Source organism: Corvus moneduloides, chromosome 4 (genome assembly GCF_009650955.1).
Source record: "Corvus moneduloides isolate bCorMon1 chromosome 4, bCorMon1.pri, whole genome shotgun sequence".
Classification (NCBI taxonomy): Eukaryota; Metazoa; Chordata; class Aves; order Passeriformes; family Corvidae; genus Corvus; species Corvus moneduloides.
Window position 1 is genome coordinate 37,094,930 of NC_045479.1, and position 71,307 is coordinate 37,166,236.

At 42.4% G+C, this 71,307-nt stretch overlaps 2 protein-coding genes across 5 annotated transcripts; both read left to right on the forward strand.

Moving 5' to 3' along the window:
- Positions 1-10,846: 10,846 nt before the first annotated feature.
- Positions 10,847-46,496, forward strand: NAP1L1 (nucleosome assembly protein 1 like 1). Of its 4 annotated transcripts, none has more exons than XM_032107924.1 (15): positions 10,847-10,940; positions 31,496-31,530; positions 32,235-32,323; positions 33,419-33,521; positions 34,562-34,703; positions 35,167-35,247; positions 35,495-35,620; positions 36,121-36,192; positions 36,812-36,951; positions 38,685-38,830; positions 38,916-38,935; positions 40,086-40,208; positions 41,449-41,481; positions 41,906-41,956; positions 43,709-46,496. In XM_032107924.1, the coding sequence occupies exons 2-15, from the start codon at positions 31,514-31,516 to the stop codon at positions 43,742-43,744; spliced, it is 1,179 nt and encodes a 392-aa protein (XP_031963815.1). In that variant the 5' UTR covers positions 10,847-10,940; positions 31,496-31,513; the 3' UTR covers positions 43,745-46,496. The 4 variants fall into 4 exon arrangements, with proteins under 4 accessions (XP_031963815.1, XP_031963816.1, XP_031963812.1 ...); XM_032107921.1 differs by having other exon boundaries at positions 10,848-10,940; positions 35,492-35,620; XM_032107922.1 differs by lacking the exon at positions 10,847-10,940 and adding an exon at positions 17,821-17,843 and having other exon boundaries at positions 35,492-35,620.
- Positions 46,497-52,112: 5,616 nt separating this feature from the next.
- On the forward strand, positions 52,113-56,505 carry PHLDA1 (pleckstrin homology like domain family A member 1). The gene is made up of 2 exons (XM_032107926.1): positions 52,113-52,674; positions 52,782-56,505. Exon 1 carries the CDS (start codon positions 52,214-52,216, stop codon positions 52,667-52,669), a length of 456 nt encoding a protein of 151 aa, XP_031963817.1. The 5' UTR covers positions 52,113-52,213; the 3' UTR covers positions 52,670-52,674; positions 52,782-56,505.
- Positions 56,506-71,307: the final 14,802 nt, after the last annotated feature.

A 71,307-nucleotide genomic window follows, 5' to 3' on the forward strand; every position in this document is an offset into this window, starting at 1 on the left:
CTAGGAATTTATATCCCATTTACAAATTACTTAATTATTGTATTCCTATTTCTCTAATACAAGTAATTCCACTTGAATGTTATAAAATGTTATGTAATGTGTAAGGTGTTTTAAATATCATGACATTCTAATGAATGTATTCGTGTCTGAATATCTAACAGGAAACAGTATTTTCAAAAAATGCTTTACTGATAGACTGCATAATGAAATGTAGTAGTTTACAGTAGTAAATGTTTATATTAGTATTTTACGGTACATAATATATTGATATGTGAAATGCCACTACTTGTGTAGCTACAGATAACTTAAAACCAATATGTTACCCTAAATGTAAAACTGGTTTGGTAGAGAAATTGCAAGAGCTCCAAGGTACAATTTACTTTGTGGACAGACAAATCTTCCCTAGAAATTTCTGAATTCTGGAATTTACTGAAGACTTGTTGTAAAATTCAATTTCATAATGCTGAATTTACATAGAATACCTGATTTTTACAGAACAAATGTAATTATGCTTGTCCATTCCTAAATAAAAGGTGGTAATCTTTTTTAACTGTCTGTATTGCCAGTGATAGCTAATGCTTATAAATTATTCATGTTGTAATCATATTATTTTTCATTGTGCATTAGCAGGGAATTCATGACTGGATGATCAGCTGTTAGGAAGAAATCGGAGAATCTGGCCTTTGACATGTGGGGAAATTTTTTTTCAGAATCCCTTAAGGGATTTTGCAGAAAGGCTCTTTTCACCCTTTTTTCTGACTTCCTTGTTATTTTATCCACCATTTATTATTCCTTTTGAGCTGAAAAAAAAAGGCTATTCCACAGTAATGTTTTTTCAAGAAGTTGTTTATGTAACAGATGCACATTTGGATTAACAAGTCTGCTTTCTGTCTCTTCTCTCTGCATAGCTTCACTGTTGGATCAGGTTGCCTCTTTACCTTTATGGTGTCTCATTTGGATGAATTCCCCAGGCTTAAATGCTGCTTCATAACCAGGTATTTCCAGCTCAATGCAGATTTGTTCACTCGAGGGACATATACTCACCATAGCAGTTCTAGGCTATCATCTAGACCTTTCAGGAGTCCTGACCCACTGTCTTTTGCTTCTGGCATCAGCAACAATACTAAGAATTGTTGCTTCCTGGAGCAGCTATTAATGAGAAAAGGTATCTTGAGGACAAACACCACATCTGCCCCAAAACAACAGAGCTGTGCTAAGGGAAATGAGAAACACATCATATAATATTTGCACATCTGCCCACACCTGGAATTTTTCAACCATCAACAAGTCCCAGAGAGTGATTCTGGAACACCTGAGGAAAATGGACTCAGGGAGCCAGGTGAAATTGGGCAGAGATGTTATCCTTACAGACCAAACCCAAGCCAAACAACCTACTGACTGTATCTATACTCTCTCCATTTCAGACCCAGGCACCGCTGTGGGAAACAGAAAGGAAAAACAACACTAAACTTGCAAAATAAATATACTGGGCAATTTGCGTTCCAGGCATTCTGAGGCACTCAGGTTTGGCAGTACAAGCTGCCCAGACTGCTTCTAATCTTCAGCTTTCTGTTCTTCACTTTAGATGTTGAAAATAGTGCTAGAGAATTTATGTGGATTCATTAAATGCACACACTTATATTTGAGATCATCCTCTAGGCCTTGCATTGTCAACAGACAGAAAGAGGCATTTCTACAGCATAAGTCCCACCTTCAAACAGTTAAAACAGCCCAGGTGAATTACACTGTATGAAGGCTTATCTTTCCCCACTATTAATGCAACACAGGAAAGTGGTGATATTGAAGTTGAGAACACCTAAAGTCAGTGGAATTAATTCCACCCCTTATTTTTAAAGGCTTTTTAAAGCCTTTGCTCTCCTTTGCTCTCCTCCCATACTTTGCAACTTCCCTTTATTTTTCTGCCTAGTTTCTGCCCTGCCTCCTTTTTCAGCTGATGTAGCAATACCACAGAGTTCTTAAGAACCCCAGGTCTGCTTATTGCAGTGGGAGACAGAGAAAGATGAAAAGCAAAAGCATCAAAACAAAGCAACAAAACAGAATGATAAGCAAAAAAGTCAAAGCAGTTTTAGCAGTACCATCAGCTTTTAAATACTGTTATATTTTGTAAGAAACCAGCCTAAATTAGGCTACAGATATGATTTGAAATGTGTAGAGATTATAAGGCCAAATGATGCAGAAGCAGTCTGCTCTCCTGCAGAATGCTAAAATGCTATATTTATAACTGGGACTCAGCATGGCTTTCTAGAAAGAGACCTAATAAATAACAGAAAATATAGACAACTTCCACTTCCCCAAGTATGAATGCTTTCTTTCACCATGCAAATCTGTCATGCAAACCATAGCGAACAATTTTGATTTGCCTTCCTCATGGACATTCTGGAATTAATCAGATGACATGTGAGCATTGTGTATGTGAAGCATGCTGTGCTACTGTTCTGGTGGTTTAAAACTAATGGTATTACATTGCATTTTTCATAATGAAAAATTTAGCTGAGAGGTTTTTTGCAGCTTTTCTATCTCACATCTTTCAACATCAAATGCCAACAAGGCTTTTATGTAAATATCATAGAATCACAGATAGTCATCTAGTCTAAACTCCTGCTCAAAGCAGGAACAGCTAGAGCAGGTTGCTGAGGGCTGTGCTCAGTTGGGGTTTGAGTATCTCCAAGCATTCAAACTGGTATCCTGTGCTAGTGTTTGATCACTCAGAGTGAATAATTTTTTCCATATGTGTAAATGAAATTTACCATATTTCAATTTGTGTCCGCTGCCCCTTGTCTTTTCACCGGGCAGCACTGTGAAGAGTTTGGCTCTGTCTTCTTTATTACCCCTAGGCAGGTGTTCATAAATATTGATAAAATTGCCCTGAGTAGTCCCTTCACAAGACTAAACAGTCCCAGCTCTCTCAGCCTTTCCTCCTATGAGAGATGCCCCAGTCTCCTAAGAAGGACAGCTCTTTTCCAAAGCTGGTATGTACATCCATGTCTTATTGAAGAGCCCTTCAAAAAGGGAAGGGACTCAGCACTACAGATTCATCTCACCAGGGCAGATCAGAGGGGAAGGAACACCTTCCTAGACCTTATGCAACCCAGGAGGCTGTTGGGTCCAAACTTTCACTCTGTCTTCTGAGACCTGGAACTCCTGAAGGCAAACCTTACCTGTGAAAATGGAGGCAAAGGCAGCATTGTGCATCTTGGCCATTTTTGTGTCATTTGTTTGTCCTGTTCAACACAGGGCCCTTCCTGCTGAGACACTTGTAGGAGCCCTTCTGGTGGCCTTTCATGTCCCTTAACAGATTCAAGTCCTGGTAGGCTTTGCCTTTTCTAATTCTATTCTTGCATGCTCAGACAGCACCTCTATATTCCTTACAGGTTACATATCCCTAGTCCCACCCCTTGTGATGCTTCCTTTATATGACAGCATTTTTTCAGGAGCTCATTGTTTGTCCGTGGAGATTTCTTGTCACCTTTGTCTGGCTTTCTGCAAATCAGGATGGACTGCTCTTAAGCTTCGAGGAGGGGGACCTTGAAAAATTAGTAAACTCACCAGGACCTCTCTTCTCTGCAGGCCTATCTCCTATGGGATTCATCTAAGTAGGTCCCTGAGCAGGCCTTTTACCAGGAAAAGTGTAAGAACTTCCCCTCATAATGTTGTTATTTTAGCACTTTCTTATTTGGGTGTATATGCTTGAAGTCCCCTTCAGTCCTGCACTGCTGGTTTCAAGGTCTCTCTTTTTTACCCTGCATCTTTTACTTGTCAGCCCAGGCCATCCCTTCCTCACTTGACTATGGTCGTCATTTCCCTTTCCCATCTTTCCCATTTTCAAAACGTCTTTTACCATGTTGGCCAGCCTGTTTTTGGCCTGCCTACTATGGTGGGATCCCATCTCTTCCCCAATGATCTTTGATCCTCACAAAGGGCCCAGGCTCATAAAAAAAAAATCTCTGTCATTGACACGAGCTGCACAATCACTTGTTGGTCCAAAGAATTCATTCGCTCCATGTCCAGCCCTTCCCCTTCACCAGCAGGATCAAGGACAAACGCATTTGGCCCCCATGCTCTTGCCCACAGTCATGTAGACACACTCCATACACTTCATGTCTTCCCTGGTAGTAGCTTTGGTGTCCACCTGGAAGTGCAGCAGGGGTCAATATTCTGAGGACTGGGCAAGCCACATCAGTGTCTCCACAACGTCCCAGATCTAAGCCCCTAGCAAGTAGCAAACCTCCCTAGAAATCAGTTCAGGTGGGTAAACGGGGCCTTGAGCAATATCAATATCCAGCATGATCTGATCAAAAGTGCGCTTTGGCTATTTCAGTAAACAGGATTTAAGCGTCTGAGAACCTCACTGGTACAAACTCTTCCAGACGCCCTCTGGGACAGAACTGGTGTCAGCCCCTGCCATACTGTCCTAAGAATCTGCATTCAAGATAGTGCAGCCATTGGCCCAAACTCAAAAGACCTTCAGCTGAATATCCTTACCATTCCTTATGACTCCTCTCAGCTCTAGCCCCAAGCCACAGCTACAGAGGAAGGAGTACAGGAGCAAAGAGAGAAAATGAGTCTTACGCAAGTTTTAAACATGCACCATTTCTTACAAATTTACTTAATAAAGCTTGTTCATATCCCTATATTTACATGCTTCAGACAGCTTTCATCATGCAGCTGATCAGACTTTGAATGAATACTTGAAGTGCTGTGTTTTGAACTGTAATTTTGAGGCACCCTTAATTTTTTTGCTGACTGGAGCAGCTACCATTCTATCCACCTGTATTCTGTACAGCTATGTGGTGCCAAGGCACCTGCCTTCAGGGAAAAAAAAAAAAGTTTTGCTCATGTTGCTGAAGAAAACAAAGATTTAGAAAACTGCATTGAGAAAAGCAAGCAGTGTCTGTGTCTATGTACATTGAAGACTCATCATCTCCTGAGAAATCCAGCTACAAGGGGGGAAGGAAGTAGCTCTCCTGCGCTAGGTCATACTCTGACTAGAGCTGCTGAGAATTTTATTTTAAAGGCCAAGGTCATACATTAAGTTGGTTATTGTCAATTCATTGAAAATAAATTGCTTGTCCAAAAGGGTTAGTCTTAGCAAATGTTTCAACTCAAGACATGTATGGGACAAAAGTGCTAAAATTGTCCAAGTTCCATTTTGTTATTTTTAAATTACAAAATGCAAGATTTGACTTTATTATGACTTTTAGTTGCAAACATTAGAATTAATGCTAATAAAGGGATAGTGAAATAGTAAGAATAAAATTAAACAATTGAAGATGATCTAAATAGAATGTTTGTAACTGCTCCATCTGTGATTTTTTTAGAGGGAAAAAAGGAGGGAGGGAATTCTGTCCACAAGAATGGGTTATTGTTTTTTCCCCCTTATTTGGGATGCTATTTTTTTTTTTTCATATGGCTCCAAACCATTTCCTGCCTCACTGTGAGGCTGAATATATATCCAGGGGTGCTACTGTGGGCACTTGAACAGCAACAGAGAGTTCTGGCACTGGCTAGTGCACTCTCTTACCATGAAAAAACCAAATCAAATCAAACCTAACTCCAAACCATTAAACCTGGTAAGGTCAAAGAACTGGAGTGGTTTAAGGGAGTGAGCTTACTCCTATCATGTATAAGCTATTGGACACCCTTTAAGTTATGTATTACATTCCTATGAAACCAAAGCAAACCCCTTGACTGTAACTATCAATTTTCATGGCATTTATTTTCTCAAGTGAAGTGACCAGTAATACTAGATACAAGAACCCCTCTGGACATAGTTTTCCTGTTAGTATTAGATACATTAGTGTTAGATACTGTGTTAGTGTTAGATACATTAGCACCAATCTCAGGGACGACAACAGATACGGCTTCTTTTTCTATTATTACTTAACTAATTCACATGCATTATAAAAAGATTTGTTCTAATGTAATGATTTAATAATTCTTTAGTTTCCACATACAGCTTCTCTAAAAAGTCTATTCTACAGTGACATTTCAGTTAGCACTCTTGATTTTTCCCCAATAAAATTATTTCACAGTAAGTACAATATTAAAAAAAACAAACAAACCTGTAGGGAGTTCTAGCCCCCAGCAATTACCCTAAAAATACCAAGTGTGCTGTACTTGAGATTTTAACTTCTGTACTACCTCTAATGTACTCGTACATACATTTCTTCATTGTTTTCAATACACGAGAATCATTTACATTTTTTTGTCCCACTTTATCACTATACACAGTATCCCTATTTTCTCTATCTCTCCTCTAGGTTTGGATTTTTTCTGGTTTTTTTCTTTCTGTTACTTTTAATTTATACCTTGTGCATCTATGCGCAATCGCTGTAATGTAAGGAAGAGTCATGATTTAGTCCCTGGACAGTTAAAAATACTGAAAAATGAAAGATGTTGAAGGTTTATTGTATCAAAAAGCATATAATCTTATTTCAGCATTTCACTTTTTTTTTCAAACCATGTAATTTTTCTTTGTCTTTTATTACAGTATGTCAAAGGTTACACACACTGTATTTCTTTAGTTTGCTGCTAACCCCTGCATTCCCTGAGGGAAAATTTGCACTCATTTCACAAAAGTAGAAGCAAGTGCAAACCAGAAACCTGTGAGAACTGTTCACTCAGCTCTGCAGGGGAATTTGCATGATTTGCCATGTGTTATCTCAGCAGAACTTTCTATGCTGCCTGTGGCACTGTTTCTAAACTATGACTTTCTTTCTGGGATGATGTGTTTTCCTTTATAAAACAAGTAGCTCCTCAAAAAGTAAACAATACAAGGAAAAACTAACCAGCTCTGTGCTGTGTCATTCATTGTCTAGCCATATAATTTAGAATAATCCAGTAAGAGTTGAAAGAATTGCTTTTAGCCACAAGAAAGCAATCTAGTCTTTTTAAAGGAATACTCTGGATTCTCTGTTTTCACTGTGTACTGATTAACCTAGTAGTTCCACATGGGGTTTCAGTGCTATTTGAAATTGTACCGAGGAAAAGGCATCTCTTTGTGGCACTTGGAGGTTTTACTCTGTAAATGGTTGAGTGTTCTCATTTTCAGTGACTGATGATAACTTCCATGGTGATTGTAGCTCAGCCAGCTACCAGAGACACAAGTAGACAAGGAGCACTCATATCATCCATTGCTCTAACTCAGTGCTCACATTTGCCAACAGATTTCAGGAGACAGTAACCTTGGGCAATTGGTCCTTTGGAAAACAGTCAGGGTGAGCTGTTCTGAAATCAGCTATGATCAGAAGAGAATGTCTTGTCATAGCTTTTCATACATTGCAGGCTTGCAGTGCTGATCAGGACATAAGTCCTGTAAAACTGAGCCTTTGTTAGGTGCCAAACCTGTGCTAGTAGTCTGAAGGGATGTCTACGTGTTCAGGTAATCACATCCAGGTTCATACTAAGGACCTTCTGCATTTTTCTAGTAGTACAAAGGAGACTGAAAGCAGCTTTAATGTTCAGTGAATCAGCTGCCACAGCGAAGTACTTGATCCGAAGTAAGCATACTAGGCTTCATGGCCAACACATTTCTCTAGCTAAGGCACTGTGGCTTTAGCTTGGCTGTAGCCTGAATGCAGCACAAGCACACTGGATGCTGTGCTTAGTGAGACTGAGCCTGGATCTCAGTGCCAAACCCATCTGTTCTGCAACAGGCTGTTACAGAAACACTGGTTTAGCCTCCTGCAACAGCATCAGTGCTTGACCTTCTTCAGGGCCCACCATATACAAACCCAGAGCTGTGCTTCAGCCCTGAGTGCCCTCCAGGCTTCTGGAGACAGCCTCTGCTTGAGCCCCCCTCCACAGTCAACGACTGGGTCAGTGATGCAAGCTCTGCAGGGAAGGACTGAGAAGGGAGCATCACTTATAAGTGCCAGGCACTGAGGGAGAGGTCAGATTCCTTGGTATTGTATAGCTGAATGAGTAAGACACTCAACTAGCATGTGAGGGACTGGTTCAAACTCTTCTTCTGCTGATTTGGAGCAGCAATTTGACTTCAATTCACTGTTCCCAGAAGACATATCCCAGCTTCTATGCTACAGGGAAGTTCTCCTAGTGTCTCTCATCAAGGTTCTTTGTCCCAGCTGGGAGAAAACAGTGTGTCTCTGTGTACTCAGTGACCACACCTCAACATTTCTTACACATACGTTCTGAGTCTTTTAAAAAAGTTTCAAGATGTAATATTAAAAAACCCCCATGTTTACAAGGAAAATATATCTATGTCAATATCTAAGATATTCTCAGGTTACTTTATTCCCATTATTCAAAAAATGGCATTAGTTTGATGTTCTGTGCAATTTCAAGGCAGTACATCAACTATCCAGACAGACTGAAACTAGAAGTTACAGAGCATGCTCATAGGAAACACACAAAAAGCAAAGAAAAATACATCAGTCATTAGAACTCAAAGTTTCTTTATATAATTTTCATGACTGTACAAATGTCAGGATAAGTTGAACCATTTGACAGCAAAACAACCGAAACTATAAAGCTTGCATGTGCATAAAATTCAGATATTGTAAGAAATAACTTTGTCTTTCCCTCTTTTCATACACCTGCGATGGCAGGTGCCACATGGAAGCAGGAGCTGTGGCCTTACATCCTGTCATTTGTCCCTTTCTAGCAGGTCACAGAAACTGCTTCTTATTAAAAAATGTTTCCATAACTTGTTTTAGCTGTTCTTCAAAAACTGCTAAAACGCCCTTGGTTAAGGACTTTGGTTTTATTTTGTCTTATGAGAAGGGGCTGACTTACTTGACTAATTCAAACCCCCAAAAGACATTTCCGAATTCTGGTTGAAAAGAATTTCCCTCCAACCTAGAGGTACGCTTCCAGCTTAGACATGCTTAGACCTGTGCCCAGTCCTTAGCTGTGGCTGTTGACTACCTTATGCTCTCTACTCCGCGCTGCTGGCTTCTGCACGTCTCATTCCTTCTGTACCTCTTCACTGGGTGTCACCTCAGGGTTCTGCAGGTCACGAGGTGCTAGATCTCAGAAAGACAAGCAAGGTGAGCCACTGCCTTGTGAATCACTTGTTTACAAGCTGATTGCCACTTTAGCTGATTGAATAAAGGGAACGCCTGCAATAGCATATAATTGTTGTTGCAATAATATCAGTCGACTGCCCATTTTTACCAAATGCCTTCTGTGCATCTCTGCCCTCTTCATATTCCCAAGCAGCAGATACCTCGGATAAATAAGACACTAGTATCCAGTGCAATTTTAAAAGGGTTGCAAGTGGGGGTAGAGGTATTTTAATTTTAGGATCATGTGGCATCTCCATCTCTGTTTCTCCCAATTCCTATCACTTGGACCATGCACCCCTTGTCCTGGGTCCTTCCTTTTCTTCCTTACAGTTTTGTGGTTTCTAGCTATTTAAAACTGCATGATATAAAGAAGCCCTTCAAAATTTCAGTGTGCTGGGGAATAGGAGGGCATCCTTAAGTTCTCTCCATAAACTTCTGTCTTGCAGATGGGATTTACTTACCACAAAGACATCTGCTTTTGGGGGCCAAGATTTTACTGCCAAACACTGGAACAAAGCTGGTGTGGCACCATATGGAATAGAATCCTTTACAGTTTCCTTGTTCTTAATATAGAATGTGTTGCAGATACTTGGCAGATCCACCACTTTTTCTTCTTCTTTTGCTTTCTGTTGTCATTTCCATTATTTAAATAGATACATTTACACTATAGAGTGCTTTGACAAGTAGATGGAAGACTTTGGTAAATTCCAAAGAGTACACATTAAGTATTTGGCAATATAATCCTCAGCAAACAGCTCTTATTGCCATCACACCATGTGTCTGGCCATCCCACCTAACTATATTTGGAATCATTGGCTCATTCCAGCCAACGGGAGCTAGAAGTCTCAAAGACACTTACACTTCTGTAAGTTCAGAGTAGATCACAGATGTCTTCTCCAAGTGTGCTCCATGCTATTATTCAAGACCATGAGCATGGGACAGAAACCTTAGAATGGAAACAGCTTTAGGAAAGCCTTAGTTTGGACTTCGAAGTCAGGCATAACAGGCATTTGCAGGAAACCAAGTCCCTGGCAGGCAAGTACAGCAAGTCAAAACGGGAGGGTTGAAGCTGTTGCTGCCTCTGGCTGTTCACGCCAGCCAAAGCAGAAATGGTCGAAACCCTGATGAAAGAGCTTTCGAACCACCACAGTGCTCATCTTGGTCTTTCAAGGTAAGCAGTGCTGACTGTGGTTTTGTGGTACCTGTGGCCCGTGTGAGTAGAGTTTACCTGCCCGAGTAACTTCTACTGATACTCAGGTGCCTTCAGAAACCGCCGAGACGGGGCTCAAGGCAGCACCGAAGCAGTCGGAGCAGCATCACACCCTGACTGGCGGGCGGGTCCGCCCTGGCCCCGCTCCTGCCGGGGCGGCACCTGGCGGCTTGGCTGGCGGGCTGCCCCGCGGTGTGGGGCACGCTCCGTGGGCCCGCGGGCGGGAGGTACGTGAGCGGCCACACGTCCCGGGGGTGACAGTGGAACGCGTCCCGGGGGTGACAGGGCCACGCGTCCCGGGGGTGGCAGGGCCACGCGTCCCGGGGGTGGCAGTGGAACGCGTCCCGGGGGTGACAGTGGAACGCGTCCCGGGGTGACAGTGGAACGCGTCCCGGGGTGACAGGGCCACGCGTCCCGGGGGTGACAGCGGGGGCGGCTCCGCGCGCGCCGCCGCTCGGGCCCAACGGCCCTCGGCCAAGGCCGGCGCGCGCTCCCGGGGCGGGCGGGCGGCGCGAGGGCGCGCGCACGCGTTGCCATGAGACGCGGGCGCGGGGGAGGGGGGTTACGTGCTGACGTTAATTCTATATGAGCGCGAGCGGCGGGAGCGCGGGTCCTTTCACCGCCGGCCGCGCGGCGCCTCCGCCTCGCTGCTCCTGAGTCACCGCCGCCCGGGGGCCGCGCAGGTACCGCCGGAGCGCGGCCGCCGCCGCCGCCGCCCTGGGCCGGGGGCGTGGGGGGCACGGGGGGCGGGCGGGGGGCGCTGGGCCCCCGCTCCCGCGCGGGGAGGCCGTGGGTGCCGGCCCGGCCTAGCGGGGCCCCGCGGCTGGCGGGGCGCGGGGGGCCGGCGGTGCCCGTGGCACACCGAGTACCCCCCCCCTCCCCCCCCCGCGCCGGCCGCGGGGCGGCGGCGCGGCGCCGCTGCTGCTCGCCCCCGGGCCCGCAGCGGGCAGCGCTGCTAGCCGCCTCCTGCGCGTCTCTCCGCCGCGCCCCGCGGAGCGCCCGGGCCGGGCTAGGCCGGGGCCCGTGGCGCGGCCGGCGCTGGGGGGAGGCGGGTTGGCCCCGCAACACGTGGGCGCCGAGCGGGGCCGCGCCTGGCCCGGCCGGGGAGCGGGAGGGCGGCGGGGCCGGAAAGCGGCGCGGGGAGGAGGCGGGTGAGCGTCCGGTCGGGCGCGGAGATGGCGCGGGAGGGGCTCGGTGTCGGTCCGGCGCGGGGCCCGCGCGGGGTGTGCGCACATGGCGAAGCGGGGAGCGGCGGATGGCACCGCGCCGTGGCCTTGTGCCGCCTCCCGCGCCTCGTTCCCGCTCCCGCGCGGAGCCGCGGCGCGGGTGTGCTGTGCTGGGCTGCTGGCAGGGGGACCCAGAGATTCAGCCAGGGGACGGGCAGCTCCCGCGTCCTGCCTCAGGATGGAGTGGTGTCCGGGATTCAACATGTCGCTTCTCCGGGTGCCTGTTAGCTGGTATCACCCAAATTAGTGTCCCTAAGGAAGGCTGAGAAACTACCTGGAAGATTTAGTAACTACAGGTGGAAGTATTATCTTGTGTTCAGCATTCATCTAGCTCTATCTGCGTATGAAACATACTCTGTCTACTCCGTATTGGATGTTTAGGGCCTTACACTGCCAATACTTGTGAGGCTTTCAATATTGAATAAAAAAACCTACCTCATTTGCTTGCAGGAAAAAACACAAGCCTTTTTTCAAGTGACTGGTATAGTAATTGTTCATCAGCACCTTCCACAGTTTATCTCCAAGCTCACTCTAGTTATGTACGTGTTTGAAGCCCTTTTGAGATAAACTTAACATTTCATGTTCTAACTCATTTGTGGAGGGCAAGAGAAGTGGGCACGGTGTCTGCCAGGTATGACAAATACTGTCGTCTGCTCAGCCCCTCTTGGGATTTTAACATCTGCTGGTAGGTCCTACATTAATCAGGCAGGAGATAGTGCCTGATAATGTTAATTGCAGTCATTAAATAAAACTTGAGAGAAGAGGTAAGGCCTAAGGCTGTGAGCTGCTGAAGGTAGTTTTTGACAAAAATGTTAATAGTTTTTTAGCAGCCTTCCTGCTGTGCCCGTTTTACAATGTACTCTTTAAAGAATGAGAGAAGCACTGTACTTTGAAGCAGGCTGAGTGGCTTCCAGTCTCTTGTAAGTCCAGAAGTTATATTAATCCTTAGTGGAAGATAGAATTTAAAATCTACATACATGGAAATTTACATGACTTGGATGCTTCTGTACCAGACAAAAGTTGAGGCCTCTCAGGCTTTGGATACCCGAACCATTTATATAAGTGCTTAGAACAGGCCGTGATACCTAAGCTTGTGTTTGTGTGTCCCACTTAGTCCTGTGAGGGTGATACATGTTAGCAGTCTTACTGCCCTCCACTTTTTCTGTGTTTTGTCACAAGTCTTGGATATCACGGACTCTTGGTTTCGTAGGACAGAGTTGTAGAATGTTGGTTGTGTGCACAGGTGGTAGATTGGTGTTTTTCAGAGCTCCTAGTCTTTCTCTGACTTTGACAAGACTAGGAAGTGAGTGTTGGAAACACGTAGAAGTACTGTGCTGCATCTGTGCTGCCAGCCCAGTGTTGCCAGAAGTGCCAGATCTGCTGCAGTGCTGTCTGTTTATGAACAGCACAGTAATGCTCCTGCCATCCTTGTGCATTGTCTAGCCCCTGCCTCACTCAGAAACTATTCTTGGAAGCAGGTGGGGGTCTTGTTATGGTGACCTGCTTACTGAGCACCCTGGAAATGGGTGGTGTGGTTTTTTCTTAGCTTTGAGCATGTGTGCACAAGCAAAACTGAAACCAAGGCGCTGTGGACATGGTGTTATGAACCTTTGTTAACAGAGTTTTCACAACCCTGAGTGAGACCTGGATCTTCTAGGCTGAAGCTGTGTTCCCTAATACAGAACTCCGCATCTACGAGAAAACTTTGGCTTACCCTGTACACTTGATAAAAAATTGTTTATTCACTTGGCTCCTAAAAGTTGAAGCAACTGTAACACGAAGAGCTTGACTCATCGTGGCAGAAATTGTGTTCCTTCAGGGAGTAAAATAGCTTGAGGATATTTATTTCAATAGTGAAAAGTCTTGGGAGGGGAAGAGGACAAGAATCTTGTATTTTGAATTTTGGTTCAATCCTTTGGTGAAAGCCAGCTTATTCCAGTAGAGCAACGGGTATAATGAACATGTCTCTGGTATCTTCACCTTTTTGCTAATGTAGTTATAACCCAGTTCATCTTAGGGTTCTTGTAAAACAGCTGCAAACATGGCATATCTCAAACTAAGGATCTGATTCTAAAGGAAACTGCAGGAATTGGACAGGTTACAGAAAATGGAGATGCAGGTGTTCTTTCAATGCCTGTTTGTTTTTCTGCATTTGTATATGCATTCAGGGGAACTTCAGCTCTGTGACTTTCCATGAACTGGGAGTGCTTTGGTATTTGTGAGGTACTAATAGCCATTTACGCAGAAGACAGTGCTTTGCAGACCGAAATGAGACTTTTTAATGCTGGTTTTATTTTAGTACAGCTGAGGAGTCTTCTCAACTGGTCTGGGAAACTGCATTCCATCGAGCTTCTCCTTAGGGAAGTGGCTAGTAAATAATAGAGTGGAACTTCATAGTACAAATTGTGTCTAATCTGAAGAAGGGTTGTGATGATAGGTTTAATGCTTATATGTCAGTTTTCATTTGGAAATTTCTTAGCGTTCAAAAGTGCTTATAATTAAAGCTAATTCAATCTATCTGAGTCTCACTCAGCTCAGAAGTTAGTGCATTTCCTCATCACCCAACATTGTTAATTTGGAGAGTAGGTCTGGTGTCATAATGTATTTGTCTAGAAAACCAGACATGCCCAGAAGGCATCACAGAAGTTGCTTGGGGATTTATTTGATGACCTTCTGAGAAATTAAGCTATTTAGAAGCTTTGTATGAGGGCTTTGAGGGCTTCCTACACTAAATGATTCTATGATTTTCTGAATCAGCAAAGTTAATGCAGAAAGAAAAAAATCTTAATTACTGATGTGGCCTTGTGTATTTAGTCGTAACTTTTGATCTTAAGTTCTCAGGAAGACTTCACATACTACAGATTAAAACTTCAGTTGCATTCAAAAGAAGAAAAAAAGAGTTCACTAATTTACCTTTGATACTCTAGGGTTACTTATAAATAACTTAAGATATGAAGTAACTTATATTTTCCTGAAAGATGAATATTTTAAATGAATTTGCATAATCTGCTTAAAGGAAGACATCATCTGCATCTTAACTATTTGTCAGAGGTTAAACTGCAGGTCTTTCCTAGATGGAAAGCTGTTTAGATTTTAGTACTGGAAAATACAGATGCATTTGGGGGCTGTGTGCTTAAATGTGCATCTGCACAGACATGACTTGCAGTGGTGATGTCTCAGTTTAAATCTTAACTTGCCATAATGAATAGACAGTTTGCACATCAACTGTTTCACCTGGTCTTTGAGGACTTTAGAACAAAGTACTACCAGTTTATCTGTAGTAGGTTTTTATTTCAAAAGGTGAAAGCAAATTTCAGATATAAAAACTGTGGGGTTTGGATATACCTGTAGCTTTGAAGTATTCAATCGATGATTTTACATTTATTCTTAAAAAAACTACCACTACCACCCCCCAAATAACAAACAAATAATGAAGAAACCTTTGCCCAAAACATCAGAGATACTAGAATTAGCCAAGTATTGAAAATTCGTAAGGTATTTGACGAAGTGGGTGCCTGGAAATCTGGAATGGACAAACCCCTAGACTTCTAAGACCCAGGTTAGAATCATAAATGCTTGTTATCTTTTCTGACCATTTGCACTGTGATTAGTTCAGTCCACTACTTTATTTAGGTATTGTTTAATATGCAGTGTTTCAAAGGAAGGAGAAGCAGTTCTTTCAGATTTCTTGCCCATGAGGGAAAGTTTTGGTTTAGTTCAGGCCCGAGTGAAAAACCTGACAGGCATTGAAAGGTCAAGTTGAGAAACACAGGGTGGGCACATAAAAGAAAGATTGTTCATACTGAAACCAAGTTTGAATCAGTTCCTTTTGAACTTCTTGTTAACATAGGTATTTTTGTGTCATTTCTTGTTGCTCTCCTCTCAAATACTGTTAATTTAAAATGTGAACCTCTTCTGTTGCTCAGGTATTCATGTTGCTAGGCCCTTAACTGAGCTGGTTCCTCTCTTCAGTATTGAGCAGTGAATACAGTATTTTCATTCAGGGTACATGACTGAAATGCACGATGATCATATTTTGTGTTGTGTGTTTTAGTCACCATGCATTCATTTCAGACCTTCCCACTTACGCATGTTGAGTAGAAGTCTTCAGTGGGCTGCATGCCGTCGTGTGTGTTTTTACATAGCAAGTTTTTGACCTTTTGAATTCTAAATTAGTAGGAATTGCATCTTTTTATTTGTTACTTTAGATTTTAATACTATTTATTTTGCCTCACTTGGGTCACCCTTTTAAGCAGTTGTTAATTTGTGATACCACAGTTTTGGAAATTACTAATCTTCAAATGTTTAAGTGTGAGCTGGTATACTGCTTTATGCTGTTTCTTGTATGTGCAGGGTGGCACCATCAGAAACGTGCTTGCTATGTTTGAACAGGTGAGATCTTCATGACGCAGCCTCTTGATTCTTTTGCCACCTTCAGTGTTTTGGAGGCATCACGTACTTCTATAGTGGCACCAGAAGCGCGATGGAGTGAAATTCACAAGAGAATTACTCTGAAGATAACTTTGTAAACAGTGCTCAAGTTCCATGGTTCAAGTTCTCTGTAGCCCTAGTACATGTTTACAGTTGCTTTTTAAACTGCACCTGTATTCATTAGAAAGTGACTTGCTGGAACCATAACTGTGGGCATTCTTCTGTTGGGTCTTAACTGCCAGTTGTTACATCTCATCCCAACAGCCTCCAAAATGTGTTAAACTTGTGGTTGTGTTCTTTTTTTTGGTGCACACTAATTTGTTAGTTGAAAACTGGGTATTTTAAAGTTGATAGTTTAGTTAGAAGCTTGGCTTCCATGGAAAAAACACTGAATGGAAGCTAACAAAGAAGTTGCGAAATACATTTTAGGAATTTCACACATTTTCCACGTTTCAACTTTATAGTGCTCTTTAAAGTTTGTTGGTTAGTGAATGAATTTAAAATTGCATTCATCACATATTCTAGCAAAAAAGCACACTTCTGAAACCTGTACATATTTTTCAGTGGTTTTTAACTTTCTTTTCACATAAGGATGCTTAGATGTTTTTGAAGTCAAATTGGATAAAAACTTTAATGCTGCAGCGTGTGAGTTTTGCAGATAGCAATGTAATTGCCAATATGGTTGTGTTTGATTATGTGGCGATATAGGTAGCCAACTAATGCTCTCCTTCCCATTGTTTGATGTTGTGGCATGGACAAGTTGTTTTTCTTTTTAAACTGTTAGAGTGCACTTTGCTACGTGAAGAACTTTGTTAAAACACAATTATTTTTTTATTACTTTGCCACTTTTTAACGAACTGAATACCTATACCAACATGGACCGTATCAAGAAGTACTCTTTTAGGAAATTTCAAATATTTCTTTATACATAAAGACTTTGATTTCAACCCTCTAGGATGGCTGCTGTTCTTCCCATTATCCATGAGGGAAAGTAAAACCTGTAGAAAGCTGTACTGAGGAGTTTGTTTTAAAAGAAAATAAATAAAGATCTTGTTAATTTTTTCCAGGTTTAAATCTAAAACTTGTTACATTTCTAGTAATGAAAGATTGTTCTAAATAAAAATTGTTAGGTTTTCTGCTACAGAATCTTGGCATTCAGAACAAAGGCAACATTGTGTGTTAATTACCCTATTTTTAGAACATGATCAGGGAGCTCAGGTCAGTAGCATAGACAAGCATGCAGATATAATTTAGTCCTGCTTTTAAGTTGTAATTTTGTAGTCTATCTACTTCTCAGTGTGTGGAGGTTCTTTCTGGTGAGAAACAGGCACTATCTACAATGCAGTAAAAATGCTACAAAGATAGGAGTTCAGTATTTGTTGATTGAATCCTCATTTCCTGATTGAAAAATTGTTTCAAGGAAAGCTTAGAATGGGTTTCCACATGAATGAAAACAAATCCTGCAGTTACTGATACCAGTTACTTATATGTATTATCCCTCTGTTTTGTTTTGCAGATTTTGACTTTTTCCCATCAAGTAACTGGTATTCTCATGCAGCTGTAGAGCACTTTAAAGTTGAAATGTGGAGAATGAGTTTTCATGCTGTAACATGTATACATGTATTGTGCAGAGGCCTGTAAGCACTAGTGAAATAGTTGCATTGGCAAATGGCTGAAGTTGATGCCTCTACCTCAGGAGTTATTAGAGAGTGCAAAAGAAAAAACACTTGAAGGGGAGAGAGCAGACAGTTTCAGTTAATTGTGTTGTGTTACTTGGTTCAGCATTATCATGTTTTAGTGATTTTTTTTTTTTTTGTTCTCTACAGCCAGCTTCTGAATTTTGCCATATTACCGTAAGCTGAGATGTAGCAGTACGGTTTCACAGTAACTTCAAACTTGCTTAACCCTTTTCATGAGTTGTTATAAAAGGTACGTGCTTGTGGCAGCCTCTGTCTCTTGACCTGCTGTTACTTGTGCGACTGAAGGTCTAACACTGTACAAAGAAATGCTTAAAACGTTTTTTAACTTAACAGTCATTCAGACTGGAAGATCGTTTAGAAGAGAAACTGGGTGTTCCCTTTATGAAAGGAATGTATCTAGCCCTTGGTGGTATGAGTGCTTCTCATCTTGGATATTGTCCTGGGTTGCAGTGTATTCTATTACCATCCCCATCAGCTGTTGAAATCAGGTGGGGCAGTGTTTCCTTGCCTCCTCCCCCCAGACTATCTTTCTGTTAATTGCCCATCATTGTCCTGCCGCCTGACTCAGAGATAACTCTCTCCGAACTATCTTCTGTTAATGAGCCTAATCAACACTTGGCCTCATGACTCATCATCCCATTGTGAGATGCTCCACCCAGAGGGAGGAACCAAGCATCCCATCGTGGATATAATCTGAGGCTGAACACCAGAGACACCAGCTTCCCACTGGATTTCCAGAGGACAGGAGCTACACAGCCACCATTGGACTTCCTGAGGAAGAGCAGACTGTTTTACTACAGGATCACTGCTTCAGAGGACTGCAGCCACCATTCTACCAGACTGCTACCACCACCGTGCCTAACAGGGTGTCAGGTAGTACCTTGACTCTGTCAGTTTGATAGTGTTTTCTTTTACTTTTTTTTTTCTCCTTTTCTTTAATTTCCATTAAATTGTTATTCTGACTTGGTGCCTCCCACTGGTTTGTTTTCAAACTAGTACATAATTTGGCGCCCAATGTGTGGGGCTTGCTCTGAGAAAAAGTCAGAATTACAATTTTGTATAAACAGAAATCTATTCACCATGGTGCTCAGCTGGTCTGCATGGGTACTGTATCTTGCTCTCTATATTTTTCCTCACATGGGGAACTACCTGCCTATTGTATTACTCCTGTTAAAACCAGGGAATGGTATGAGAATTGCTTTATTGGTTTATTATGTCTATAGCATAATAACCTGTGAGGCGATGAATACCATTCGGAATATATACTCAATTTTGTTTGGCTGTCCTAGTCTGGGCTCCTATGTCTGGGACCTCTTCAACAATCACAGCCAGCCCCTGGTGGGAGGAGTAGAGAGTGGTTTCTTCCAGCCTTTCAGGCCAGGCACAGCAGTTTTTGAAAAAATTGAGTTCCCTCTGGATGTTAAGGATGGTATAATCTTCTTGTCAGTTCTCTTCTCTTTTTTCTCTATGGCCTGCATTGTGTACACCATGCTTAGAAACAAAACACTACTTAGTGTGGTGCAACGTCTGCTTGAGGAGGAGGTAAAAAGGAGCAAAGCAGCAAATACCATGTCTACACAGACTGTCACACAGAAAGGAACCAAAAGCAAAGCAACTGCATCCATTTCTACGCAGACTGTCACAGAGGAGAAAGGAACCAAGAGCAAAGCAACCGCATCCATCTCTACGCAGACTGACACAGAGGAGAAAGGAACCAAACAAAAAGCAACAGTGTCCATCTCTACACAGACTGTCACAGAGGAGAAAGGAACCAAATGTAAAACGACAGCGTCCATGTCTACACAGACTGACTCAGAGGAGAAAGGAACCAAAAGCACTGTCAGCGTCCCCATGCAAACCATCACTGAACCAGAACAGCCTAAACCAATTGCAGTTGCCCCCATGCAGAAGAAGAAATCAAAAAGCAAATCAGTCCGCATAGTGACTGACGAGGATGCAGCAGGACCTTCGCACCCAGCAGAAGAGGCAGAGCCAGAGATCATCACTCGGTCGCTATCCCTGGGTGAGCTGCGTGACCTGCGGAGGGAATTCACCCGCCAGACGAACGAGTCTATCCTGACCTGGCTGCTCCGCATCTGGGACGCTGCAGCCAATGACACCATTCTGGACGGAAGTGAGGCCAGGCAACTGAGATCTCTGTCCCGGGATGTGGTCATTGACCAGGGGATCGGGAGAACCCAAGAAACCCTCAGCCTCTGGCGGCGACTGCTTACAAGTGTAAGGGACAGGTATCTTTGTAAAGAAGACCTCCAGGTGCACCAAGGAAAATGGAGCACAATGGAACAAGGTATCCGGTGCCTGAGGGAATTGGCTGTGCTGGAGATCATTTTCTCAGAAGATGAGAGATTTCCTAAGAGCCCAGATGGTGTCCAGTGCACGTCACAGATGTGGTTGAGGTTCGCACGCCTTGGACCAGAGATATACTCCCGTTACCTGGCAACGCTGCAATGGAGGGAAGGTGAGGACAGGGTGGGCGTCTTGGTGAACAAACTGAGGATTTACGAGGACACCGTCACAGCCCCGTTTCGCACCCATGTCTCATCCGTGGAAACAAGTCTTTTGGCTGGGCAAGTCCGGAGCTTGATTGAAGAAGGCCATCAGAAATTGAAAAAGGAACTTAAGGAAGAGATTTACCAGATCTCACCAGAACCAACAAGAGTCTCTGCCATTAGGAGCCGGCGACCCCCAACCAGGGAGAGAGGATACACCCCACGAGGTAACCTCTGGTTTTTCCTTCAGGAACATGGAGAAGACATGAGTAAGTGGGATGGAAAACCCACCTCCTCCTTAGCAGCTCGGGTACGTGAACTAAAAAGAGGGACAACTACCACAAGAAGCGCATCTAGAGTCAACCTTGCTCCGGTCTCCCGCACACAGAACTCCAGACGGTACCGGAATGATAATATGACCGATCCTCTTGAAGGGACCTCAGGAACGTATTCACCGGAAGGGAGCAACATGCAACATGACCAGGAATAGAGGGGCCCTGCCTCTAGCCAGGTAGAGGAAAGGGAGAATCGGGTCTTTTGGACTGTGTGGGTCCGATGGCCTGGCACATCTGACCCACAAAGATACACGGCTTTGGTTGACACCGGTGCTCAATGTACTCTGATGCCATCAAGGTATGTGGGAGCAGAACCCATTTCTATTTCTGGGGTGACAGGAGGATCCCAGCAGCTGACTATACTGGAAGCTGAAGTGAGTTTAACTGGGAACAAGTGGCAGAAACACCCCATCGTGACTGGCCCGGAGGCCCCGTGCATTCTCGGCATAGACTATCTCAGAAATGGATATTTCAAGGACCCAAAAGGACATCGTTGGGCTTTTGGGATAGCTGCTGTGGAGACAGAAGATATCAGACAACTGAGTACATTGCCTGGCCTCTCAGATGACCCCTCTGCCGTGGGACTGCTAAGAGTTGCAGAACAACAGGTGCCAATCGCCACAGCAACAGTGCACCGTCGGCAATACCGCACCGACAGAGACTCTGTGGTTCCCATCCATGAGATGATTCGCAAACTGGAGAGCCAAGGGGTGGTCAGCAAGGCCCATTCACCTTTCAACAGCCCTATATGGCCAGTGTGTAAGTCCAGTGGAGAATGGAGGCTGACGGTGGACTACCGTGGCCTGAATGAGGTCACGCCACCATTGAGTGCCGCTGTGCCGGACATGTTGGAACTTCAGTACGAGCTGGAGTCCAAAGCAGCGAAGTGGTACGCCACTATTGACATTGCCAATGCCTTCTTCTCCATTCCTTTGGCAGCAGAATGCAGACCCCAGTTTGCTTTTACCTGGAAGGGTGTGCAATACACCTGGAACCGACTGCCCCAGGGGTGGAAGCACAGTCCCACCATTTGCCACGGACTGATCCAGACTGCGTTGGAAAAGGGTGAGGCTCCAGAACATCTGCAGTACATGGATGACATCATCGTGTGGGGAAACACAGCAAAGGAAGTGTTTGAGAAAGGAGAGAAAATCATCCAGATTCTCCTGGAAGCTGGCTTTGCCATCAAAAGGAGCAAAGTCAAGGGACCTGCCCGAGAGATCCAGTTCCTGGGAGTGAAATGGCAAGATGGACGACGTCAGATTCCCACCGAGGTCATCAATAAGATCACTGCGATGTCTCCACCGACCAGCAAGAAGGAAACACAAGCTTTCCTAGGCGCCATAGGTTTCTGGAGGATGCACATTCCCGAGTACAGCCAGATCGTGAGCCCTCTCTACCTGGTTACCCGCAAGAAGAATGATTTCCACTGGGGCCCCGAACAGCAGCAAGCCTTTGCCCAGATCAAGCAGGAAATCGCTCATGCAGTAGCCCTTGGCCCAGTCAGGATAGGACCAGAGGTGAAGAACGTGCTCTACTCTGCAGCCGGGAACAATGGTCTGTCCTGGAGCCTGTGGCAGAAGGTGCCTGGTGAGACTCGTGGCTGACCACTGGGATTCTGGAGCCGAAGCTACAGAGGGTCTGAAGCCAACTACACTCCCACAGAGAAGGAAATCTTGGCAGCCTATGAAGGAGTCCAAGCTGCCTCAGAGGTAATTGGCACTGAAGCACAGTTGCTTCTGGCACCCCGACTACCGGTGCTGGATTGGATGTTCAAGGGAAAGGTTCCTTCCACGCATCATGCCACCGACACCATATGGAGTAAGTGGATCGCCCTCATCACACAGCGTGCCCGTATTGGAAACCCGAATCGCCATGGGATTCTAGAAATTATAACAAACTGGCCTGAAGGTGAGACTTTTGGATTATCCTCTGAAGAAGAGGAAGAGCAAGTGACTCGTGCTGAGGAAGCCCCACCATATAATGAGCTACCGGAGACTGAAAGACGTTTTGCCCTCTTCACTGATGGTTCCTGCCGAATTGTAGGCGCTAATCGAAAGTGGAAAGCTGCAGTATGGAGCCCCACATGACGAGTTGCACAAGCTACCGAGGGACAAGGTGGATCGAGTCAGGTTGCAGAGTTTAAAGCCGTCCAGCTGGCTTTGGATATTGCTGAACGAGAGAAGTGGCCGAGGCTCTATCTCTACACCGACTCATGGATGGTAGCTAATGCTCTGTGGGGATGGCTGGATCGCTGGAGAAAGGCCAACTGGCAGCGCAGAGGGAAACCCATCTGGGCTGCTGAGATTTGGCAGGACATCGCCGCCCGAGTAGAGAAGCTGACCGTGAAGGTTCGACACGTGGATGCGCACGTACCCAAGAGTCGGGCTAATGAAGAGCATCGCAACAACGAGCAGGTGGACCGAGCTGCCAAGGTGAAAGTATCACAGGTGGATCTGGACTGGCAGCACAAGGGAGAATTATTCCTAGCTCGTTGGGCCCATGATGCCTCTGGTCATCAGGGGAGAGATGCAACGTACCGATGGGCCCGTGACCGAGGGGTGGACCTTTCCATGGACAGCATCTCACAGGTCATCCACAGTTGTGAGACCTGTGCTGCAATCAAACAGGCCAAGCGGGCGAAGCCTCTGTGGTACGGTGGACGATGGTCAAAGTACAGGTATGGTGAAGCCTGGCAAGTTGACTACATCACCCTTCCCCAAACCCGCCAAGGCAAGCACTACGTGTTGACCATGGTTGAAGCAACCACTGGATGGCTGGAGACCTACCCTGTGCCTCATGCTACAGCCCGGAACACCATCCTGGGCCTGGAAAAGCAAGTCCTGTGGAGACATGGCACCCCTGATAGGATCGAGTCAGACAACGGGACTCATTTTAAGAACAGCCTCATCAACACCTGGGCCAGAGAACACGGTATCGAATGGATATATCATATTCCTTATCATGCACCAGCTGCTGGAAAAGTTGAACGCTGCAATGGACTACTTAAAACTACCCTAAAGGCACTTGGTGGGGGGACCTTCAAAAATTGGGAAGTGAACTTAGCAAAGGCCACCTGGATGGTCAATACCCGAGGGTCCATCAATCGAGCTGGTCCTGCCAAGTCTGAACCCTTGCACACAGTGGATGGAGATAGAGTCCCTGCGGTACACCTGAGAGGTATTTTAGGAAAGACTGTTTGGATTAATCCCACCTCAGGCAAAGACAAACCCATCCGTGGGATTGTCTTTGCTCAAGGACCTGGTTGCACTTGGTGGGTAATGCAGAAAGATGGGGAAACCCGTTGTGTACCACAAGGAGACCTAATCTTAGGTGAGAACGGTGTGTAGATTTCACTGTGTATATATATATATATATGTATGTGTGTTTTAGAGTTTAAGAAGGTATTGATTTGGGATAATGTAGATGGTAATAGAATAAGGGGTGGATAATGTCCTGGGTTGCAGTGTATTCTATTACCATCCCCATCAGCTGTTGAAATCAGGTGGGGCAGTGTTTCCTTGCCTCCTCCCCCCAGACTATCTTTCTGTTAATGGCCCATCATTGTCCTGCCGCCTGACTCAGAGATAACTCCCTCCGAACTATCTTCTGTTAATGAGCCTAATCAACACTTGGCCTCATGACTCATTACCCCATTGTGAGATGCTCCACCCAGAGGGAGGAACCAAGCATCCCATCGTGGATATAATCTGAGGCTGAACACCAGAGACACCAGCTTCCCACTGGATTTCCAGAGGACAGGAGCTACACAGCCACCATTGGACTTCCTGAGGAAGAGCAGACTATTTTACTACAGGATCACTGCTTCAGAGGACTGCAGCCACCATTCTACCAGACTGCTACCACCACCGTGCCTAACAGGGTGTCAGGTTGTACCTTGACTCTGTCAGTTTGACAGTGTTTTCTTTTACCTTTTTTTTCCCCTTTTCTTTAATTTCCATTAAATTGTTATTCTGACTTGGTGCCTCCCACTGGTTTGTTTTCAAACTAGTACAGATATTTAAGCACATGCACATAGCTAGAAGTTCGGAGTGTGTTTTGTGAAATGCCGCTTCTCTTCTGAATTTCTTACCCTTTTCTGCTTGGTCAGGAGACCTTACTTCAGCTTCTGCTAAGGATTCCCATATGTTGCCATGCCAGTTAGCATTTCTGTTGTTAACTGTGCATGTCTTTTGCACATAGTGGATGAGTTGGTGCTAGCACAGTAAGTTGTGTCAAAATGAAGGGATTTGAATTACTGCAAGGGTCCGGTGTCACCTTCTTGTTACTGTATTGAGGCACCTGATGCTTCCACTGACCATTAGCTCCTTAGTCTCTCTATCCAGAACTTAGTAGCTTCTATATTAGTACTGTCGTCTTTATTGTATCACACTCCTGTTTTCTGTGCTTGTATTTGGGCAGACAGTTTTAATTTTCTACTCTAGATTTGAAAATTTAAATAAATTTTGTCAAATTTGCTCCTACATTAACAGTTAGAAATCTTTTGTTAACATAATGATTTTGATGCACTAATAAAGGAATTGTCTCTGGGGAGTTTGGTGGCTGATAATGTCTTTCATCACATAGATATGGTATCTTGATGTTGTAGCACTTCACTGCTCTGCTCGTTTAATTGACATTGATTTTTTTTTTTTTTTTGGACCTTCAGCTTTCCTGAGAAGGCATATTTTTTCCCCAAGATGAATGATATAATCTGTTTAACATGTTTATCTGCCATGTTAAATCATAGAAACATAGAATTGTTTAGGTTGAAAAAGGCCTCTCCTCTAAGATTGAGTCCAGCTGTTAACCCAGCACTGCTGTGTTCACTGCTTAACTGTATCCTCGAGTGCCACATTACATATCTTTTGAATGCTTCCAGGGATGGTGATTGCAGCACTTCCCTAGGCTGCTTGTTTCAATGCCTGACAACCTTTTCAGTGAAGAAAGTTTTCCTAATATACAATCTAAACATGCCCTGGCATAACTTGCGGGCATTTCCTCTCATCCTGTTACTTGTTAACCTGGGAGAGGAGACCACTTCCCACTCAGCTACAGCCTCCTTTCTGGTAGTAGTAGAGAGTGATGAGATCTCCCCTCAGGATAATAATAGATACACTCTCCCCTTGTTTTATGACCAGTTTTCATGCTAATGGTAATAGATGCATGAATTTGATCTCACACGTATAAAGGAAACACTCGGTCTTCTACTTTATTCCCTTTTTAAAATGGCATTTTCAGCCTGATGTATTATTCGATTGGCTCTTTTTGAAGAAGAGCTAAATGTTCTCCTGGTTTCTTCTTTTCTCTCGTAACGATTTCCCTACCCAGTGATATAGTAGAAGTGGGATAGCTTCTACTAACAGTTTTGGAATGATAGGTGCATTTTTTGGGTTGTAGTACCAAGACATTTGAAGTGTGAAGCTCTATACCGTGTACTGTGCACTTTTTAAGCAGTTCACTCAGTTCTCACAGAATTGTTTAGGTTGGAAAAGACCTTTAAGATCACTATGCAGAGCATCTGAGGTCTTCAAAGTTACAAACCTCTGTTAGAGGTTTTGAGGAAACTACTTCAGACAATTATTTTGAACATTTCCAGTCAAAGAGTGCTTTCTAATGGATCTCTACACTGTTTTAATTTTTGTTTTCTGTATTTAATGATGATTATGTAAGGAGAAATCTTACAAGTTGTCCTGGAATTCTAGGCAAGAACATCAGTTTGAAGTAACTTGTAGTGAATGTATTGCTCTTGAGTTTCCCAGTCTTTAGTGAGAGTTGAACTTGGCTGGTATGATGTCATTTGTCTGGCACCTTTGGTTTCTGCACACCTTGCAAATAGTTTACCAGACTTAATCCTGATGATTTTTTTAATACAACTAGCTGTCCTCCAGCTGGACCTCCCATTTCTTCGCTGGCATCTGACTTAGTCCACTGCTTAGTTTATGTTACATTGCGGCTTCTGAATGCCTTATAGGGCTCATTTGTTTTAGGTATTTTCTGTTAATGTATTGCTTTCAGTTGCCCAAGGCTTGCCAGGGACAGGAAGAGGCTGATATGCTAGTCTGTGGACAAGCTGACTTGTATTTGTAGTGCTCTGAATTAGTGACTTCTGAGGAAATCAGTTTATGCAAAATGAGTATTTCTTTTAAAAGTGTGGCTTAACAAGGCTTGGCTGTAGTTGGCGTCTCATGGCCTCAAAAAGCCCATTTGTGACTCTTGAACAACTTGAAAAATTTCTTTTAATTGCTATTCCAAGGTAATTGTGTGAGCAGTTTGTCTAGAGAAGGGTAAGAGGTGTTTCCTGAAAAGGAGGGTATGGGTACTGTTTGTGGCATGTTATGCTCAGAGATGCTGAGCAGCTGAGATGTGTTGTGAGCCTGCCAGCCTTAGGGCTTGTGCAAAAATGCTGTTGTTTTGCTGGAGGAACTGTGTCTCAGGAATGTCTTGCTGCCTCAGCTGACTTGTCGTTCACCTTGCTGTGACCTGTCTTCCTGAGGGAGAGCGGATGTCCGGGTAATCTAATAGTGGCCTGCTTACTTGGGACATGTAAAGCTGGTCTGAAAAAAAAAGCTTTCTTACCAAAGCCTGTGTCCTAGCTGTAACATGGCTGGTGCCTCTGCAAATTCAGATTAGTTTCTGTGTGGATAAAGGAAAGATTAGGAAGTGCTGAACACTTAAAGTTTGTATTTCTATCTTCACTTGTGCAAAATCACTTAGTGAAGAAACAATAACCCTTGAAAACTGAAAGCTCACTTATGACTAACTTGAGGATGAATACATGAACATTCTGCATGTATCAAACTCCATTTCTTGAAAAACATGGCAGATTAACAAGATCAAGTGATCTTTATGCCTAATGAAAATAGCAAATTGTCATACGGTTTTGATAAGTTTTAAATTTTAGGGGGATTTTTCTAATTTTTAATAATTCTGCAGGATGTGCTCAAAACTGTGGGTAAGCTAGTGCTAGTCTTCTAACCTTTCCATTTTGATGAAGAACATGCTTTCTTGTGATGGCAGGCAGGCTTAAGATACCTGTACGAAAGAGGTTTTAAATTTGAACCTTTAGGAAACTTACACAGTAGCTTGCTTTTCTGTACTTTTGCTTTCTTTTTGTAGCACAGACTTCCTACACGTTCTCTTTAAAGCGCTGCAAAGATAATGTAACTGTTTCTTTTCTTCTGCATATTTTTACAATGAGCAGCAAAACATTGTAAGCAAAGCCTGTGGGCACCTTTGTATTTGACCATAATGCAGTCTACTGCATTCAAACAGCTAGTGGCTGTAGCTGTTCAAGTAACAGGGAAATAAAATATTTTACTAATAAGGTTTTTTGCATGCTGGCTTTATACAGGGGTGGAGACTACTCTTTATTTGTGCTCATAAGCCTTTTCTTGCAGTGAGGAGGCTTAGATTCCAAGCAATATCTCAGTCCAAAACAATCACCTAGACACTGAGGCTTGAAGTAATACACCAGGAGTAGCCAGGTTTGTTATAATCCTGCATTGACAACTGGTGAACTGATATCTCCCTGGAACTACTTCAGGGAGTGATGGAAGTGGTTCTTGTTGCTCACATGCCAAGGTACAGCTGCTGTCTACAAACCTAAATGCACCTATGAATGAACTGGGAAGGACAGCTGTGTCTTATGGAAAGTGGAGTGATAAGAGTTCTATATTTAAATATTTAGTGTTGGGGAGATAGTGCAAAATAAATACTGCAGTGATGTATTCTAACGTTACTGATTGTGGTATGTAGTGTATTTGAAACTCTGAAGACTGGATCAGGACCTTGTACTGGGTACTGCATGATGATAGTGGAGTTTGTTTGCTCTTAAGGAATGCATTTTCTCAGTGCATTTCTGCAGTGTTTTTGTTTCTGTTTGGCTTTTTTTAGCCAGTAGAGCTGTGTTTGCAGAGAAGCTTATGGTTGTTTAAGTAAATGACAGTAAACAAAATGGAATGCAACTACATCTCTTCCATGCTAGTGGGTTGCACAGATTAGCCTAAATGTCTGCCAGCATAGTTTTCTTGGCAGTGCCTTATAGTCTCCTTACTCAAGAACAGTTGTCTAGAGCTGGCACATAATTGTCGTGACAGACACTAGTATCTCCTCAGTTTTCAGAAGATCTCTTCCAACTGTATGCATTCTGATACTGAGTTGTGTAAAAAGTGGAGGGAAGATTAAAGGATGGGACATGAAAAAAAGACTGATGCAAGGAGAATAGGAAAAATTGGATATGAGAAACACTAGAGGGAGGCTCTGAAGTTGACAGCTGCTTGATACAGTCTATTTTAATTTCAAAAAAAATCTCTGAAGAAAGTTTTTCAAAATCTTTGAGTGAACTGGGCCATAATTTGAAAACATAGTGCTTGCATGGATTGTTTAAGAGCTAGAAAGCAGACGGTGATAACTGCCCATTGCTATGAGGAGAGAGGCAGATGCTGGGGTCCCACAGGGTGCTGTAGCAAGATGAATGCTTTTAGCAGGGTCAGAAGTGATCTTGGAAAGAGGATGAACAGTGAAAGGATGGATGAAAGTTTATGATGACAAGTAGTTGTTCAGAGGGTGAAAACAAGGGCCCAGGGAGAAATTCAGTAACACCAGACTGCTGGTGAAACTTCCTCTGCTACACAGTTGTGTAGTGTAGAAAAATCTTAGTTCTGAGCTGAATATTGCAACTCAGAAACTTGAGTGATATCATCAGCTTACCTGCATGGTTTGGGGGAAAATGAGGACTCCCTTCTGAAATAAAAATTTGACATTGTCGAATACCTGCACTTCTGAGCCAGTGTGTTTTTTCTGAATGTGATTGAAAGGTAGAAGTGTTTCTGGGGGAATTCTTACCATGTCATTGCTTTTTTCCAAGGCATTGGCCAATGGCTGTTGTTGGAGATGGGATGGCTGTTTCTTGAAGTTTTTAGACATCATTTGTTCATAGACAGCCTTATTTTCATTTAGGAAAAAAAAAGTTTAACTGTAGAAGTCAGTCTCTTTCAGAAAACCTCTAAGGTGTTTCAGCTGCTGTTTCATCTAGCCCACTGGCTAAGAGAGACCACAGGGTTTGTGCTGCCACTGGTCATACGTTTGTTGAAAGAACTGCCTTTCATTTTATGGATGTTGAAGCTTTATTTGATAGGGAGAACAGAGAGAGGAAATGCTGGTCGCTGCAAGGAGCATCGCTGTGTTCCATTTGCAGAAAAATGTGGGGAAGGGCAAGTGAGCTGTGCATCATCTTGTGTTCTTTTGCACAGCAATACTGTCAGCCTCCGTGAAATGGTCCTGCATTAAAAACAAGTTAAGAGGAAGTGTGTAAGGAAAAAGTTGACTATTTTGCATGGATACAATGTTCTGTAAATCAAAACTAATGCTAATTATGTTGCTCAAGAAAAACAGGGACCTGTATATGAGAGTTGTAATTGTAGTATGCTTTCAGTTTCTGTAGGTCTGCAATCCATGCTATCTTTGAGAATGGTATTTGAAGGAGAGCCATTGAAATTGTTACATGGACAGCCTGCATCCATGTGTAAAACTAAAATCACAAGACAGGCAAATGTGATCTGAATAAAATGAGTCAAGAGCATTGTTGTAGTTCCTGTTACTGAACTGTCAGATGTACTTTGGTTTATAGCAGTGCTGCCATTCTATTTATTAGCAAATACTATATTATTTTTCTGATACAGATGGACAAGTACTTGATTCTTTCATTTCTCTGCATATTAGGGAATTGAATCTTTTGGATTACATTCTAGGTCTTTAATTTGCACTATGAAGTTTTGGTGCTAAATGAGGCCATCAGATACTTTCTTTCTATGTAATTGTTGGGAAGTAGTTATGACGGCAGGAAAAATATCTTTAGATTATATTTACATACATGTAGGTGTTTAATTCTGAAGCTTAGATTCTAACATGATTCTTCATATTGACTGTTAATATCCTGATCTTACTGGGATTGTGTTTTTGTGTTACACTTTGGACAGATCAAATGCAGTTTTCACTTTTTCTGGACCACATCCCTCCAATACTTTGCTAAAATTCCCATTGGAATGCATTATAAGAAGTTGAAATTCCTGAAGGAAACTTGAATTTTTTTAGTTTTTTTTAGTTTGCAGGACAGCAGGTAAAATAGAGACTCTAAAGCATTGGTTTCCATGCTTTGTGAGCCAGTGAATTATTCCTGGTGGTTGGAGCCTCCTGAATTACTGGAAGATGGCAGTAACGGGACAGTGTTTTCTTGTGCTTGGTATTGTCTTAGACTTCAAGTTACCTGAAACATCTTTTTGGAAACTAGACTCCCAAGTACTGTTTTGCTGGTAGAAAATGTTACTCATTTTATAATATGTTTGGGAACATAGGTGCTTCATGGTATGCAAGATTTGCAATAGTCTCAATATTAAATGTTTCTAGTTACTATGTATGGAATATGTTTATGATAATACTGAGATATTTTAAGAAATTAATGATCATTCAGGACATGGGAATTAGTCATGTTCAATAGCCTGGCACCAATTTTTTTTGTAAAATGTTGCAATATTGTGAATATTCTGATGAGCTACTTGGATTGGTTTTATAAAGTTGGGATTAAAAGTAAAGCCACAGAAAGGCATCTTCATTCTTAAATTGATTTAGCTGTTAAGTATCCCCTGTCTGCAATTACATGCTGGAAATGAGTAAATAGTTACCAGCACACTTTTTGCTTCAGTTTTTCTCAGGTTATATTCCAATTTTGTACTTAGGACTAGTTTTCAGTCAGTGATAATAATACAGTCCTAAGATCCAAAACTCAACATGGCATTTTGCTGATACTTGGTACTTCAATTTGTGAGTAGATCTATAGGTTCTAAACCAGAACAAAGTTTTTCAGTATTTCTGTGTGTTTTAGACTGAGAGCTCAAAATATGCATAACAGATGTATCACTCATGTTTCGTAAAGCTGACATGGTTTGTGTTTTTTAGTGGCAAGTGACCACAGAGTTTATAACTGAAATCTAGTGCTGCTGTTCTTACGTGTTGATTTTTTTTTTTTTTTTCCTTAGGGTTTGAAATCTAGCAGAATGGCAGACATAGACAAGTAAGTAAAATCTGTAGGTTACTGAGGCTCTGAGTGTGTCCTGTGCTGTACTTCACATGGCTGGGCTCTCCAGATACTGGATAGGCAGGGTCTAGATACTGCCCTTGAGCACTGTGGCAAGACCTGTGGTTTATAGCATGTGGGAGAAAAGCTTATGTTGCTCATGATAAATGGGTTTGTGATCTTAATTATAAGTAATATAAAAGTGGAAGAAGGCACGAGTCAACTTCCTATGTTAGTTGGAATTCCAGAGGGGAAAAACAGATAGTATTGCCCATTCCTATTGTTTCACTCTCTGTAGGGTTTTTCTGTACTTTGAGTGCTCTTATTTTGTGGCATTTGAAGTATAGATTAGGTGAACCTACCCACAGTTCTGAAGGCGTGCACGTCTTAAGGAAGATGATATGTAGAGCAGAAGGAGGCTTTGACTTGTTGATGAGAACATGAGATGAAGGACTTCTGCAGAAAGGAAACTTTGTAATTCTGGAAAGTTGCCAATGCTTTAAACTGTTCTGGGTTTGTCAAATGTGAAACTTCTATGAAGGCAAATTTGGCTTTTTTTGGCTATTAAGACTTGTTTGTCATAGAACAAAAGATGCAACAGTTTGCTTCTACCCATGCAATCTCTAGTTTGATGTCTTTAAACTCATTATAGTGTTTTATAAAATTAACCTATTGATGCTGTTTTTGAATATTTCAAATAGCAAAGAACAGTCTGAACTTGATCAACAGGATATGGAAGATGTTGAAGAAGTAGAAGAAGAAGAAACTGGTGAAGATGCCAACAGCAAAGGTAATGTTGAAACAAAGAGTTTCTAAACATCTAAGCATATGTGCTTTCTAGTTAGTGTTAAAAGGATTTTACTGCAAAAAATAATAGGAAATGGTAAAAGAATTTCAGAAGTACAATTGTCTTTGAATTCTGAAGCAAGGACTTCATTTTTTTTAAATTGTGAGATTTTTATTTGTTGTCTGCAGTTACTCATTTTAGTCATGGTTAATACCAGGTCAGGCAGTGCTGGCCATCTGTATAATTGGGAAAGACAGGATTCTTGTGGATATGTGACTGGATTATTTGAAAGCTGTAAACAGTTAAAAACTTCACAAATCTGAAGCTTTGGGTATAAAAAATTAATGTACATATATGTGTATGTGTATCTTACTTTTTGATTAGTACTTTGCTGCTGAGTTGACTGTGAACAGAACAAATTATGCTTAATGTTACCACTCTTAAAATTAATAAATCAGTTTTTTTCCCCTCAAGAAAAAACATGAATGCATATCATAATGCTTGTTTCGTTAGTGCTGAACAGTGTTACTCATGCTTTGTTATTTAAGGTCTGGGGGCACAGATAGAATCTAAAGAGCAATTAGCCAGAAGAGAAATAACTAATAAACTGCAAAAAAATTACTTGGACTGCTAATAGTGCCATGTTATGTGATTGCTTGAAAAGAATAATAACATGAAAGTAGAACATTTTGCTCAAGATGTTATGCTTTGCTAACCTATTCAAAGAAGTGTTTTCAAAACTGGATTGCAAAATTTTGGGGAACACATTCACTAGCTGAAGTAATTAAATGGCGTACAGTAATTAAATGGTAAGTGTCCCACAGCAACCTAGAGATGAATAATGTGTATTTTCAGTGATTTCCTAGCTATTATAGGTGAGAATCAGAGGGGAAATTATACTGTAGGAATTCTGGAGGGAAATTGGATTTTATAAATCAGAAACATGTTTTGGTAGTAGGGAAACTTGACACAATTTTCAGCAGTTCTTCTGCATCTGTAATTCTTGTCTAATTTTCTTTTTTTATATACACAATTCTTTCTTTCAAGATTAGTCCAAAAGATGCACTTTTTGCTTACATAATTTTCTTTTTTAATTAGCTCGGCAGTTGACTGTGCAGATGATGCAAAATCCTCAGATTCTTGCAGCCCTTCAGGAAAGACTTGATGGTCTCGTAGGAACATCTGCAGGATATGTAGAAAGGTACAGCATTTGTTTAGCATGAGCAGAGTGTTATAAATAGTTCTTTTGCTTTCTGAACAGTATTGTCTGTGGCATTAGTGGTCATAAACCACCGTGCTGCTCAGATAGTAGAAAAACGAATACAGTCTGTCTGTAGTGCATCTCAGAATTGAAGAGTTTTTAGTTGAGTTTTTATGAAGAAAGGAATGCTAATATTTACAGTGGCTGATCTTTTCCCCTGCAGTTACAATATGGCACACTTAAAACACTTTTCTGCTCCTTGGAATCTCTTTTTTAACTTTGCCTTAGTCATGAAACATCAGTTATTTAAACTATAGAGAGATACTTGGAGGCCTAGTGTCTCTAATATAGTCATTTTATGCTTTGAGTGTAGCCACTAGCTGATAGAGGAAACCACTTCATGTGGTTTTTTCATGTATCAAAACTTGCTATAAATTCTTGACAAAATTTTCCATAGTTGATCTGCATTTATGAGGAATGCAATAATTGCTTTCCTTTTACACATTTGTAATAGTGGCTCATTTAGCAAACCAGTTCTGGCTCACTTTGGTACAGACAGTGTGTTTCAAGACAGTGCTACCATATGCTTTGCTCAGTGAAACAAAGCAGCAAATTTTGAAGATTAAATTTCTTAAAGAATAACTCAACTGTCTAACTTTTTCGTAAAACCAAGCAAAGTAATGGTGAGTCCTTTCTTAGTTGTACTCAATACTATGAATTTACTTTGTTACTCATTGATAATTTAGAACTTGTTTTAGAATGAAGATTTATTGCACAAGTTTCTCTCATGATTTACCCAGGTGTTTGTAATACTCTGGTTCTAACTGTGGTTGAGCCTCAGTTTAAGAGCTTGTGCTAAGGATTTCAAACTCGGTGGTGAAATTTGGTTGTAGTTTTGATTTAAGATTTCTAAATCTTGAAATAGTGTGTAAAATGTGATGTGGTACGAGTTGGTTAACTTGCAAGGGGTCTGGTTAAGGAGGGATCAATATGTGCTTAAAATGCAGTGTTAGTAACAGTTCTGCCACTGAATTTTTCAGCTTGCCTAAAGTTGTTAAAAGACGTGTGAATGCTCTCAAGAACCTTCAAGTTCAATGCGCACAGATAGAAGCGAAGTTCTATGAGGAAGTTCATGAGCTGGAAAGAAAGTATGCTGCTCTCTATCAGCCCTTATTTGACAAGGTATTTTAATGCTACTCTGATTTGTACTGTAAAGCTTCATCGAAAATACAAAGGAATATAAAAACCAGAAAACATATTCATGTTCCTAATTACTTTGGTCTCATATGTGCCCCTTCAATTCAATTGATACAATTTTGCCATTCAAGGGAATATCAACTAAGATTAAGAGAGCGAAAGGTTAAGTCTGTTTCATGCTTACCAAAATGACTTCAATATATCAGCCTTCATTTTGGTTGGGCAGATGTCAGATGATACTGTATCTTTTCTGGGACTTCAGTGTTTATTTTAGTGTGTTGAAAACCTCCTAACTGCTGAATCTATCCTCTAGAGCCAGAAGAAAAAGTTTTGATAAGTAGTTAATATATTACTAATTGTGTAATTTAGGATTAGGAATTTATTGGTTAGGGCATTGCTGATTGCAATGACTAGGAAATTTGAAAATATTCTTGGTTTAATCTTCCAGCGAAGTGAAATCATCAATGCCATTTATGAACCTACAGAAGAAGAATGTGAATGGAAAGCAGATGCTGATGAAGAAATTTCAGTGAGTATCTTAATTGATTCTCATCAATATCTCGAGCTTTAGCATGAAACAAGATTCAATAACCTGAAATTTTTTTACAAAATCAGGTTTGTAATGATTACTTGCTGTTAATAACAATATTAATTCTTAATGGTTGCTTAAAGCATCCACATGAAACCTAATCCATACTGCTATCGACAAAGAACTGATGAACCTTTTGGACACTCTTAAAATTAAGGAAACGTAATATTTTTATTTTCTCAAGGAGGAAATGAAAGAGAAAGCTAAGCTTGAAGAAGAAAAAAAAGATGAAGAAAAAGAAGACCCTAAAGGAATCCCTGAGTTTTGGCTGACAGTATTCAAGAATGTGGACTTGCTCAGTGATATGGTTCAGGTAGGTGGTGGTCTAGGCTTGTTTAAAGTTGCATTGGTAATTAATCCTTGTGTCTTTAAGAAAGCAGTGGATACACTATGATGCTTGATATGTCTGTTGGAGAGCAATAATGGAACTGTTAGTTGGATGTCATCTCTGGTAACTTTCCAAGTGAGAGTATAAAGCACTGAAATACTTCCCTACTGTTTTATTTTTTGAGCCTGTTCTATGATCCTAATACATTTTCGGTGCTTATAAAGTGTGTGTGAAACGTGTGTTAGATGTTACCAGGAACTATACTTGGTGTTTGCATGGGTTTTGGTTGTGTGCTGTGTTGGAGACTCTGTACACAGCCATTGTTGCCATCTGCTGGTCATGTTCATGGAAGTATTTCAGTGTTTTAACAAGGTTTTTGTTCTGAGGGAAACTTGTTCTAAACGTGGCTTTTTATCTCTGCAAGGCCTTAAATCTGTGTATAATTTAATGTTATGAAAATTAAATACACTGTGTTTTCTCTACAGGAGCATGATGAACCTATCCTGAAATATTTAAAAGATATAAAAGTGAAATTTTCAGAAGTTGGACAGCCTATGGTTAGTTTAACTTACTAAACAAGACTACTTTTGTGTTATCTTAAGAATTATTTGTATTTTAGCAACATGGTCTGTGATTGCCAATTGTCTTGTGGAAGTCATGAGAAAATATACAGCTGCTGCTTCTGAGAAAGGAGTACAAGGACTAGTGGTAGTCTTGCACCACCCTCTGAATAAACATGTACTAGATTCAACCTTCAGCTTCTGACGAGATTGGCCTTAATATCTGGTGACTTAAGTTTCACCATCTCATTTTGATACTTTTGGGTACTTTTTGTGTAACTGATGTAATTTCATAGATTTCCCTGGCAGAAATCAGACAGTTTTCTAAGTTCTAATATTTTTAAATTTAGAAGTTCTCCCTGTACATCAGCAGCAGGAAAGCTGTGTGCTTGGGAGATCTGTCATTACTGCAAGCAGTATAACAACTAGTAAGTGCAAGATCAAGTAAATGAAAGGATTTGAAGACTTATGTAGAACTTGGGTAGCAAATAGAATAAGCTGTGGATGTATTGGAGAGAAGGTGTATTCTGTTGCATGGGTATTTTTTGGGTTTGGCTTTTAGGTGTTAAAGGTGTTCGTAAATAACTAAAGTTACTGCTCTGCAATTTTTTTCAAGAGTTTCACATTAGAATTTCATTTCGAACCAAATGACTACTTCACAAACGAAGTGTTGACAAAGACGTATAGAATGAGGTCAGAGCCAGATGATTCTGATCCCTTCTCCTTTGATGGACCAGAAATCATGGGTTGTACAGGGTAAGTGCTAATAGATAGCTTTAAGGCAATATAACAGTTTCTTCCTTAGCATTATCCAACTATAGACTTATACAGCATCTTGGGGAGGTGCTGGAAAAGATAATTCCCCTAGTAACTTGTGAACAACTAGGTTTGACTTGAGTGTTTTAGTTGTTATCCATAACACCAATACAATATAGAAAAAACATATGATTTATATTGCATAGTTTATAATCATATATATTATATAGGCATATAAATTAAAAATTTAGTCAGTATTGTATTTTTTTCGTAATACTGTTCTGCAATCACAAAAGGTGAATTGAAAGGTGGATGGTGGTATCTTTTAGTAGGCCTGGAAAGCTTTTGCTAGAATTTGTTTGCTCTCTTCTTTTAATCTTTTTGTATTTCTGACATACAGCATTTTGGGGAATTTATTACAGATTTACTTTTAATGTTGCAGTTATGCATTTTTTTTTTTGAGTGTTGACTGTTTGCCTCTGAATATCTATCCATTTGTGAAATGGGGAATAGTCATCAGTTAATTCCAGGTTACTCATTTTTAAAAAGCTGTCATATTCCTTTCTTAGTGAAATCTTCTGTTTTAAATTAGCTAAGTAATTTTTTCTCTACATGCCCCTTTTTTGTGAACAGAGGGATGAGAGAAAACTGTTGTACATAATTACCTTATGAGTATACTTGGGCCTGTTCAGTAGCTTTTGTGTTCACGTCTCCAATGTTCTGACTGCTCTTCTGAGTAGTGATGTAGTGATACGGCCTATCACTGCATAGTCAGTGTTGGTTTTATTCTTACATTCATCTCCAGTTGCTCATACTGACTTATTTACCACTTTATTTCCCAGTCACTTCACATATTTTGCAAAGTCCTGTAAGTTTTAAATGCTTGGGTAGCTTTGATAAACTGTTTTGTCTTCCCCAGTTTGGACTGTTTTTGAAAAGCATGAATCCGGGCAGAGTTTGGTGTGAGATGCCACCAGTTCTGTAAAAATGATTAACTCCTAGTCCTTGTTGTGTCTTTTAGCTAAGATAGCCCCTTCTTGTCCCAAAGCAACTCACTCCATTTTTTTGAGTCTTTAAAAGAATCTAATCAGGTACTTTAGCAAATGCAGTTAGTTTCACTGATGTAACTTTTTCATTTATGTGGTGCCAGAATGCTTTGGCTGTTAGAGAAGCCTGTAGGCATGATTTTGCTCTGTAAGCAGGGTGGAGTTAAAAAACCCCAAAACAATAAAACCCAAATGAATAAAACACAAGAAGACAAAACCCTCACAAACAACTCAAAATCAGCCAAAAAATACATGCCTGCTTGATGCATTACTTTAAGGACTTACTGGTTATAATGATAGATGCAGTGAACTTTGGCATATTACTAACAGGCCCAAATATGACATTACTTTATAGTGGATGGGTGGCTCTAAAAATGGTGCAGTACTAGTGGTTGATAGGAAGCCAGGCAGTACTTGGTAGCTAATGAAAATTAGCATTTCAGAGATTGAGTGGAGAAGGAAAAACTTCTGGATGGAAATAATCCTAAAATGAACCCGTTACTTTTGTTCTCAACATATAAACTAATGAAAAGATAGCACTGAATAAATACAACCTTAAAATTTTCTCTTCCCTGTGTCTCTTGCAGTTGTGATAGTCTCAGTAGATACTTGTAACAAGGTGAATGGTATGAAGCTGCAGCTGGTTGTGGGGGTTTTTGTGTCATTTGTTTTTTATTTACTCTTTAGTTGCCAAATAGACTGGAAAAAAGGAAAGAACGTTACTCTGAAAACCATTAAGAAGAAGCAGAAACATAAGGGCCGTGGAACAGTTAGGACGGTGACAAAAACTGTTTCCAATGACTCTTTCTTCAACTTCTTTAGTCCTCCGGAGGGTAAGCTGAACACTAGTTTATGTGCATTAACTTTAAATGTAGAATGTACCTCACTCACTTGTTTCTTCTGTTCTTTTTTCTACAGTTCCTGAAAGTGGAGACCTGGTAAGTTGACTTATTTAAAAAATGATGGTGGAGTGTTTATGGAATTTTAGAATTTGTTAAACAGCCTCAACTTAAAGACAAATTCTGTCTTTAACTGAGAATACTTATGAAGACTAGTATGTATTTGAGTTTTCTTCTTTAGAAGGAGTGTTTGTTGAGTTGGATGGTAGAGTTTCATTTAGTCAACTTTAACAGTTTATGCTTCCTGAAAGCTACCTTGTGAATTGTTAACAGTTGTAGAAATGTAGTGATCCACATTGTCAGTCTTCGATTTAATGGGTGGTGTCTCTCCCTTCAGGCATTCTTTGGATGATTTTATCTAATGGCTGAATGTATCCAGTTTGTATTTTATTTTGTTAAAAATTTCTCAAGCTGTTACATCGTGAAGAAAGTAATAAAACAAGAATGGAAAACTGCAAGAGCCCGCTTTTCTGTGTGCTCACTATGGCAATAAGCCATGTTTTTGTAAGGAGAAAAACTACCAAAAATACTTAACAGTAGGGAATATGTTACACAGTTTGAGTGAGAAATACGAAATTAAAGCTTCCAGAAGCATGCTGTTAGAACCCTAGTTGGCATGGACACCAAAAGCTGTATGTTCATGTTTAGGAAAAAAAACCAACCCAACCCAAAAAGAAGTCTTTTGAATTGAAAATAATTGCTCAGATGGGAGACAGCAGAACACTTGGGATTGGATCAGGGAACATTTTTAGGTGTTCAGGTGCTTCAATAGTTGCCTGTCTAATGGGAATCAAGAAGGAGATGTGCTGTAGGAATCAGAAGTAGGTTGTAAAATCTTTAATGTGATAAGCTCACCTGGCTATTGTTCAGTTCTTAAAGAACATTGTGCATATGAACTGAAAAGTCTATGAGAGATACTAAATAATCTTTCTACTTGGAACAAAAGGAACTCCAGAATTGTATATAATTAGGCTTACTGAAGCAGCAGCTCCTGACTGTATAATGTAGATGGGCTGTTGAAAGTGTCAAACTTGGCTCCTCAGTTTCAGTTTGGTTAAGCGGGTCTTGGAACAAAAAAACCAGTAATGGGATTTGTGTAAATCTGGCCACATCAAAATCCATGTAACTTGTGTGTATGTGTAAAGTAGTTACCATCTTATAGTTCAGGAAATAATATTGTTTTATACAGGATGATGATTCCGAGGCAATCCTTGCTGCAGACTTTGAAATAGGTCATTTCTTGCGTGAACGCATAGTCCCCCGGTCAGTATTGTACTTCACTGGAGAAGCTATTGAAGATGATGATGATGACGTAAGTGTAATAGTTCATTCAGAACACTATAAACCTTGAAATAGTGCTGCTTAAAGACCTTGGGTAATTTCTTACATTGGTATCTTTAGAATGGGATGTACCAACGTTAGTTGCAGCAGAGCTTCCTTGATTGTTCAAGAAAACATGAAAATAATTCATCTTTGAAGTAGTGACTTCAGAGTTTTGTGGCAAAAGCAGTGGTAGAAGCTGAACATCTAGAGGATGTCATAGTAGCATTTTGTGTGTAAGGCATTCCTAGAGAGGTGTACCCAATACTTTGTAGAACTGTAATGAGCTGCCGGAGAACAAATGAGAACTGTATCTAGCTGCTCAGCCTGTTCTTTGTGCTTGCAGTGATATTGGGCTATGAAATTTCATAAGATTCAAGCCTCTTCCATTCAAAAGTACTCTCTTAAAAAAAAGCTAGATAAGCACATTCAAAGCATGCCAAGATAATCACAGCAAGTTCTGCAAAAGCTTAAGTATTTTAAAAGAGCTAAACTAAACTTGAAATTGACAAACCATGAAGCCTCAAATTTATGCAGGTGTAAAACATTTTTCTGTCTCCTGCCTCCGCTCAAACAAGGACAGTTTGATAGTTAAAATGGCTTACATAAGTCCTGTCTTAAAATTAGTTCTTAGAATCCAAACTGTTGGCCCTTGTTGCAAAGGCTTGGCTGCCTGCGGCTTAGGAGGAGGGAGGTACTGACAGGTCTGGTTGCCTTGGGCTCTGCTGTCCCCTGCCGTCCCCAAGTGGTACCGCAGTGTAATCAGCTCCTCTCGGGCTGCATGGAAGGGTGGAACAGTCTGCTCTGCCAGAGCTTGGCAGGGGAAGTTGAACATCGCTCGTGCTGATGCAAAAAGCATTTTTAAATCTGACAGACACAGGAGCTTCTGGGCTCAAATTGAAAGAGCATAGGTTTAGATTAGATATTAGGAAAAAAGTCTTTACTGTGAGGGTTGTGAGACGCTGGAACAGGTTGACCAGATAAACTGTGGATGTCCCATCCCTGCAGATGTTCAAGGCCAGGTTGGATGGGACTCCAAGCAATCTGATCTAGTGGAAGGTTTCCCTGCCCATGGCAGGGTGCTTGGAGCTAGATGACCCTCAAGGGCCCTTCCAACCCAAACCAGTCTATGATTCTCTTAAGAGCACAATACAGAGTGCTCTCTGACATCTACTTGAGCTATAAATGACTGCATTTATGGTGCTATCAAAACTATTTATTTTCTTTTCTAGTATGATGAAGAAGGTGAAGAGGCAGATGATGAGGTAAGATAACAGATTCCTTTGACTCAAATAGTTTACCTGTTGTAGTTTATTTTCTGGAATAAGAGTTCCTTTAGTTTTTGAGTGCTCTGGACACTAAGTTTAAGAATTACTTCTGAAGTAAGATAGAACACATTGTTTTGTGGATCTCAGGTGAATAATTTAAAAAAAATCCAAAAAACTAGCAAGATGACAACAAAAAAAAAACCAACCCAAACCAAACTAAGACAATGCTTAAGGTATCCTAAAAATTAAGCTACAACTCATGTCAAAAGATGCACTTTATGGAGGATAAACTAATACAATATGTATAACATAAAGTGGTAATATTGTATTTCTGAGTACAATTTAATGTTAATTTTCATTAAAATGGCTCAGAAACCTGGATGTGGATAAGCTAGAGAAATATTAACAAGTTTTCTTTTAGGAGGGAGAAGAAGAAGCAGATGAAGAAAATGATCCTGATTATGACCCAAAAGTAAGGAATTAAAATGAATGTTTGAAGTTTGTGTATGCAACAGACATTTAAAATTTTATGTATGTTGAATCTTGATTTTAATTTAAGTATTAAATCAATAGTTCCTATGGTGAGCATGTGTTGTTTTGAGGCTGTTTCAGGCCTAGTTCTGACAGACTAGTATTGGTAGAGAAACTTCTACAAAGTTCTTTCTCCAGGAGTCATTTTGTAAAAGTAACTTTGGCTTTGAGCACTGAGGTTACTCAGGCTTGGTTTTCTATGAACTTGTCCTGCAGCAAGTTGCTGCCTAATGATGAAAATTGCAAAATGGTTGTAAGGACGTGGAGAGAACTGTGTAATCCAGGTTCAGTTTTTGGGAACTTGCTACAAGGTGGCTCTGGCACAGGTTTTCATAGCAAAATACAAAATAGGCCCTTTCAGGTTAGATAAATGGCAAGTTTTTTATTGTTTGAGGTAGCAAAAGTCAGGGTTCAGGAACACATCTACAGCCAAGTGCTAAAATGAGAACAGCCAAGAGCAACTGGGAGCTTTCTTACACATGGGAAGGGCAGATCACTAATCAGGCTGGAAAAACAATTGTGAGCCACTCAATTCATAGCTTTTTAATAGCTGAGGGAGAGGTACATCTGGCCACCTGAAAGCATCTGATGGTGGTAGGTGAAAGTTGCAGTCATGAGGTCTGCTCCAAAATGCCTGCTGTTAAAAGGGCTTGTCATTTCAAATGAGTGCTTTTCAGTAGGAATGGTTTGAGCTACTATTAAAGTACTGTTGAAAAAATTACATAATCTTAGCATTGTACATAGAAAGACAGGGTACAAACTTGTAATCAAAATGTACAGCCCTCTCGGTGATGTTTCATCTGCTATAGTGTATTCAAATTGCTTCCTAGTCAAGAAAGCTTTGGAATCAAAATGAAACAGCTGCAAGTTGGACTTATTCCCACCATTTCAGATTGCTTTTCTGTTTCACTTTTCTCAGTGAAACAGAACTGAGAAAGGGCAAAGACTATGGTCTGTTTGAGAGCTGCTCAAGGGCTGGAGATAGTAGTGGTAGTATAGTGTTGTAAGCTGATTTCAGGCTGTAAGCCAGCTAAATGTATTAAAGCGCTGTGGTCCTAGAATAGCTGTCCAGACCAAGGAAGGTAGTGGAGTAAAACCTGCAACTGAACTCTGCCCCCCAAAACACTTTCTTAAATTCCCATATTTCTGTGACAGATTACTGGCTGTCTGTTTCAAGAACAGAAGACATTTTCTGTGTTAGAATTTTTTAATAACTGGAATTTATTGCAAAAGATGTTTCCAGAGCATTAGGAACTGTGTTTTGACATTTCATTGCTTTGCTCTACAGTGTCTTTTGGCGTAAGGCCATGCTCTTGTTACTGCCCATAGGAAGTTTCTTTTGTCTCAAACTGTGAAGAGGGTCTGCATGCTTTTTCTGAGCTGGGTTGTTTGTTACTGCACACCACTCTTCTCCTTTCTCCAGTTACAGTGTCTTTTAGAGTATTTCACCACACTTAGTTCTGAACAGATTTTTGTTCTGGATTTGTATCCTGATGGGCTGACAAAGCCAAAATGAATGCAATGTGGATGTTGCTGCATCTAAAGACAGCAGTGTTGCTAATGCTAGACAATTAGTGCAAGGAAAAGATGGAAGAACTTGAATATTGCAGCTTGAGAAAGCATGCTTAGCAATATTGATAGTTCTTTTAAAATACTGATTTCTGTAAACTGGTATTTCCTTTTTTCTCAACAGAAGGATCAAAACCCAGCAGAATGCAAGCAGCAGTGAAGCAGTGTGTCTGTGGCCTTGAGGATTACCTGCACTGTAATAGCCTAAACACAACTATTAGTTACTTACAGCCTTATGTTTTGTATCTTGGTAGAATTAAGTAACCAATTTGTTAAAAAAAGAAATCGAACACTTAAGAACCAGTTTAAAATGTAGGTTCAATCTACCTAGCATTTTAACAGTATAATTTTCTGCCAATATGTAGAATGCAGTAAATCCCCTAAAGCATGAATGTTAATTCATTGCTACATAGTTTGGTTCTTGTGAAGTCTTTGTCATGTAGCTATTAGACTGCAGCTGTGAAGATGATCAGAACTGTTAACTGAGACCAATATTTGTTTAGAGAAAACTCTCTCCTGAAGAACCAACCAAAGTATTTTTTCAGCCCAGTAGTCTGAACGGGTTTAAGTCTGCTTGCACTAGCTGTGCCTTTATTACTTTGTTATAGAAATGGCAGTGACCTGTACTAACTAGGAGATGATGATGCATTTTGAATTTGACTACTTGAGAAGACTAGTATAACTTGTTTAATTTCCCAATGAGACCACATTAAACATTCATAACTGTCAGCTTGTTTATGCTATGGGTTTTGTATTTTATGTGACATAGTGATCTACAAAAGAAACCTAGTCATCATATTAAGGTTATTGTTTACCACAGGGGTGTGAATAAAACCTAGTATTTTCAGAAGCTAGTCTTGTTTTATTACGTGTGTATCTGCATGTATAAACTGGTAATGCATATCTTACATGCTGCAGTTTGTTTTACTAGAAACAAAAGCTGGTAATTACTGAAAAGTAAATTATATAGCATTTGAAGAACAAACACAATAGTTTGGAAAGTTCGATGCATACTTTCCACTTGCAGTGTGATACTTGTGAATCTGAGCTTGATGTTTCAGTGATTGGTCCACACTGCCATTTTAGAGAAGACAAGTTCTTAGAAGTGGGGCTAGATCTGATAAAGGACTTCTGTATTGCTGTGCCTGACTCTAAGGCATTGCCTGTTAGTATGAGATCTGGAGCAAAGTGCCTTGGATTTTCAGTCTGTGTAGATGAAGCTAGGTGGTCCTGAACAAAACATGCCCTGCAGCCAAAGGGAGTGCTGGAACACTTGGCTGTATTCTAGTTTGTCCTCACTGTATCAAGCATTATGAGGAAACAAACCCAAAGAAATTCCACTTTCTTCACCTAATGTCTGTTCACTGTGCTTGTGTTTGTGCATTCTGGTTCATATTTTGTCCATATTGGATATTTTTGTCAGTTGAAACACATGGGCTAGAAGATCTTTCTCTTTCTGACCTTGCCCCTAGCCTAGCAGTGGAGGTGCTTGATGAGATGTGGATTTAAACATATTCAGCTGAAAGAGACTATGAACTGATGTATTCTGAGTTTTTCCAGTCAGTAGCATGCTACTGTACTCTGTGCTGTCTTGTCTTTCACACAACAGTATAAGTTCTGATCTTCTAAGCAAGTAGGTAGCTTTTTCAGGGATGGAAGGGTCCTTGTAGTGTTAAAAAGAAATATCCAGCTAGCCATGGATTTATTTCTGCAGTAGCTACTTTTTTTTTGTGACGCTTATACACTTAGCCATAAAGATTTGAAAAGAGCAGGGCAAGCAGGAGGTAACAACCACATTAGGATGGGGCTGGTGGAAAAGTTTCTCTAGCATGTCTCTTGCCTGGAGGGTAAGTAATACAGAATGAAGCTTATCCCAAGTGCCCTTCTGAATCCTCAGCCCACCCCCAAGAAAAGAAGGATGGGTCTAGTGTCCTCTGAGTAAACTGTTTTAGTTTTGTTACTGATTTTTCTTTTTAATTCCTTGAAGGCTTAAATATCACAGTGCTTCTTTTCAGAATCCCTGTCAGGCTTCATCTCTCTCCTCTCCAGATATCCATGGATTTGGGAGAAGGAGCTTGTTATCTGTAGCTGTATATAAAGCAGGACCATTGAAGCTGTGATCTTGGGTGGTTTTTAGGTAACACAGATCATAGCATAGAAAAAGCAGTTATAAAAGTTTAACAACCACTCTCAGTAGCTATGTGTTAAAGGAGATGTGGTTGGTTTTGTGGTATCAGAATATGCTTATCCTTTGAGGCACTGACCCTGCCAGGTGTTTGGGTTTCACATGGTCTCTTCTCTAAACATCTCCCAGGGTTAAGTTTAAACTTCAGGACATGTAGAGACCAAACTGTGATGGTATGTTCTGAGCTTGAGAAGTCATTAAGATGGGGCTTTGGAGTTCATACTTCTGGACACGGGAAGGCTCTGAAGTCCTTACTTAGATCTAGCCCATTTTTGCTAACAGCATCTGGTAACTGTATTTTAAAAAGAAAATGAACTTTTAAAAGTTGTAAGTTTCAAAATCCACTACTTAACAAATTCGGCTTGCTCTTTGATTACTTTCTCATTTAACACCTTCATAACATACAGTGGGATACAATATTTATAAAGGGGAATTGTTAGATGTCAAAGCACACCTGCAGCCTGCAAGATTCAGGGTTGTGAATATATCCTGTTGGCGGATTTTGGTAAGCTTCTCTCCAGATTGACATGCTAGTTCTAAATCAGCAGTTCTTGTGCTCTCCAGACTGCAGCAAAAAGAAGAAGAATATAAATGAGGTGCCAGTTCTTATGGCATTGGTTAAATTAAAACTGTTCTGGTGCTTACTGTAGTTTTGTTACCAATGACACTCTTGTTTAGCAGTTCTGAAAGGCAGTATGTAGCAGGAACATTAAACTTTCAACATTGATTGGAGTGTTGTGACTCATTCTTTTCACTTTTCATTTGTACCAGGTGTAGAGAATCCCATTTAGTGTTTGAGGAGGGTAAGTTACCTTGTTAACAGGTTCAGGCTAGGAAAATGTGTCACTGAAATAAAATGTCCTTGGCAGCAGTTGCAGGAATGCACCATAATTTAACATCTCTAAATGGTGTCTTCTGTCCAGTTTTGGTTGCTGTATTGAAGGGAGAATTATTTTTTGGGGAAAAGTGGTAGGTTGGTGAGGAAAGAGAATTAAGTGAGACTGGATGACAGGGAAGGGTGCTTGGGGCTTATGCTTGATAGAGAGGGAGGCTCCTTTGCAATCCTTTCATAGTTGCTTTTAGCAATCTAGGTTAGATTAGATTAGCACTGAAGAGTTTGCCTGTCTTATACAACTTTGTTCATGTTAAAAAAAAAAAAATTAACAGCATTGTGAAGTAAAGGAGCCCAGATTTAAGTTTAGCATTCTGAAGTTTACTTTTTGGAGAGGAGTAATGTCAGGTGCAGTTAGAAGCGTTACCTTGGATTATTTGAACACTGGGCATAGCAACACTGCTTACCAGCGTCTCATAGCTTCATAAGGTTAGATTGTGTTCTGCGTTCTTAAAATTGATGTTTCTGAAACTAATAGCAGATACTGTAATTTTGACTTCTTTTGCTTTTTAAGTGAAAAAGCCAGCAGAATATAGAAAAATGCAGAAAATGAATGTGTTCATCTTCGTTTTCAAGCTGATACTCAAACTTTCCCTGTGTTTCAGGGCCCATTGTTGCCGACCTGATTTGGAAATTGATAGGAAACTTACATAGAGATGAATGATTAACCTTTCTGCTAAAGGTTTCCTATTTCCAAAGGTGTCTCTGCAGCAGTTGTTTATCAAATGTCTTCTTTTGGGCAGAGGATTGTGCTGTGACACTGAGCATCTTAAGGAAGCACAATGCTACACCACTCAGTACAAACAGGGCAGCCTGATAATGAAAGCATGAACAGCCTTGATGGTCTGTTAGGTTGGGGCTAGAGCTACGTGGATGTTGGAGTAGATAGACTCAGCTCTACAGCGCTTTCTCCTTTGTTCTGTGCAGTTGTGGTCTTCTCCAATCCAAGACTTTTCTTTTACAGATTAGAGAAGTTGCAACCACATCTCTTCATTTTCATTTCTTAATAGCTGCTCAGTAACCTGTTTGAGGTTCCCCACAAGTTTTCAAGACTGTTGAAATGATGACTTTTAACTGCTAGTGCTTGCCTAAAGTGAACATAAATTATTTGCTGAAAATACTAAGTCTTACTTCTATACACCAGCGAGAGGAGGTAGAAGTTTGTCCACATGCCATTTGTCTCATTGCTCTTTAAATCCTCTTGTCAGATCTTTGCTCAGGCCAGGTAGTCTTCCACATGTGGCCTGTGTCTCATATTTTGTAGGAAAATCAGAGTGAGTAAAGCAGACAAGACAGGGTACACCAAGCAGATAAGTTATTCCGTATTTGCCTCTGCCTGGTGTGTATCAGGGATGGGCAGACAAGGCATAAGAGGCTATGGCAGAAGGGCTCTTGTGTTCACAAGTGTCTTACTAAAGCTTGTGAGTTGATTGACAACACAAGTTGCCTCTGCAGCTGCAGGAGGGGCTTAAGTCCTGAGCTTGCTGTTAGGAGCTTTGCTTCTGTGTGCTCAAGTGTTGGCCAGAAATGCTCAGATTTACATTTGCCCTGCAGTGGAGAAACTTCTGAACTCAGCATGTTTTATTGCAGTGGTCAAATCTGAGAAGCTTAAAAGCCCCTTTACAGCCCAGCTTTTCTCTCCAATGTGTGTGCTTAAGTTGGAATATTTTTGGAAAAAAAACTACCATGGAAATGCAGAGGACTTTGAAAAAGCCAGGCTAGAGAAGCTGCTGTGCCAATAGTTGGTGGATTGCCCACAGTTTCTTTATTTGGTACTGCCATGGGTTTTAAGGAATGCTAAGGCCTGGGGCAGTGTGGTTGTTGGTTATGGTAAATTTTTTGTCTATTTATGCTTGGCTTACTGAGGGGTATACACAGGTATCTGTGAGATGGAGTTCCTGAAAGGAAAAGTCTGCTCCCAGGTCACATTTTCAGTGCTCCAGTGTTCTTTCAGCAGAAAGTTCCAGTGAAATTACTGGGAGATAGTAATGGTCAAGAAAATTCTTTAAGGTTTAGCCACTTACTATCTAAATCACATGTTGCAACACATCTATTTGTCATGTATTTCTCATGAAATTTCCCCTGACTTTTTTTTTCCTCATTTTCCTTCTGTCTAGCAATGACCAGCTCATAATTAATTTAAGTTTCCCTCTTAAACCCTTTTCTGTTTTAGCCACTTCTCAGTAATAGAAGAAATGATGCTGAGGGGTTGTCAGTTGGGATGGGCTTAGCATCCCTTTGACACTAAAAGTTGATTGTCAAGCTGCTGGCTGCAAATTCATTACCTGGGAGAGCTAGTAAGATCATGGGCTTTTTAGTTTTTCACAATGGCTTCCCAAAATAATGTTTAACTTGCCTCAGGGCTTAAAAAGAACACTTTAAATACTCTTGCTATAATTACCCTTTAATTAAAGTTGCACATACAAAATTTCAACCACTTGAGTCTAAGTTATGGAGTTTATGATACAGGAGACCAGAGTACTTAACAAGCAGACGTTTCTGCAAGTATCAACTTCTAACATAGAAAAGGAAAAATTCAATAAAAGAAGAAATAAGCAATACTCGTATCTGAGAAATAGAGACGTCCATGGATCAGTGTTTTTTTCAGACTGTAGTATTTCAGGATTGACAGTAGGAGGCATCTTCACACCAGCTATTTCTGGAGGAATGGCTGCAGAACCTGCCTAGTACTTAGTGAAACTTTGATAAAGGTAGCTGATGTGAAGCATTTAATATTAATGCAGTGGTTTAAATGTATATTTCAAGAAAAGTAACCTCTCAGTGGGATATTGTAGTGTGTCTGACTGTGTTGAATGTGGTTTTTCAAAATAGTAATGTAAGAAACATTACAGAAGTTCAGTTTTGACTTGCATCTAGGAAAAAGGAAGTTATCATTTACTGGCAAATTCTGCACAATATTTTGTTCTTTTATCACGGAACTGTCAGTATTTCATCTTACACTAGTCTTGTAGCTTTTGACTGATCTGGTGGTTTTGGTCAAACAGTGTATTTTAAATGGCTGTTAATATTTGTTGGCTTATAGAATACAAATGTTTTGCATGTTTGCTTCTGACCACATGCTTAGGTGAATTTCACCAGGAATAAACAGTGCTGTGAGTCTGTATATTAGCAGAGTATGTCCATCAGTGTTTGGAATTGCGTTAAAAATCTCACATTCAATGCTTTGTCACGGAAGGGCAAAGTGGAATGAATTTAGTCTCTTTCTCCGGTACGTTTGATGGAATATTTGGCCTTCCACACTAGTCTCCCTTTTTTCATTTGACTAATTGCAGTTTACTGTCAGTACTGAGAACAAGTAAAAAAGCTCACATTAAATTATACAGATACAGGTTGTGTGTTAATGTCCTTAAGTGCTACAGTGCAGCGTTGCGGGGTGAAGGGGAGAGTTTTTTGAATGCTGTTGCAGTGTAACATGTGGCACTCTCAAATCTAATGCAAGTTTCCACACTACTGGTTAGTGCATTTACCTGGAATCAAATGACTGTTCGCTTACAGCAGTAGAGCAGCAACCAAAACTGAACAGGTGAATTGCTAGAAATTGGTCTTCTGTAGGTTTAGTCTAGTGTCCTATGCCTTACATAAACTCAGTATTTTAATTAAGCTGCTCTGCATAGAAGAGTGTATTTTAACCAGTTTGCTTTAGTAGAAGAGTTTCAAAATCGTATGTCACATGCACAGAGACTTAATAAGGAGCAAAGAAATAGGTGCAAAACACATCAGGTGAAAAGGCAGGAGTTCTCTTATGTTGCTCAAGCCATTTTTGAGATACCTTGTATATGCACCAGCAGCTGGAGATGCAGATATTTTTGCTGGGAAATTTAGGTTCAAATGGCAGTCAACTGCTGTTTGAGGCAATTGTGAATGGTGTTCAGATCTTTTGAAAATTAGCATGTGCCTCTGTTAAAATAGGTGTAAGATGGTTGTGAGAATGACTTACATCTTACAGCGTATCTATTCAGCTTTAGGGAGAAGGGACTATTCTTTATATAAATGGATGTTTTAGGATATTAATTTCCTTTTTTGTTTTAATTTATGGCTAGTCAAGTTGCTTTTGTTGCTGAGTGTTTTCCAGTTACCGCAGGAAGGGTAAACCGGCTATATTTTTATTTGCTTTTATTGCCTTAATTGTTTACCCCTCAACAATTAATCAAAATTAACTTTGAACTTCAAGAGGAAAAGATTGTGAGAGGAAATCCTTTAAAAAATGTTATCAGAGATAAACTCCATTGAAGCTATCATTAATGTTGATTTTTTTTTCTCTAATCTGTTGGAACACAGTACATGCTGCAGCATGATCTGCTTCCTAGCTGCCAAGATTGATGTGAGGAGGGTTTTTTTACGGCCATGATAAATGCATGTTTAAAAACAGTGCTCTCAGACATAGCATGGAACTTACAGCATTCAGTTTACATTGGCTTTGTCAGCTAAATTCAGCTATGTGGGATTTTGATTTACATCTAATACATCAAAGGATTAAAAATTAAGTAGTTTCATGTTAACCTTAGGTCACTGTACTTTTCTACTCAAATTTATTCAAAAGCTAACCTCGGGGTAACCAAACAATAAGCAAATGTGTGGCAACAAAGCAGAATAATAAAAACCCTCCTAGCGGTTTGCCAGTTGGGTTTTGTTTGTTTGTTTGTTTTTTTTCCCCTAGTCTGCTTTTGCAATTTCCATGTACTGAGGTTCTACTGTTTCCTTAAGGAAGTGGTACAGATCCATGCTTTCTTTAGACATTACTCAAACTGCTGCAGAAAGTAAATATTTATTTTATATATACAGTTGAAGCTGCTTCTCCCCAGCCCAGCGTAGGCATCAAGCTCTTGTACCAGGTTCTTTCAGGCTCTTTTCCTTTCTTTAATGAAGCGACGATCGCTTAAATATCAGGGTGTCGCTGAAAACTGGCACCGGGTTTACTGGGCTTGAATCAAAAACACGCAGAAGCGGGCTCTTTGCTGCTCTTGCTCAAGGAGGCAGGCTGAGGAAATGTGTTTCAACTAAATAGTGCGGGAACACCCCGAGGAAAGCAAACGAGCGGTGTATTAGCCTAGGGGGGGTTAACTACGGCACGGAAGCCCTTCCTTGCGCAGCCCCGCCGTGCTCTGCCGTAGCCTCGGGCGAGGGGCGGGGAGCCGGGCCGGGCCCGCTGCCGCCGGGGAGCGCAGCCCCCGCCCCGCCTGCCGGGCGGCCCCGCCGCGCCTCCCGGCTCCGCTCCCTCACCGCGCGGGGCTTCCCCGCGGCCGGCGGGCGGGAGGAGCCGCCGTTTCCGCTGGGTGTCACTCTGGGGTGGGAGAGGCGCGTTCAAAAGCGGAGGGGAGGGAAAGCCCGCCGACAACCCCGGCCGCCCGCTCTGGCAGCGCCCGCCGCTCGCCACGCCGCGGCACGGGCGGCAGCCGCTCCGCTTCCTGCGGGCTGGGGCACTCCCGGCCCTCCGCCTCGGAGCCGGCGCCCGGCGGAGAGTGCTCGGCTGGTGCCGGCTGCCCCCCGAGCCCAGCCCCTGCGGGCGGAGGCCGTCTAACCCTGCCAGAAGGATGCTGGAGAGCGGCTGTAAGGCGGTGAAGGAGGGCATGCTGGAGAAGAGGAGCGACGGGCTGCTGCAGCTCTGGAAGAAGAAGCGCTGTATCCTCACCGAGGAGGGGCTGCTCCTCATTCCCCCCAAGCACCCCCCGCCGCCACAGCAGCAGCAGCCGGCGCCGCCGGCCGAGCCGGCCGCCAAGATCAAGGAGCTTCACTTCTCCAACATGAAGACGGTGGACTGCGTGGAGCGGAAGGGCAAGTACGTGTACTTCACGGTGGTGATGGCCGAGGGGAAGGAGATCGACTTTCGGTGCGCGCAGGAGCAGGGCTGGAACGCGGCGATCACGCTGCAGATGGTGCAGTACAAGAACCGCCAGGCCATCCTGGCCGTGCGCTCCACCCGGCAGAAGCAGCAGCACCTGGCGGCGCCCCACGGCCCGCGCCTCCGCGGCGCCTCCAACTCCGCCTAGCGCAGGTACGGACCCGGCACCGCGCCCGCCGCACCGCACCTGCGGGGCTGCCGGCCCCGGCCGCCGCCTTTCGCCTGACGGGCCGCCCTCTGTGCTCTCTGTCTCACTGCAGGTTACGCTCACGGAGCGCTTCGGGGAAGAGGGACAGAGCGCGTTCGTGGCGGACCTGCTTCAGGGGCTCAGAAAATGGGCAAGCGCCGGAGGTGCAGGTGGACCGGAGAGAAGCGGCTCAATAGCCTGAACCTCGGCCAGCTGCTGCTGCTGCTTTGCCGCCCTCGGTGCCGAGAAGCATTTCAAATCCATTATTTATGAACCTTGGAAAAGATCCTTTGGTGCGATGGGACTTCTAGGAGACATGATGTACTGTAACTTTATTTTAATGTATTTTATTTTATTTATTAGGGTTGTTTTCTTTTGTTTTCCTTTTTTTTTAAGGCTTATTTGCAAGAAATTTCTGAATGTAGGCCGTATCAAAAAAGTAAAGGAAAAAACGATATGCATGTTAGCTCCCAAAAAGAGCTAAAAAGTTCTGGGTACTTCAACTGTGTGCAATTTGACAAAAAAGTTACTCGTTTTTTACCCAAAATACACTATATTCCACCAGCATGGAAAATGTGATGTGTGCTTCAAAATTTGGCTGAAACCTATACTGCATATGAAATCTGTTTTCTCTAATGAGAACAACAATTAGAGTCTGGGATTTAAATTTATTTTTTTTTTTAATATTAAGCATGGTGGAAGATGATAAGTTATTCATGCTCAGCTATTCAAAAAAGCAATGTGGCTTGTCATTCTGAGATTAAAACCAATCTGTTTAGTGTATGAGTGGAAGGAATCCGACTAACTTCTTTTGCGATACAGGAATCTGAGTTGGATTTCTGCTCTCTGTGTGATGTGTTTGCTCCTAGGCTGCTGGGCCGGAGCTGGGAAGTGTTCATGAACGTTTCTTATTGTCCAAGTTCAGGGCTCCCTCTGCATGCCCAGTTTTTAAGTGATCTGGACTCTCAACCTGTGTTGCATTTTCATGGCAGTTTTTAAATGCCTTGTATTAAAGCAGTTCATAGTTTAAAATCCATTTTATGTATGTCTTAGTGTACAAATGGATTATTTTGGTCACAGTTTTCATAAGCTGAAAGTTGCTCTCTAGCTGAGATGAACTAGATTAATTTTGGTGTTTAGCACTGTCAGATGTTGAGAGAGGCGTGCTATCTTGCCTCTAAAAACGTTGATGAAGCCATAAAGTTGGAAAACAAAGGGCTAATTGCACAGCTGGTGTGTGTTTCTCTGCCTCTTAAAAGTCAGTGGGAGTTTGGCTGCCGATGCTGGCGGGAGCAGGTCGGAGCTCTTTGCCCAGTGCAGAGGAGGGAGTCGGGCACGGGCTGGTGAGCTTTCTAGGACAGGGCCCTTCTGACGATGGGTGGCTTCACGTTGGGCGCTGCTACCACCCTGGTTCTCTGGTTTAAATGAAGTGGGGAGGCTGCAAGTGGGACAGAGTAGTGTGGTCCATTATTTCTGGTCCAAGGTAAAATGTCAAAGCCATGGAGATACTTATTTTGACTAGTGTGAGGAGGAAAATGGCTTTTGGCCCCTTTGCAATTTACATTAATATAAACAAAATCTTTTAAGACTACGTATCCAAGGCTTTTCTTTTTGTGTAAATGAGGTGTAGTTTTACAGCAAGAGCCTCATATTCTCAGTGCAAGCTCATTTCTCTAAGTGTTTAAAGCAAAAGGCTGAAGTGATACTCAAAGGAAGATTTTAGAATTCGCTACTGTGTATGTCGGCACCTTCCTCTGCACTCTAAGATTAAGCTCAGTCCTGTAAGGAGTAAGTTGAGGTCTGTGTTAGCCCTCCTCTTTTGTTCCTTCCCGCAGGTGTCAGGGTCACATACCTAGACAAGCAGAGCATGTCATGGTGCAGAATCAAAGCCCTGATGATCCTCTGTAGTTACTCCTGAGTGCTTGTCTCCCACCTGGCCCTTGACAAGGCTGCGTGATGAGCTCGGGGTGGTAGATTACAGCTGTCCTAACAAAGTCATTATTTTGCAATTAATTGAAATCGAAGGTGCCCTGCATCTTCCAGGATTAGGTTCGCTGGCTTGGCAATCATAATACTCAATTTCCACGTCTCTGTACATCTGCCATTATCATTCTGCTAACGCTTGGATGTTAGAGCTGCAAGGGGATTCTTTAATGTACTAGTCAAAGACTCACAAAATAGACTGTAATTTGTAATTTGGTTCCTCTCTTTAGAGTGATTAATTACAGTTTACTGAGTAACTAATCCACCTTTTCGAGTATACAGATGTATTGCTGATCTCACCTACTAAAATACATTTTAGCCTACTGAAGGATAAATGTAACTGATGAGAATTAATTCCTGTTTGATCAGAGACACATGTATTTCTCTGAGAGAGGCAGTTATTCTTGTCCTCAGTGGATGCAAGCCTCTGAATGCCACAAAAGTCTATGGATGTAGTCTAAAGCTGAAATTTTACTGTTCTTCTGGCAGTACTTGTACTTTGAAAGCTAAAGGTGACGATTTTAGTGAGAAAATGGACATGAAGGTATGAGGAAACAACTTTTGTTTTGAATTTGCTGTTCTTTTTCACTGGTTCATGGTCAATACCCCACTTTTATCTTATGTTTCTTGTTTTAAGTTGTTCTGAAGGATGATCTGAAAACCTCTTGGACTGATGTAGTTCAACAAATTTTTGCTGGTTGTCATTGCTGGTGTCAGCCAGCCTCCTAGTGTGAGAGGTGGTCACATCACAAAATCTACCTTGATACCTCCAGCCTGAGTTGGTTGGATGGGTGTAAGGATCAAACCTTTCCCTTGTGTCTCCAAACTGTCTCCTGGAAACTGAGTGGGAACAAATTGGCTGGGGTCCCCTGGGGACAACTGGACTGTGTGGCTCATGCCCTGTCAGTATAAATAAGGCTAAATTGTCTGATGGGGACAGTCTGACAACTTTCTCACGCTCTGAATTCCACGGCGTGTGGGGTTTTTTTTGGTTTTTGGCCTATTTTTGGTTTTTGGGATTTTTTTGGATTTTTTTTGTTTGTTGGGTTTTTTTTTTTTTGCCTGATAGTAATTTTAGACCAAGAACTTGTTTGATGTTGTAAAAAGTACTTCTGGGGTTTTTTTTATCTTGCCCCTCTATTACTGCATAGTCTTCATTTGAACTTCTGGATTTAATACTGTCTGTTACTGCCTTGTAAGCAATGGCTATGAAAATAGGTTCAGCACATCATGCTCCATCTTATTGGAGCTTTGCAAGTAAATAAGTCAAGTTGTCCTTCCTCTTCCAGAAAAACAAAAAGAAAAAAAAAAGAAAAGAAATTTGACAGCATATGGCTGAAGTAAATTCATTAGGGAATAAACAAAAATGCCAGTAAAACACAGGCAAATGCTTGGTATAGATAGCAAAAGTGGGGACAGTCCGTTCATAAAGAGGTCAAAATTACTTGTAATCAAAAAAAAAAAAGTAATCAAGGGGCAGATTCAGCAAGAAAATCTAAGCTGTGGTGACCAAGACAATTTAGGAACTGGGGGGAAAAGGAAGATCAAGTGGATGTTGTTTCTGTGACATCCTGAAGTAATTCTTCTTTTTTAAGGTTCATGATATGCAAATGCCAGCTTCTGAATTATAGCTGCAGTGATGTACCAAATGTTTTCTAGCATATCCTCTTGTGAGCAGAAATACCAGTGTTGTCAAAAAAATTTGTGTGTAAATATGACTCATAAATGATTTCTGAGAGATGTGATTTATTTTTCATATTTTTCAAGATACATTCCATTTCAAATAAAGAGGTATCTATTGAAAGAGCTCTCAATATGTTGGAAGAATGGTTGTTTGGTGGGCTATTCGTGATGATTAAAGCCTGGTCTAAACTTTTCCAATGTTTTAGGCTCAATCTAAGTGCCTAAGAGGAACACTTTGAGCCTGTGTAGAAGAAAAGACCCACTCAGATGCTCCAATTAATCTTCATATATATAGCACAGTTATGAGACTCGGAGTCCTCAGTTTTGCTTCTTGCAGTTTGTGATGTGTGAGCACCCACACCAAGTGTAGCTGATTTCTGTAATACTCAGTGTCACAGTTCATGTACAGCAGGTCTTTGGGACACAGAATTCAGGCTCATCACCTTTACCTGTAAATGCCTTGCTCTGTGTGACATTAGGAATCTAAACTGAAGCATTAAATATGCCTTGTTTCTCTTTTTCACATATCTTAAACACTATGATTGAATTTCAAATAACCTGAAATTGATCCAGAAAAAACGCTTCCACCATTTGGCATTAACTCCAACCTGTTCTTTTCTGGCTTCATGGGAAAAGAAATGGGGTATGACAAGAAAAATGTGCTGCTTTGGAGTCTCCATAGAGCTGCAGCTGCTCAGATGTCTTGAAATCCCCTGACATGTATTTGTATTGCAGCAGGTCCTCATTTTCAAGCATCTCGCGAAGGTGTATTACTTTCAGTGACACAGTGTGCATTGACCTAGACTTGTTGGTGCTGTTTGCCTTCACTGGGGAGATGTCAGTAACCTCATCCATAAGAAGGTTTTTGCTGTAACAAGTTTTCTTTTCAATAGTAAACACACAAAATGTAGGCATTTGAACTTAATATTGATATGCAAATGATGGCTTAAAGATCTGATCTCTCACAAGCGCTGGTGCTCAGCAGCTTTGAAAAGTCAATTAAGCATCTCTAAATTTATTGTCTATTCAAGGACCCACCGTTGCTTACAGCTGTTAGAGGTATCTCTTATGAGCTTTTAATAACAGTGGTGTCTCTGAAAGGACATAAATATAGTAGAACAAAAGTTTTATAATTCATGGTTGTTTCTGCCCCAGCATCAATGGTGATATATTTACAAAAGTGCATCAAATACATGCTTCTCTGCTTTAACTTTGGATTAAGAGGATGTAAAATAAGACTGCTTGTATATTTATGGTACATATGAAATGGTACTAGAAATAGGGCCATTATTTTCCTAATGGAGAATATTGTCTTACTAGGGTTTTCTCTTAAGTTTTCTCTCATCTGCAGTACAATGTGGGTTACAGAGAGAAAATCTGGATCTGATTCAAAGTTCATTGAAATCAACCAGAATTTTTCCCGACTGGGACAGATGTTGACCTTTTTCACAAACGATGGCTGCTTCTCTTTTGATGTAGAAAACCCAGGAATGAAACCCCAGAAGCAAGACCTTTGCCCGTGATCTATGCCAATATTGATGATGTGTGATTAGGGTAACACTGACATTCTGGCCTTTCATATTTTCCAATTAAATGAGGGAGAGAGGAAGATGAAATAATGCCTATGCTTTTTGAGCAAAACAAAATACAAAAGAAGACCAATCTAAATGTGTGTGTTCTCCTTTCACCAAATGAAATGTAGACCAGAATGCAATTTCACTGAATTCACAACACAGCTGAAACGGAACAATTTTCTTTGTAATCGAACCCAAACCAGAACAAAATGAAAGCCTTTACTCCTTTGACTGCTTGTTTCTAGCAGGAACATCTCAGTCCTTTTTAGAAAGTGCCAAATTATTTTCCACACCTATCCATATTTTTTTTTGTAAAATCAACCATCAACTTTCAGTCTTTTATAAATTTGAAATAAGCTTTTTAAAAAAAAAAAAAAAAAGTTATAAATAGTATTATGGGTGTTTGGGAAAAGATTTTTTTTCTGTCTTTCCAGTGTGGGAGTTTTGATGTGTAAGGTAAGGACCCTGGTACACACTTCTCAGAGCACTGCTTTGTGCCTTCTGTGCTGAAGACGAGCAGAGCAAAGGTGCCTTTGAGCCTGCTAAGAGCTGAACCATCCTCAAGGTGTCCTGACACCCAAAGGACCTGGGAGCTGCTTGGGACCTCAGCATGGGGCACGATTACTTGTAGAGTCTTGGCTTAATGGTACACACTGAATTTACGCAGAAAGGGACATCAGCTCCTGGGTGAAGCACTGGGAAGTGAGGCTTTACTGCCAGCTGGCATCTGCATGAAGCTCATGCTGTGCCTCAACAGCCTGGTTGGATTGCAGCACCTACAAGTTTTCCTTAGGAGACTTGTAGAAAAAGCAGAGGGGAGGTTTCTGTGCTTAAGTGCTTGGGATGTTTTTTGGTTTTGCTTAGGCTTTTAGAAAAATATCAAAGCAGAGATATGTATCCCAGCACAGACTCAACACGGGAACTTTAAATTAGCCACTTCTACAGCCTTTCCTGGTCTTCTCGTAGATGTCTCTGACTATGCCAGTCACCAGTGCAGGGGAAATTATTGTTTGAATAGGGGTTTGATTTACCTTTTGTTTTGTATTGTGCTATGACCACAGTGGATTTTGCATAAACAAAATTTCTAATGACCCTGCTTCCCAATCTTTCCTTGCAATAGTTTGTGAGCAGCCGTAGTAGATTAACTGAACCAGTAAATATGTATAAAATGACTAACCATTACAATGAAGCATACAGCCCTCTGTGGTCAGCAGAATATTTCAATTGAGACAATTTACCCCATGTTTTGTAAGGCTTCCAGTGAGATGAAGAAATCACTGCTTTTGTTTTTAAGATCTGTGTTTTGTAAATATTTCTGATATTTATGACTGTACATATGGCTTTGATTGTAACTCACAGGAGGCTCAAGAACTGGGTTATATACCATCTAGGAGGAGATTATTTCATTATTGGTAATTTTTGTTGGGTTTTGAGGCTCAGCCTTTAGGATCTCTTGCACCTAGTGCCGTTTACAAATGTAAAAGTATAGCAGTGAACCTGCAGCTCAGAGAACACATACAGCCTGTTCTTGGCTTGGGTGCCAGAGCCAGGGTCCTTTGAGGGAATGGCTCTCCATGTTGCTGTGCGCTTTGGACCTGGGCCTGGGGATGATAATTCCCTGTACCAGCGATAGCACCTCTCTGCAAGGCTCTCAGCCCACTTGTTTATCATATCTCTCTTTTGGAGAAGAGGAAACTCGGGACCAGAGAGCCCCTGCTGCCTGCCCAAGGTCACGCCTTGGGAGCCAGAGGGCAGCGTTCCATCCATGGCCAGGGTCCCTGTCCCTGTGTGAGAAGTGCTGCCTCTCACAGCAGAGGCTGCTTCATTTTCTGTGCTTGGTGGAGACCTTCCTTACAACCACCTGCACGTGCAGTGTCCAATCCCCCTGCCAGTGCCACGGGTCCTTGGATGGAGACCTAAATGAGTGATTGCCTTGCCTTTTGACTTCCAGCCTTAAAAATTCATCCTTGCAGACAAGAGCAAGGCACAAACAGCTCGGCTTCACTTGGGATTTAGCAGAGTCTTGGAGGACTTTAGATTATTAGATCAGCTTCTAGTTATTCCTAGCACTAGGCATTGTGCAAACAGTGTACTAGGAATGAAGGGATCTGCGAGTTGTTCCTTATTTCCTAAGTGATTAAGCTCCTCTATTTACTGTGGATTACAAGGACGAAGAGAGGTTATCAGCCCCATAACAACTTGAAAGGACTCTGTAGATATGAATCCAGTGTTAATGAAGCTTTTCCAGCCTGATACCTACTTTGACTAAAACACACAAAGAAATAAAAGGGGGGGAATAATTTTCTTTACTACTCTGCTATCATTTAACCATTTCACTCAGAAACAAGGTGCTTTGAGAGAAATCCTTTTAGGCAAAGACACTTATCCCAATCTTGTTTTTCTAGCAGAAAAAACCAAAACCTGACTGGTGCACAAAGCTGTAGTAGCCAACCCTGCTTATCCTAACTTGCGGCTGGAGGGTGATGGGGCTGTCTATCTTTGTGGGCTTTCACAACAGCTCCTTCAACCATCTGTGGAGCTGAAAGCTCCATGTCCTTTCCTGTGCTGCAATATACAGATGACTTTGCTTAGGGGCTTTTCTTGTACACAGATGAACACATGAAAAATTACTGTTCTTTTGAAAGTTAGTCTTGAACTGGAAAAGCTATTTCTTTATTGTTTTTTTTCGGAGGCTGTTGCTACTCGCAGCCAGTCATGGAGCTGTGCCTCCAGCTGAGTTAGATGTGTACTGGCTGCTTTTCTCATTTTTATCACAGACTGTTGATATTTCCTGTTCCACTAAGCCACGTTTCCCTGGTACTCTGTCCTAGTGCTTGGCTCCTAAACAAAGTCACAGCTCTTGTCACAAGGCAGCAGGCTGCATACTTATCCTTTGTGTGAGTGATGACTGAGGGCTCAGCAGTAGGGAAGTAACGCTGACAGCTCTGCTCCAGGACGGCAGATTGTCAGCATTCCTCACCGGGGCACCCAGCTGGCCTGGGAAAAGGCTGCTGTTTTGGGGGGTGGGGGTTGGGCCTCTAAAATAAACTGGCTGTCCTTCCAGAGCTGAGGAAGATGGAGAGGGGTGGTCGGATGACCTCTTTCTGATCAGAGGCAGAGTCAGAGTTATGCATCTGCAGAGCCCAGAGCGAATGCTCCGATTCTGCAGGCACAAGCTGAGTTGTTGAGTGAGAAGAGAGAGGGGTATCTGAAGGCTGAGATGGCAGTAAGACATCATAACATGATGATAAATACGAACAATTAGCCATTTCCCCCTTCTCCCCCCTCCTCCTCATTAAGAGAAAAGAGTAGCTTGCATAAAAGGGGAGGATGACAGGTGGGCCTGTTCCTGTGCTGAAGATTTAGCCCAGAGAGTTGAGAGCAGCAGCTGCAAAGGAGCACTTAGCTTCTGCTGCCGCAGGGAAGCTGCTACAATCACTCCCAAACAATTTGGAAAGCGTTCCTATGTGTTTTCCTGAGGGCTTGAGAAGCTTGCAGTCCTGGCCCACAGATGGCTACAGTTGTGAAACTGCAGCCATGGGGCAATCAGCTGCCTGCCAGCCTCACCGTCATCCTTAGTCATCTGGGAGGGAGGCTGAGGAGGGGCTCCCCAGGCAGGAGCTGCCTCCCAGAGCGACTCGGGGCAGCCAGATGGGTGGGCTCTGCACTCACCTTCTGTCCTTCTGCTAGGTACACCTGATCAGAGAAGTCTTCCTGGGCCACTCACTCCAAAGGCTTCTGTATCATGAAAGAGGGACAAGCTTTGTCGTAAATGACATTGAAGGCACTCACTAGCCCCCTAGGGCTGTATCATGCCGCTGCCTTGCTGGCAGCTTCACCAGCACTGCCGTTCCTCACCAGGGTTCTGTGAGCTCCAGCACTGCAATGAGCAGCTGAATGGGTTTACAGGGCTCTGCAGAACACCTTCAACCCTGCAGTTCTGCTGCTAATTAGCTCAGAAACAGCTCCAGTGACCTGTCTTGAAATGGCCTGGGTGGAAATTGGTGCTCTGAGCTGAAGGCATGAGGTAAACATACCTGGAAGACAGAGGTCCCCTTGCCCAGTGGGCTTGGTGCTGGTCATCCCAGGAGTGGGACTGGAGCATCCTTGCTTGGTGGCACCTGCACTTGCAGGATTGGGGTCTTTCTTTCTAGTTTTTCCCTAATTCTGCTGGTTTCAGCTATAGAGCTACCCACCAAAGGGTATTTTCTTCTCAAAGGTAATTCTAAATAATTTCATCAGTTTTCCTGGCGGTAGAAAATCCTCAGCAATCTCTTTTGCTGCTGAAACACAGTGCAAAAGCGTGAGTGCTTATGCAGGTAATCTTAATGTAGTATTTCATTTTTGGCCTGGGCAATGGTAGAGATCTAATACAATGCAAAGCTTGCAAAAAAGTAAAGATTATATATATTTGCAAATCTGTTATGGCTACAAAGATCATTTGGCTGCCTTTGATTTCCTAATGTTTAACTGAATCTGAGCAGATTTAATGGTTAATTTTCAGAGTATTCACTTAACAATTTTTTTCACTCAAAGTTGAAACCTTAAATCAAGCTGAGTTTGAGAGAAGTAATTTACTTTTGCTGAGCTCTGGATATGCTTAGTCTTTCTTCAGCCCTCTTTTTTCCTTTTTCTCATCTCTGAGTTGAGCACGCAGCGTTTAGTGGGACCCATGATGACAGCAGCTGCTCCACCACCCACTCTGTGTGCCTTACTGATGAGGTTAGTGTCTCCTAAAGGTATGGTAGCCCTGGAGCAGCCACAGCTATGTCCTCTGCTCAGTCTGTATGCAGCCATCCTCTATTAGATTTGCCCTTGTAAAATGAAATTCCAGCACAGCTGGAGCTTGCTCTTAATTCAGCTGTCACAGTCTGCACTGAGCTGGCCCAGGGGTACTTGGTAGGCAAAGCCCTACAATAGCAGTGCTGCACCAGTGTCCTTCAGGAGGGTCTTTTTTATTGCCACACCTTTGTTGCAGTCACTGAAAAGCATTCACAGAAATCAAGATGGGATGGTGCTCCCCCTCTCACAGCTGCTAACATTGCTTTCCTCATGTGATTGATTAAGGTGAAATCTGGTTTGCCTTTGCCGCCATCATTGCTGTCTTTCTGCTGAAGGCAAGAGTTAAGGTGCACTGAAAGGCAAGAATGGTCTAAAAGCTCAGGGAATTTATGTGGTACTCTTAACAGGTCTTCCAATACTGTGTGTGTGGCCTTTCTTCAGCCTAGATTTCACAGAACTGCTGTAAAATCCAGCATCTCACTGACCTGCCTGGGAGAGGTCAGGGTGGCAAGGTTTGTATGTACCACTTGGAAAAGAAAAATGCTTTTATAACAAAGACTTTCTGGTTTGTGATGCAGTGCAAGCCAGGTCTCGTTCAGTATGATTCTTATAGAGGTACCTAACTCCTAATAGCAAAACATTCTCTGGGTTAGCCCACATTTAGGGCCACTCATGAGCGCCACCCCTGTTCCTGTGCACAAAGGCATACCAGGATACAGCTGTTTTCAGCTCCCAGATGTTGACTACATGACACTAGAAAGCTGTATCTGAAATTTACTATTGCTGGTATGTTTAGCAGTGTTGCTATAGATTCTACAGTGTCAGTGGGCTAAAAAGCTCAGAACCACAGTGAACTATATTAATTGCTGCCCACTCTCAACCCATAAAAATCCTCAGCTTTTATAAACTCTGTCTCTTTTTCTCCAGCCCTTTACATCCTCTTCTGGCTTTTTGAAGAGGAAAGCTCAGTTTTTGTATACTTCACCTCTCCAAGAAACCTTGCTCTTAAGTTTGTCAGCAGTTTCAAAGAGATCTCCAGCCCCCAGATTTGCACACCACCTACTCAGGGTGTTCAGTTCCTTCATGTTCACAGAACACGTGCAAGGGAGGTGCTAGGAATGAGGAAAAATTAGTATATTCAGCAGCCAGAGATGTTCAGTAGCTGCCCATCCTTGACAAGCTGTCATATTCCTCCATCTTGCAACTCAGGACATAGGGAGTGTTTGAATTTTTCATACTGGATGATTTCAAAACTCTTGGGTCTACTCTGCTGAAGAAATTAATGCCTGTACTTCAGTGTGCGTGGAGGCATGTACAGGAGCAGAAATGCACACATCCCCAGGGTTGCTCATGGGAGCGATGGAACACAGAGGGCTCCGTGGCAGGAGCCAGAGCCCAGGTGCTCACAATGGAGGTGAGTCCCAGGTAAAGACATCTAGATTGCTCCTCTCTGGTCTATGGCACTCTGCAAGGCTATTCTGCCTTGGATTTGCTGCTGGCATGTTGATGGAAAGTGGATGGTGGAGGGGGCTGCATAACTCACCCCCCTCCCTCTGACTTACAGCTTGGTCTCCTTGGCAATTTGATCTGAGGCCGGCCCAGAGGAAAGGACACACCATACTTTAACATTCGCCCTTCGGCCTAAGCGTTACCCAGGGGCCCAGGGAGAGCCTTGGTCCTTTGGTAGGAGCAACACATTGGTGAAATGGCCTAAGAAACAGTGACCTCAAAACGAGCAGCTCCATGAAAGGTCTTGAGGATATGGGACACCAAGGCCTCTCCCTGCCCCTCCCTGGCCTTGTAATCAGATAGTGCCCATATGTGAGGGAGTCTTTCTAAGAGACTTCAAAACATGCTGGTGGAAGCTTTAGCGAAGACCAGACCTGGCTTTCCTCAGACAGGCACCACCCATGGAGACCCCTTCGACCCCCAGGTGAACATGTTTCTGGTGCAGCCACCTTTGCCATGCTAACAGCACTGATTAAACCTTTCCAGAAATTTAGAACAGCTAAAGTGAATGGGGCATTGAGGAAAATAAAGAATAAAGCTCTAGAGGTGTAATTATGGCACTGCTGAAATCTGTGACAGAATTTCGCTGACTTCAGTGAAGGGCTTGCTGCTTTAGGAAGTCTGTGATCAAAATGGGAAGCTTGGGATCCATATCCATATTGGGATTCATATTCAATTTATATTCAATATGAAAAAGACATTAAGAAACAAAATCAGTTGCATTTGTCATAATTTGCTTTAGCTACCCAGTTATTGGGAGGAGAGGTAGGCACCAAAAGGAAAAAGTACCAGATATTCAGGTATTCACCCTCTGATAGGGTGATTTCTGAGAAACTACTCCTGTTGGTCCCAGGAGAAGCTCCAGTGATTGCTTAGATGATAAAGAAAGAGCTTCATTGGCACATGGTGCCCAGTTGTGCACCTTTGAAGGGACAACTGACATGGGTCCAAGTCTGTAGCAGCCATTTCAACACAGTTCCACTTTCCCAATTGTCTCTGGGAATTCAAAATCTGTCAGTGGTAACAAAATAGGTATTGTTCATTAATGATGGAATTTTGCTATCTTTCTCTTTACTTACATTTCTCTGCAGGATGCTGCAGTTGGGAACGTGCTTTGAGGACAACAGAGAGAAAGGTAAACCTCTGTCATACTGGCAGGGATGGGTCTATATGGCACCAAGCAGCTGAAATGCTGCTCTTGGTCACTGGTTCCCCAGAACTCTTAAACCACGAAGCCTGGCTCATCTTGGTACCTCTGCCTGCTTGCCAACAGCTGCCTAATAATTCTTTTCTCTGTGCAGCATAAATAATTACTGAGCGGTCCTGTCCTCTGTTGCTCACCCTGCCTCTGAGCCAGCCCTTGCAACCACAGTTGTATTTATGCTGTCGCTGAGCCTGCCTGCAAGCCCTGACACGCTGTCCCATGCAGCCTGCAAGGAGAGCTGTGCAGGGCAGGTGCTTCCCACGGAGGAGGGCCAAGGAGGAGGTGGCACTGTCCCACCTGCATGGCTGCCCCGAGGATGCTCTGCCAGACAGCTGCCTTCTCCTGGGCAGCTGGAACCCTGTGCACCCCCCATTTGGATTCACAGCTGCTGCCTCCTTTGCAGAAACACTGTCACTGCTGGGAGGAAAAAAGTGGAAGTCCAAATTCATCACAGGGCACTGGGAGCAGGAGCAGGAGCAGGTGCTTAATCTGCCTTTGCATGGTCCTACATGCCCTACCCTGGCTGCAAGTCCATGTCCTCATGCTGTCGTCTGTAGGACTGGTTGGTCAGGCAGCCAGCTGCCTGGGGGCAAGCCAGGGCAATTCTGAGGGGCTGCCGCCCCAAACTCCAGCACAGCAGTGCCCATGGCAGCCTGCCACACTGGGGACTGCCTGCCCAACCCACTGCAGGCTGGCCACAGCTATGTGCTGCAGCTGGGGCCACCCCAATGTTTCAACTTGAGGAAAATTCCCACCTCTAAAGACTTATGCTTTCCCTGCGAGTACACGTTGGCTGTTATACCCTCCATCCATGTTCACTGTGTCCAAAGGTGGAGGTTCTGCTATATCTGGTACATGAAGAGCAACTTGTACCTAGAGGCAACTCTCACTAAAGGACAGTGAACCGTTTGCCATTCTGTCTTCCTCTGTGGCAACTCCTCACAGAAGTATGGAGTTAAAACTAAGGAGCAAGTCTCTTTTGCCAGGTCCTGGTGACATTCCTGCTAGTTTAGGCATTTCTGGTGACAGCTGTATGAGGCATGCTGCAAGACTTGGGAATACTGCTCTGCTGAACGAAGTTGAAGCCCAAAATTGTGTGATAAAGAAATGAAAAGCGTTGGTCCTTTTGGTTGTCTTTGTATTTGGACTGAAACAAATTCTGGGATGCTTAAACTGGGAAGTTTCAATGAGAGATCTGCCTAGAAGTGGGGAGGACCTCCTAGGTCATGAGGATGGTTCACAAGGGAGACAAAGAGGAATCCATCCTTCCCTCTTGCGTTTGCCTACCATCTGCTGTACCCACTCCCGAGACAGAGCTTTGGGTCCCAACCCCTCATCACCTCTTACCTGTGCAGCATGTTGATGACAGGCTGCAAACCTAAGGCTGGGCATCCTATGTCCTGAGGAAGTTGCAAATGATACCAAAGCGATATTATTCTTTAATGACTGCTGACCTGACACTGTGAATCCCACAGACTGTGTGTGGCATGAAGGATATTGGTTTTATTAACTCTGTCTATTTTTTTTATGAGACATTGACTTAATGTATCTGCAAAGAGGAGACCAAGGGATTTCATCCAGCTCTGACCCTTCCCTTTCAACCTCCCCTGAGTCACCTCCTCCTTGCCTAATTCATCTGTTTTGCCCCAGTTATGTTCTCCTATGAGTGTGCCTGGCTCACAGCAAACATCTCCACCATTAGCACAGGCAAGGAAGTGGTTGCGTGATGTTGCCGTCAGTGGATGGTTTATCTAGTTGTAATTCCCATGGCTCCAGCTCTGTGAGTGCTTATACACAGACCTCATTTTGCAGGGGTGGCAAGGGGAAAGGTCAGTATTTATGAATCATTTCCTCCTGGCTGTGGCAATGAGGTTGATTTGCGGAGTGAGTCATGGAAGAGCAGCCTGGAGAGGCAACGATGTCCGAGCAAAAGACCTTCAGGTTCTTAGTGACCCTTGGACATTGCAGCCAAGTTACCATCATCATTTCACATCCCCAGTCACAAATGTCTTCAGTTACTTAAAATTGTAGGCTCTGTAGGTATCATATACATGTCTGTGAGAAATCTTGCTTCTTCTAGAAGTATTGCAAGGACTCAAATATACGACTGCCCGATGGCAAATCAATTATCACATGGCAAAAAGACAGAGGGAAACCTATCACGCCTTCCTCTGTTATGAAGATGGACTTGTGTTTGAAATGCCTATTTGTTATGGAGGAGGAGAGGTTTCCCAAAGGGAAGTGACCTGATAAAACAGAGTAGTTGAGGCTGGGTTGATTACCCCTTGGAATGAAGTTTCCATGTTAGTACAGAAGTGATTCTGCTGCAGGGTTTTGTCTTTGTATTAACACTGAGAAGCCAGTGTCGTACTGCTGTGTTATGAGCTGCAAAAACTTGGAACAAGCCCATCCCCACAATGCAGAGCATAAAAACTAAAATGACTGAGATGCTGAGAGAAGTTGTATATGATCCACCTCAACACTTTTGAAGTAGCATCAGAAAATTAAGAAAAAAAATTTTCCATCATCAAGCAAAAAAAAGCATCTGCCCAAAGGATGCATCCTCTCACTCAAGAGATCCAGTTTTAGTGCAGACTTCCAGGGGAAACATTTAGTTCCCTGTATTAAAATGTTTTCCAGAAAAGCTGCCCAGCTGCAAGCTCTAAAATGTTCAGAACTTCCTCCAGAGTAGAGCTATTTATTTTCGCTGCCCTCTTTCCCCCATGCTCTCTGTTGCTGCCATTAGGACCATAAGGAGCTGCGGTGGTGAGTCAGGCTCCTTCTTCACCGGATCATTTAGAGTTTTCCAGCCTTTTGTCTTGTCACGTGTTAGCCTGGCAGTGCCAGGATAGGTGGAGAGAGCAGGGCTGAGTTTTCTCCAGTGTTTGGCAGCGTCCAGACGCATTTGGTGGAACAGAGCCTGACCAGTCCTAGAACTGTCCCTGCTGCAGATGGTCCCTCTTGGCTGTCAGACGTCTGAGAGGGAAGCATGCCCATCCCATCCCCACCCTGGTGTGGGAGTGCTCCTGCAGAAGCTGGAGTCAATATCTCCCTGTTTGTCCAGTCAGAGGGCAGAGGTTTGAGGGGCTAAAAGTAGAAGGGGAGCATGTCAGCTGGTGGTGGTTCTTGGGTGACCCACTTCCAAATAATATTCCCAGCTGTTTCTCTGACAGGGCATCCACCTGAACATCATCCTGGAGCCACACGGGGCTTTCACACTGCCACCATAAGGCCATGGCCCTACTGCACTAATTGTTAGCTGAAGACAGGAAAGCTAATTAAAAGGGAGATGAGCTACAAGGGGATAACATATGGTGTGCTCCCTCTCCATAGGCAGGAAAGGCAGGCAAGGGGAGGGCTCACTGTGAGGCATGGAAGGGTTGGGAAGCTCAGACCAAGATGCTTCAAGTGCTTGCTGCACTAAGGGAAACCTCTGGCACCTCTAGCTGCCCTTGCACTGTGCAGGAATACATTCCTTGCAGGAATAATTTATCTTTGGCCAAAGAGCTTCCATTTACAGTGACCTTGAGGGCTCTCAGGCAGGGGGACGACCCTGGCAGCTGAGGGTCTGTACTGCTACCAATGGGATGCCATGAGCTGAGCGTGCCTGGGCATCCCACCTGCCTTGTCAGCCAGCAGTGCTGGAGGCTGCCGGGAAAGACTTGTGCTTATGCATTACAGCCTTCCCACTGCAGCAGGGTTTGGCTGGGCATCTTCTGCAGCACATCCCTGGGCAGGGACAGTGCCCACTGACCCAGCATGGCCACAGGAGGAGCGTGGCTGCTGGCAGTCTTGGCTGGGTGATGGGCTGTTGGCACTGAAACCCTGCCTGTGGCAGCCTCCAGAGAGTCTGACCACGTAGTGGGAAAGCAGGCTTTATTTAAGAACAGAAAGCACAAAATGAAGTACTCACCTGTGACCTCCTGCAAGCAATGACACTGTGGCTTGGGCAGCTGAGGTGGTCTTGCTGCCACCATGCTGGTTGTGACTGACACTGGCAGCATGAAGTCTCAGCATTCCACACACCTGAAGGCCCGATCATTTCCTCTGAAAGCAATCCATAGCCACCTCTGATCACCACAGAAACACAAAGGTTGTCTTAATATTGCAACATCCAGTGCTGAATGCTTTTAGTGCTGATGGCTGCACTGTGATTAGCGAAGAGGCACCCCAAATCGCAGCAGTGATTGTCACATATGCACGGAGGTATTGTTCATCCTCAGGGATTCAGAGCACTGTGGAACAGTATTAACAAATATAATTGCTCCATTCAGTTTAGGACTTGAAGTCTTTCTCATATATCTTCAGTACCCTCTGAACAGCTAGCTAATTCACAGGAAAAGCCTGAATGTGAAACACATGTTTCAGCAGAGTTTTAAATCCTCATAGTCAACATTTGGCTAGCTCTTTTTATTTCCCTCAGGAGTTTACTGATACTGTTGTTCAGGTGCACAGTAACGCTTGGAGGTTTTTGCTTCCTTTGTGCCTACTGAAAGGCAATGGGTTTGTCTTGCTGAGTGATCAGCAGTAATCAAGAAAGGGATAGGAGATAATTTTAAAGTTGCACAGTGCTTTTCCAGGTTGGACTGTGCTCAGTTTCTTGGCACTACAGTCTTCCCCTGGGTATCCACAAGACAGTAACATGAAGCGCCTGTACTTCAAAAATCCTTCCTTCATTTTTTCTCTAGTCACAACTATTTGGCTCATTTTTCTTTACATGCCTCAATAGTGAATCCTCTGATTTAAACAAAATATTCAAGACTTTGTACTTCAAATATGTTACTAACATTGAGGAGACACGTTTATGGTCATGATCAGCGCTGTTGTGCCTATTCTGTATCATCACTGTTCTGAATCAACTGTGTGTGTAAGCCAGTGACAGGGGTTTTTTTCAGCTTTCCTTTTTGGCTTATCTTCTTTCTTTGCTTGAATTCTCTTGTCATAAACCTATTTAGAGGAGGCAGGATGACATGCTCCACCTGTCTTTAAAACCACACAGCTCTCAGGGGTGTGTGTGGTCTTACTCCTGAGTGTGAATTAAGGCCATTCAAGCGCTTGGCACTGACCTTGGGGAGAGGCAGGAGATGGGTAGATGTGCCCAGACCGAAAGTCCTCTTTGCAAAGCGTTTTGAGCTATCAAATCTTTCTTTTAGATGTGAAGAGGAGGATCCCACTCCCAGAACTCGGCTACCATTTTCCGTACTGTGTATTTCCCCTGTGGAATGGTTGCTTTTCTTGCTGTCCCCACTTTCTGCCTCCCAACACATTGTCAGAAGAAAGCATGCAGATAAGTGCTCAAGCATTTCCTGAGCTCATAACTCTGTCTCCTGAGGGACAGTTAATCTGATCCATTCAAAAGCTTGAGTACCAAGTGTCATTCTGCCTCTTACATACACACTGAATGAAATTTTGAAGGCTTTTTTACAGCACTGAATAAAACACTTGAAGTGTTCCTGTCTCTGCAACCGCCTGGCAGCAAGGGCATTTTTGCTATAATATTATGTATCACATATCTAAATATAATGACATTCTTTGTTATATATAGACTCCATATATATACATATACTGTATACAGACAGCATATATTTTAAACTATTAGTAGATGTTTTCATCTTTTTGGGGATGTGAGGAGCTTCTATCAGCCATGAGGCTTGTTTGATTCAAGCAATGATCTTAAACTCATGGTCTGTGGGTAACTGAAGGATCTTCAAAATGGGACTACAAGAAAAAAGCAAAAGCCACCAGACTTCAAAATTTCTACCCAGGGCTCTACATATCATGGACTGGAAAAAGCTTAATGGGACTGAAAGTTGCAAGAGGTTGAAATGCATTGGTCTGTGGTCTTGTTTCTGTTGCTTGGTAAG

Coding starts and splice junctions, on each gene's coding strand:
- NAP1L1 (XM_032107921.1), top strand. Junction 32,324..33,418: donor TGAAGATGCCAACAGCAAAG/GTAATGTTGAAA, acceptor TTTTTTAATTAG/CTCGGCAGTTGACTGTGCAG. Junction 41,957..43,708: donor ATCCTGATTATGACCCAAAA/GTAAGGAATTAA, acceptor TTTTCTCAACAG/AAGGATCAAAACCCAGCAGA.
- PHLDA1 (XM_032107926.1), top strand. CDS start 52,214: ATGCTGGAGAGCGGCTGTAAGGCGGTGAAGGAGGGCATGCTGGAGAAG.